A 72089-nucleotide genomic window follows, 5' to 3' on the forward strand; every position below is an offset into this window, starting at 1 on the left:
TCCCAAGCTGAGCGGCAGCCGCGAGCACAGGACTTCGGCGCCATCCCCGCACGGTGCTGGAGCGGCTTGCCGCCGGTGGACTGCTCCAGTGCCCACATGCACACACAGCACACACACACCCTCGGCGGATATGCCAAAGCTTCCTGCCCTCACCTCCGCCCGAGCAGGAAGAAACAAAGCGCGTGCCGGCCGAGCAAGTGAGCAAGCAGCCAGCCGCCGAGCAAAGCATTTTACTGGGCTGCGGCTGGCTGCTCGCTCGCGGGGTGTGTGCTGAGTGTCACCCTCCCCAGAGTGGAACCCAGGGCGCCTCGCCCCCATTGCCTCCCCCTTGCTATGCCCCTGTGTCTTAGATCTTTCCTCATGTTGGTTCCATTGCCTCCTTTGGATGATGATTCAGTGCTTCAGTCTATTCCATCCCTACTTTGTCCTGTGCCCACATCTCCAGCAGTCACGAAGACATAAACAGAACATGCACTTGAACAAGAGGCATTTATATGAGTAGAATTTGTGCCGGAGAGGTTCCTACTTGATTGTGCTCCATGTTTGCTTGACCTATTTCAGAAATGCCAATTCCTTTTAACATTGATGGCTGGCAACTTCTACTGCAGGCCAAACATTTTGTGTAGTTGTGTGGACCTTTTTTTTACAATGGGAATTTAAAAAAGAAAAAAGAATCCATTGCTAAGGGAGTCTGGGATCTTGATGTAGAGACCAGCAGTGGGACGAAGAATTTGGCTTTTTTTCACATGGCATAATTTCAATCCACAGGGACTTATCTAGGGAAAGCTCTGCAGGTCTTTCCTGTTCCTCCAAGGACACTGTGACCTAGTCATCATGGTGACTAGGGGCAGAAGTGTCTCATTTGGGTTTAGGGCCCATGATTTAGGCTCCAGGATTCAGAACCAGGGAGTGGATCTGTCTCCTCTTCCTTGGATCTGCTGTTCTAGGAGGGCTCTGCAATTGAGGACTGTTGGTCTGGGTCCATGAGTGGAAAGAAAAATAATTTGCAATGTGTCCACTTGGAAACTGCCCCAAGACCTAGTAGCTGTAGCAGCAATTTTGAGTAGCCAATGCAGGGTAGTGAAAGGGTAAAGCAGTCCCTTTCTCCACCAACCACCCCACTGGGATATTTAAAAGTATTTTTTTCTTCTTCTTATAAAAACCCATTGAGGAACAAAATCACACACACAGCTCCATGTTAATATGTAGCTTGGCCTGACTTACTGAAAATTCCCCTGAAATTAAGACAGCTCAGCTTCTTTCAATCATAAGTGTTACAACATCCTGAATTCATGTCCATCTTCCATGTCCCAAAACTGTCAAGTTAATTGTACCATCAAAAGGTTTATAATGCGCCTGCCACATTGCGGCGGTTTATACCTAATCAATCAACTTGTCTGAATACTTTTCACACACTCAGGCTGTAGATTTTTAATTTGTTCTACTGTGCTGTGTTTTTAAGCTCAAAGTAATAGGATTAAAAAGCAGCATGTCTTGTATGACCTTTACATTCCATAATGACAGCAGTAAACATATATTTACAGCGTAGGGGGCCAAGCAGCAATAAAGCATAAATGTGTTTATTGCAAATATAAGCAGCTTCAAAGCAGGCGGCTTCTGAAAAGCTTTGTGAAATGCTGTTACAGCAATATTTATGATCCTGCCTATCAACATCTTATTTATGGGGCTTATCTTCACTTTCAACTTACTCTTCGGTCTGGACAAATTGGTGTTTTGCTGATTCATTCAGTAACCCGAGTCCCAAAGCATTGCAGCATAGCAACCTCTTAACATTTGTTTCCTGCTGACCCTACATTTAGGGACAGATTTACAATATACAGTCAGATGGTGCAAATAAACAAGAAGGTGAGAGTCCTGTGATTCAATCTCCTTGTTGGTGGTGGTGAGGGCAGTACGGTAGTTAAACGATTAATACATTATAGCCCTGGAGTGAGGGGTGCAAATTGGATCAAGACTGCAAAATCCCCCTACACTGCTTTCCTTGATCCTTCTCAGTACCTGAGGCTGCTATTGGCGTTGTTTTGGTTTCTTTGAATTAAAAGTTAACTTCACTAACCCTGGTGATATTATTGCTGAGATATTTCTGACTCTGGTTCCTGACAACCCTGGTGATGGTTGTACCTCACCATGGCTTTCAGGGAAGAACAAGGTTAGCTAACTAGTTACTGCTTTTAATAAGGAAATTGACCTTCAGATGGCTACACATTTGAGTTGAGAATCCATAAGGGGAGAGCGCACCAATCCTGCCTCCCCCCCCCTGCCATTTTCCACTTCAGATCACCACACACCCAGAGGTTGGTGGCCCTCACCTCCAGAAGCTCCAGATGAATGCTTCTGAGAAGGGAAGTTGCTAGGTGAGGACTATCTGAAGTGGAAAAGAACAGTGGCTGGAGGACCCAGTCTCTTGTTAGCTAAGAACCACAGCCTCCCAAAGCTGCTTTTCCTTATTAAGTGCATGGAACATCTAGTTAAGTCCTTGTCCAATGTCATTTCAGCATAAGCAGAAACTTTCCATTAGCCTTAATGAGTAAGAATGATAATGCACCATTACTGTCTCAATGTCTTCAGAGGGTTTGGCAAATAGTGGGGATAATGAAGCTGTTTAACTCTAGAAGTGCAAGAGGCAGGACACAAATAATAACGGATCGTTTTACTGAGCATGGGACATTACTTGTGCAATACTGGAATGATAAGTATACACCCCCCATCTATCACTGTGCTCTATTTTATCTGCTATAATATGCAGAAAAATTTGGCAGTCCAATTACATTTTGTGATGTATTTGTAATTTTGCACATGAAAACATTTTCAAGTGGTTTTCAGGAAACTGGAAAGAATTGGAGCTTTAGAAGAGAGATAGCTAACTTAAGGTTTTTAAAATTATTGTTCATATTAAATATATCAGCAAACTCTCTTGTGGTTTTACTGCATGCCCCCTACTTTTCTATCTCAGTTTTATTTATTCTCCCCCATCCTTGTTTTCTAGCTTAGGGCCAAAGTAGGGAAGTTTTTCGGTTGGATGCAAACATTGACAACAGGGGGCCTTGGATCCAAGGCACTGGGAACAGAGATTTAATCCATTCTCTTACACTATTTTTCTGATGAAAATCCCACACACAGCTGCCATTTACTGGATTAGCAAAGACATATTTGTACAAACTATGTACAGTGGTACCTCTACTTACGGATTTAATGCGTTCCGAACGCACATTCGTAAGTCAAAAAAAATTGTAAGTCGAATCCCATAGGAATGCATTGGGAGAAAAAATTCGTAAGTCAAAGCAACCCTATCTAAAAATTCGGAAGTAGAAAAAATCCTATCTAAACCGCATCCAAGATGGCGGACGGAGCTCCGTTCGTAAGTAGAAACATTCGTAAGTAGAGTTATTCGTAAGTAGAGGTACCACTGTATGTGTCAGTTTTACCTAAAAGGGCAAATGGCAACTTCAGGAATGGGGCGGCGGCGTTTTGATCAGGAAAAAAAGCCCTTTTCTCCAACACCTCATTTGCAAGTACAGTGTTGCCCCCCCCCAAAAAAAGCAGGAGCCGCGCACATAATAAAATGCCCCACAAACAGAATATGAACAGGTGAAGCTTTCCCCATAGTTGAACAGTCATACTAGAAAATGCTTAACTTGTTAAATTTCTGGCCTGCCATACAACTGTTAATGGCACAAGAACCCAGTTTGGCTTCATGCTAACCCTAAAGCAAAATTTAGGCTATAATCCTGTACTCATTTACTCATTGCTAGGTTTTAACATGTTGTGATTGCCATGGAAACTTCTTTACCATCCACCTGCACTTATTGTGGAGTAGTATTTACGGAAAATAACTTCTAGGGAGTCCCTGATCTCAGATAGATCCACCACATAAGAGATGTATCCTGAATTTCTGGGTGGCGGCGGAGAGGAAGAGCAAAATACAGGACGAAGGAAGAAGTAGGAAAGCTCTACTAAAGGGGAGGAGGAAACAACAGGTCTTTAAGACCCCAGGGCAGGCCCAAAACGTTTTGGCACCAGAGGCAGACTCCCAAATGGTGCCACTGCAATTCTCCTCCCTGCAAGAGAAAATGGTGTCAGGGAAGATCTGCCTCGGGAACTGCTTGTGCAGGGAGGGAGAAAAAGTGACATTGGGGTCTGCTGCCCAGCGGGTCTGCTGCCCAAGGTGACGTGATCTCACCTTCCCTCATGGGTGGGCCGGTCCTGATCTGACTCATTGGCTAGAAACACCCAAGGGAGGAAGCAGCTCATCTCCCAGAAACTGCTTAGAAGGTTCCTGCACATTTTACTGCCTAACATTTTTCCTAGGAGGGCTAGAGATTTCCCTTTTTAAAAAATTTAAAGCTGTGGGTTTGTATGTTGGGCTGGTACATCAGTACCTCCTGTACCCACCTGCATATGTATATATTTACATATCCTGCAGACATATAATTTGAAAATTGAGTTGTTCTGTTACTAAATCTCAGGCTGAAGAGCTCAGTCAATTTTATATATTCTTTTGGTCACATTTATTTACTGTAGAAAATATGTGTGCTCAAAGTGTGTTTACAAAGTATTTATTTTAAAGCATTGCTGAAGAAAAGAATATTTCAATCCACTGTTAGAATTAAATGGTATTCATTTATTTTTGACACAGGATTTGGGGTGGGGGTGGAGAGAAAGGGAAGAAGAATTAAGGGAGATCCAAGACATATTCAAAAATGATTATTTTATGCAAATATTTTCCCCAGTCTTTATTCTAGTTTAAAGCTCAGGGATTTTTCATGTTAAATAATTAAGGGAAAACAAATCAATAGTTCCAGTAGTCTGAAGAATTAATTTTTTTAAAAAATAATACAAGCACGGGAGGCAAGCTGGATAAAATGCTACCATTTTTTATCTCGGTGCAAAATGAGTGAACATACCAATGTGGGTTATTTTAATTCATGCAATGGTCTGAGGCTTAATTTCCACTTACTCAGCTGCAGCAAAGAAGACACATCTGTGGCTTTCTTCCTAAATACCAGCCTCTTGCCTGGGTGATAATCGGGTGTGTACGAGGAACCACACTATAAGCGCACCCACGTGATTCCTGTTTCCTAGAATATATGGGAAGAAGGCATGGAAAGGCAGCTCTCATACAGTTAGGGCTAGAATATTCCATTCCCCAAATACAGGAAGCCTAATGCATACATCACGGGTGTCAAACACAAGGCCCGGGGGCCTAATCCGGCCCGCCAGACCTCGTCATGTGGCCCGCGTAGCCGCCGCCGACAACAGCCACTGACAGTAGTTCTGGAGCCTGCGATTGGCCGAGGGTCAAAACCGGGGGCGGGGCTGCAGGCGGAGGCCGGGGCGCTGGAGCCGCGCTGACGGCCTTGGCCAGGGAATTTCAATTTCGAATGAGGCTGAGGGAGGCGGTGGCACAGCGGCCAGATGGGGAAGTGAGATGCAGGAGGAGGAGGAGGAAGCCCGCCGAGGAGGTAGGAAAGCCCTACAGGCGCCGCCGGCAAAGTTGGTGCCGGGACGGAGCAGCGCTGGATTTTTTTTTTGCGGGCTTTGCTGTTGTCTCCGAGAGCGAGTGAGGCGGCACTGGGGAGCCGCCGCCCGCCGCTTCCCTTCCTCTCCTCGGCTGCATCCGGGAGGTGGGGGAGCGAGCGGGCAAAAGGGACGCGGAGTGAGCCTGAGGGGGAAGTAGGCGAAGCGCAACAGCCGCTCTCTTGATGGAGCCGGGTTTCTCTTCCCTCTTCCCCCGTTTTCTCCTCATAGACACTCGGGAGGGTGCCTGGCTTTTGCTCTGCCCCCCACCCCCGAGCCGCCCTTTGGCTTCTCAGTTCCGGCGGAGCTGCTCCCCGGGGGGCGGCCGGGAGGGAGGCGGCGGTGACGGCACGGGTTCCTGCTCTTCCCGCTCTGCCGCCGCCTCCTCTCAGCCCCTCGTAATGTAGGGCTCCAGATGGAGTCGCCTCGCGGTTTGAGTAGGTAGGAGGGGAATTGGGGGGGGAGTTTTTCAAGCCTCCTCTGCCTGCAGTCCCGGTAGGGAGAGGCGGCGGCGAAGACGACAACAGCGCGGGTGGGGGAAAGAGCAGCTCTGAGGCGAAGATGCATGTCCGCTGGGGCTGCCGCCGCCTTCCTCCTCGGTAAATCCGCTGCCCATCCTCAGCGCGAGGGGAAGGGGCTCTGGCACTGAGGAGGGAGGATGCAAAAGCAAAGCAGGGAGTTGGCGCTGCACCGCATGTTCCTGCCCCTCTCCAAAGCATGGGGTGGGTTGCAGCGTGTGGCATCCTGCCTAGCGGGGTTTGGGTGTGCACAGGGCGGGAGAGGGAAGCCCTCTTTCCATCTGCAGGTTTTTAATCCCAGCAGTGGCTTTCTCCTTCCTGCCGAAGGTTTAGTTGACCCCCCCCCCAAGCCGTCGATCCCCACCTTTTGTTCAAATTTCCCTCATTTACATCCCCTCCCACACACGTGCCACGACGCAGGAATGTGATCCGCGTGGGGGCGGGAATGAGCTTACATTATTACAAAAAACAGTAATAATTGAATGCAGTGACAATAATTTTTGATAATAAAGAGTGGACACATAGTCCTACAGACACAACCGGCCCTTTGAGGGTGACCAAACTGCTGATGCGGCCCCCGATGAATTTGAGTTTGACACCCCTGGCATACATGATGCCATTTTTGCTCTGTGTATGTAAAAGAGAAATACATAGAGATAGTTCTGAAACATGTACACAGATCAATGGTGCACCACGCTTTTGCATGCAGCTGAGTGCTAGAATAGGACTGGGAAACCCACTGCTAATCCATGTAGACAATACTGAAAGTGAACCCAATGGTCTGAGAGCATCAGGCAGTTTTCTGTACTTTCAAAACCCTTTGCATGGTGACTTGAGTTGCTACCCAACACAGCGGGCGGTGCTGTGGTCTAAACCACCGAGCCCTCTTGGGCTTGCTGATCGTAAGGTCGGCAGTTCAAATCCGCACAACAGGGTGAGCTCCTGTTGCTTTGTCCCAGCTCGTGCCAACCTAGCGGTTCAAAAGCATACCAGTGCGAGTAGATAAATAAGTACCGCTGTGGCAGGAAGGTAAATGACATTTCCATGTGCTCTGGCACTCGTCATGGTGCCCTGTATGCCAAAAGCGGTTTAGCCATTATGGCCACATGACCCGGAATAGCTGTCTGCAGAAAACGCTGGCTCTATCGGCCTGAAAGCAAAGATGAGCGCCACACCCCACAGTCAAATTGAACTAGACTTAACCGTCCAGGGGTCCTTTACCTTTTACCCAATATTTTACCACACAAAGTGAAACCATTTGCTCCAGAATTCCCATGTATGTGCTTATTTCAGTCTGTGCCTGTAATCAGTGCTTTTTTTTTGCTTGAAAAAAACATTTAGGGGTATTCTCATTTTGATTCAAGAAAATCACCATTTTGTTGTTCAGATTGGGAAAAGTAAATACAGCAAATGGACAAAAGTACAAAGATTCACAAAATGTTTAGGGGTATGTGTACCCCTGTGTACTCCCAGGGGGGGAAAGCACTGCCAGTAATGCAGACTCCCCAAGTGTCTCTATTTTCCGGGGACAGTCCCAGATTCACAGGAGCCGTCCCAGTTTCTTAAGGTACACCTGCTGAAATTCTCACCTCCACACTCTGGCTAGGTTACATACCATCTATGGCTCAGGTTGTTTTCTATCAGCCAGAACAAAAACACTCAGGATGCAATCCTGTACATACTTAGTGGGGAGTAAGTCCCACTGAAATTGATAGGCTTTAATTCCAAGGGGACATACACAGGATTGCACTGTCAGGGTCATAGACCTCCAGTAGAATTTACACAGCTTCAGAGACAAAAAAAAAACCATTAAAAATGGGGTATAGTCATTTTATACTCATCCTCCTCTTTCTCCCAGCCAGAGCAATATGAAGAAGTTGTAGTGTAAATGAGATTTCAGACATGGTTGGCTTAGTCATAGTAATTCATTTTACAGTAGAAAACTAGGAATTCTAGCAAACTTGGAAAAGGTCTAAGTTGAGCTCTTTTCACATTTAAAAGTTTCTGCTTCAGATAGTTCAATATCTGCCTGGCAGAGCAAAGGGAAAATGTCTTCAAGTTTGACATTCACCACCTCAAGAGTTCTTGGGGTTTTGTTTTTTGCATTTATTTATTTATTTTTACTCGTGGGAATTTTATTCTATTTCTCAAAAGAGTTCAAAATGCAACCCAACACATAACAATGTAATTACTGATTGATTGATATTCATATACCGCTTACATGCCAAAAATCACTAAGGCTTCAATGATATGCCCACTTTCTGGCAGTAACCCTTATTGGGCTCCATGGGATTCATTTTTGAGCAGACATGTAGAGGACTACTCTGTAAAAGTAATAAAGAAGCTCACTGATTAAAAAAAAACTCCTTAGCATATCATGCTTGTTAAATACAGTGGTACCTCGGTTTATGAACACAATTGGTTCCGGAAGTCTGTTCATAAACTGAAGCGTTCATAAACTGAAGCGAACTTTCCCATTGAAAGTAATGGAAAGTGTTTTAATCTGTTCCAGACGGCTTAAACTGAAGCGTTCATAAACTGAAGTGAACTTTCCCATTGAAAGTAATGGAAAGTGGATTAATCCGTTCCAGATGGGTCCGCAGAGTACTTAAACTGAAGCGTTCATAAACTGAAGCATGGGTGTAATTGGTTCCAGAAGTCTGTTCATAAACTGAAGCGTTCATAAACTGAAGCGAACTTTCCCATTGAAAGTAATGGAAAATGAATTAATCCGTTCCAGATGGGTCCGCGGCGTTCATAAACCGAAAATTCATAAACCGAGGTGTTCATAAACCGAGGTTCCACTGTAATTAGTTCACTAACTATATCACATGGGGGGGATAGGTACCTGTAAATTGATTGGCATTTGGTCAGAAGTTTAAAAGGCTTCTACAATAAATGGAAACCATGGTGATATAATATATTTTTAAAAAATGAGGATTCCCTGCTTGCTACACTTGCTGAGTAGATTTGTCACTTTGGTCTCTCAAACTCTAATGATACATTACTATTTAGATGGTTGCTTGGAAACTTCCAATGTACACACTATGCATATCTCTGCTGCTATGTACAGTTCCTTGCACTCTCCCACCGGCAGAAGTGTGAAATCTGTCGCCATGATAAAGTCTTGAAGCCCATGAAAGACCAACAATTTTATTATAGCATAAGCATTTGTAGACTAGAGCCCACCTCATCAAATGCATGAAATAGTATTCTCAAAAGAGCTGCAAATTGTGTTTCGCAATCTGAGCAAGGAAGGGTGCAAAATGTAAACAGTGGAATTAAAGATGACAAAGACAATTCAATTAAAGATTAAAAGTATGTAAAACTAGCAGCCCCCCAAATCAGCGATTAAAATCAATGCAGTTTTGAAAGGCCTAGTTCACTATCTTGATTCAAAACGACATCCAACTATATCCAAACACGCGCGCCCATGACTCCTGAGCCTCCCCAATCTGTCAAAACAAAGGGGGGAGGGGGAAGGAGATCGGGGAAGGCTCGGGAGTCACGGGTGGGCGACGTGCCATTGACATTTGCCGCCATTGTGCTCGTTGACAGTCTGCCAGACCGAGGGTCATCTTCAATGGTTTGCCGCCCTTCACGGAAATGTTTAAACCACTCATACACTGTCTTTCGAGTTACAGCTTCAACTCCGTACACAACTGAGGATTTCGTGGGTTTCCAATGCCAATTGTATGTTCAAATATTTCTCGCTGTCTGATTTCTGTGACCATTCACTGAACTTTCTGGTCACAACTTGTATTTTCTTTTGTCTGCCTGACATTCAGCTTCATTAGATGTTCCTGTAATCTAGTGTTACGAGAGATGGAGAAAAACTTCACACACTTCCTCCAAACTAGGCATCATTTTATGGATTTCTATAATGTCACCTTTACACACCTTTTCTCCAAAAAGCTCCAAATGTTGTAACCTTTCCCCATAAGGGAGTAGCTCCATCCCCTGGTCTTGATCATTTTGGTTTGGTTGCCCTTTTCTAATGAGAAATGAACACCTGAAGGATCATCTCCACCTCCATCGTCCAACCTAGACACTGAGGTCCAGCTCCGAGGGCCTTCTGGTGGTTCCCTCACTGGGAGAAGTGAAGCTGCAGGGAACCAGGCAGAGGGCCTTCTTGGTAGTGGCACCCACCCTATGGAACACCTTCCCATCATAGGTCAATGAGATAAGTAACTATGCAACCTTCAGAAGACATTTGAAGGCAGCCCTGTACAAGAAAAGTTTTTAATGGCTGATGTTTTGCTGTGTTTTCAATATTTTGAAAGCTACCCAGAGTGGCTGGGGCAACCCAGTCAGATGGGTGGCATATAAATAATAAAATTATTATTATTATTATTATTATTATTATTATTATTATTAAAAAGTTATTGGCAGATCAGGAAAGGCCCTGGTCAGAAAGCCATCTTCCCATTGTAGAAAAGTAAGGGGTAAGAGGAATGGGAATCACAGTGGTCTTCTGATTCCAGTCCTGGAAACATTAATGGCTTAGAATAGATCCTAAGCAGAGGTGTTCTTTCCAGTCACAGAAAGGTTTCCAATCCTGTGAAGGATTTCTCCTTGGCAGAAGACAGGATGAAACAAATTTTGGCAATTTCTTCTTCTCTGTGCAACCCTCAGTGCCCCCATGCTGTCCCAGAGGGTTTCCCAACCCTACTAAGCCGAATTTGGAGGGGAGGGCATGGAGAAGGTGGATTCAGAGGAGATCACCTTTGTTGGCCTTCTCCCCGTGGCGACAGCATGCTACTCGCAGGAACCTAGCCTCCAGATCTAGTGTGTTCAACTAATTTCCTGATTATTTGCATAGAAGTCAGCATGTCAAGCCCTCATTTACATTTAAGGCACTTCACACCACTCTGGGGACATTGAAGTAGTAGAGTAAACTGCTCCTCTCAAATCCTCCTTTCCTTGTACATACCGGTATGTGTTCTGTTAGTCAATGCAAAGTGATACTAAAAATTCATCAGTGGTTGAAGAGCCTACATAACCACCCATGGATATCCAAACATCTGTTTAGCTTTGCCACCAGCTAGCTAGGAAAGCGCTCGCCAGATTTTTTATGTCTGCACTATTTAATTATCCTGAAGAAGCAAGCGCGTGGCATAATTTGATAAATCTTTTTGCACACTGAAAAATATTAGTTCCATTATTTTTGCTTTGACTAATAGAAAGAAGATCAGCCAGTGTTTCTTCTGCACAAGTGTTGAATGTTATGTTAGGCTTTGCTGCTGCTGCTGCAACACAAAAGTACACAAAGCTAATTTCTCATTTAATGAAAGTGCCCTTAGTGAGGGCTTTTGCTCATAGGTCAAATGAATCAAGCAACAGTCCTTAGCAGTTCAATTCATTCTTGTGCCCTTCAAAGACAGTCCCATGAATAACATTCGCCACATTCCACACAGAAAGCCTGGCGAAAGCTCCTATGTTGCAAAATCGACCCCAGTCATTTGCTACATCATTCACCTGATAGTTGCATTTAACACTGAACAGCCTGCTGGCATGAAATTGCTGTCTTTAGTAATCACGTGATCAGTTATCATGGATCACTGGCTCTTACCATGCAATTACAAAACAATGGGAGGCTGGCACTAAGTATCTACAATTGGTTTATTGTAAATTTACAATAAACCAATTGTCAAAACTGTTTGCAGAACAGCGGAGGTGTTTGGAGTCTGGCAAGCAAGGGAACCTATTTGTGTGTGCCTCGCTGACCTAAACTCTTACAAAAGAAAATGACATTGGCAAAGCTGGAAAAAAGAAGAGGTGCCTGGATGTTCAAAGTTGTTAGGAATTTGATGGTGGCACCTTGGGATGCTCAGCCCTCATGGGGCTTGCACATAAAAAGTGGATGCTGTCTCATAAAAACTGGGTGTCAGCATCTCAGACGATGAAATGTGCATCTCTATTTCCCTGAGATAAGGCTCACAGGGGAGTGCTGAAGGCAGGTGTGAGTTGGTAGGAAATGGCACCCAAAGGACCGAAACACAAAATTAAATCCTTGTGCAAGTTCTGTGTGGACCCACCAGATACCCTGCTATGGAGAAATTATTGCTCTTTTGGACGTCAGAACTCCAGCTTCCAAACACTGTTGAACAAATGCCTTAACGAAAAAAAATTGGCACTTCGCAGATTTTTTTATGTGTAGGAAAGGAAAGAAACTCATATCAGGGATGTGTGTTGCTTACTGCCTTTGCTTTCCCATTTTTTGACTTTCACAGAATTCTAGGCCACTTACTGATGTGAATAGGGGCAAGGTAAATAAGTTGCCTTCTCCCCTAGTTGCTCAAACTGCAGTTTTTCATTTCTCACTGCACCCACCCCCTCCAATCTGAATATAAAAACTATGTTTTCTATGTATAGCACTCATCTTTGGGCCCCTCCCTTATCATTTGACAGTGAGAATCAGCTGACCTTCAGAAGAAAACAAGGCAATTTCAAAGGAACTCAAAGACACAGGTAAACTAAGAATGGAAGGGCACAGCTAGCTGATATGGATAGCCTAGTTCAAATTGCAACTTTGCTTAAAGTTCCTCGATGCAAGATTAGACACAGACATGGGGCAACATTAGATGCGGACGCACAAAACTACTGTATATACTTCAGTGTAGGATAATCTAAGGAGTCTCTTCAAACATCATCATCCAACTAAGGAGTAACAATGAACAGCTGCCACCTATATTAGATTCTGCGGGTGATTCATCTTTCACTGAAATCCCTTTCATTTTTATTTCAGGCAAGTTGACACCGGGATAGGGCAAAGGCACAGAGATGTACGTAAATGAAAGTGTGATCATGGCTGGTTACAATCCTACTTGATCAAGCTTTCTGGTGTTCAGAATGGAGATACTGTATGTACATGAGTGTGATTTTGCATAGCTAGAAGGCTACTTATTTGTGTAATAGTAACAGAGACATCTGTTGCTCCTCCAACTTTTGCTTCTGTTCCGCACCCCTTGTGCCTTTGGCCCTGTCTGCTGTTGGCAGATTCTCTATCCCTGCTACAGAAGAAACAAATGCACGGCCTTTATTCTCAATCTTGTCCTTTACTTCCTGCTTTCAGAAAATGTGTTCCCAGGAATCTTAGTATTTTCTTATCAGTATCATTTCTGCATGATATTTGTAGCAGGAATCCGTGTGACGATGAATGGCAGGGCTGTATTCTATGAATGGCCCCTATTCTGCTTGGTACTATCCAGCAAAAGCTATGTAAACTGAAGCAGAAGTTCGCCTCTTCTCCCAAGTTTACTGATTTCATTCAATTCCCTTTTTACAGCCTCAGACTAGCTGCAAATAGAAAGGCATTAGAAGGTCATGCTTCCAAAGATCAAACTTTTAATTGTCCTTTGAATAAGAGCACAGAGCTTTGCATACGAATGAGTCCTTTTCCATGAAGCAAGTCAGCTATTTTCAGCTCAAGGCCCCAGTCTTCGATTTCTTATCTGTAGCTATGGAAATAGGATTAGATGGCATTCCGAAAAATTCCGTTTAACAAATCGGCAAAGGAGGGTGCACAGGATTGTGCTGGTAGGACAATGCAGGGAAATTGCATAAAGAGCATCCCACCAGGGCCTGGATCATTTCTCAAAATAATGATGCTCAACCCATCCAGCGCCATCTGTTTGTTTGCGAGTGATTTACCATTAGTCACAATGAACAGGTTGGGGCAATGTGATTGAGAGAACCGCCCTTTTGCCCATACGTTCGACGAACAGCACACCTTCCCACTTAACAAAATATACTCAACTTTTTCATGCATGCATATATACACACACTACATTCTTTGAGACAGACCTCTTATAGCTAGCCGTTAAATCCATTTTAATAACATTCATTATGGTACCACTTCAAAGTTCACTATTCAGTTTGGGAAGGGAAATCTGGTTTAACCCCAAGCCTCAGGCCATGTTATAATGAGTCAGCTTAGTAGTGAGAAAAAGTTATGAGCTTTTGGTTTCGCCTTTGTTTTTTTCCAGCTTTTCCTTCATTCTACCCACCAACACCAGCCCGCCTCCTCAATAAATGGCAGGTCTCAATAAGCACATCAAACAGGGTCTCTTGAAGCTTAGTGTTTCATTTTTCAAAATATTTCATTACTAATTGCCTCTGGAGTATTTTTCTTAACTTTTCACTTAATTATACGTGCAAATCAGAAATGAGAAAGAAGAGGAATTTGTGTTTTAAGCTTGTAACCTCTGAGTTACCAGGGGTTGATTGGATTCCCATTCTAAGAGAACAAGGGAGGTGTTCGTGGTGAGTTCCGGCACCTCTTTTTCTAGAAAAATAGCACTGGTGATCATCATTCACAGGTTTCTGGGCCCTTGTTGTTCTCTGCATCCAGTCATGTGGATTTGTGGATCTGTGGGAACTTTCACATCCAACACTGGAGGTGAAATTGGAAAGAAAGATGTGACACTCCAATAACGCAGAACACTTGTGGGAGGAAAATCTACGCGTAGATCTCTTCGTCTTCATACCAATAGGTGAGCAAGCACAGTCAGGGCAAGACCACCAACCCACTTCTGTGCTGGATTTTCCAACTGGGACCTTAATGAACATTCGATTCCATAGAAATGTGTCATCTAAAAATACCACTGCCACAAACTAATTCTTTTCAATAAAATCTCAAACAGAACCTTTCTTCATGGTTTTTATTGATCAAGCGGAGGAGAAAAATTCAATATTGTTTTCAAAACCATTTTCTAAATGGTTGGGTTACATTTAATGAGCACAATTTCCCATTGATCTTTCAGATTTGGGTTTTTTCTAAATGATTAGCTTACAGTTCAGCCTTCCACACACAGACAAAGTAGTGTTTGAAGTTTGATTGCCAGGTATCTTGCACCGTAAGGAAAACCCTTTATTCTGCTATGCTCACACATTTTAATACGACAGCCTTAGTTTTGAGTGGTGCCCATTTAAAGGCTTTATGACATCTGCAGCCCCTTGGTCAAATTTACACCAAAGTATTATTTTTGTCTCCTTCCATAATTTCCTCTGTACAGATGGTACAGAATTTATCGTTATACCAGTAGGAAAGGAAGCACCTTTCCCAAAGTTTTAGTTCTGTGAAATACGGTAGGATCAGAAATGCAATTGAGATGAGAGAGGAATACAGTGGTACCTCTAGTTACGAACTTAATTCGGTCCAGAGGTCCGTTTTTAACCTGAAACTGTTCTTAACTAGAGGCATGCTTTCGCTAATGGGGCCTCTTGCTGCCACTGCGCAACTCGAGGTAACTGTTCCAGGTTAGCAGAGTTTGTAACCTGAAGCATTTGTAACCTGAGGCGTTTGTAACTCGAGGTACCACTGTATTAGATACTTCAGTGGGTGGTGTCATGTAGTAGCCTTGGCAGTGATCCTTTGTATGCAGATTGTAATATTGTTGACTGTGAGTCATTTATGTTTAGGTGGTTGGTTAACGGAATGCTTGAGGTTGTGAATAACTGTAGTGGTTATGTGGAACAGTGAGACCGGGTGAGTGGATATATGAATAATGTGTGTTACATTGTTTGAATTCTACATTATGCTGCCTTATTAATGCTCTCTGACTCATTTATATTCATCTTAATGGTTACATCAGTCCTAAATGCCAGGGTGTAGTTATCAGACTGGTGACTGGGAGTGGCCACTGAGACCATATAACACCGGTCTTGAATTGTACGTTTCCGAGCACAATTCAAAGTGTCGGTGCTGACCTTTAAAGCCCTAAACGGCCTCAGCCCAGTATACCTGAAGGAGCATCTCCACCCCTTCTGGCGGTTCCCTCACTGAGAGAAGTCAAGGAAATAAACAACTCTCTGGCTTTTAGAAGACATCTGAAGCCAGATCTGTTTAGGGAAGTTTGTAATGGTTGATGTTTTATTGTGATCCTGTTGGAAGCCACCCAGAGTGGCTGGGGAGGCCCAGCCAGATGGCTGGGGTATAAATAATAATAATAATAATAATAATAATAATAATAATAATAATAATTGTTATTTATTATTATCACCATCATCATTGTCAGGGGGTCTCTCTACAGAGAGCCCCCACCAATCATCCTCACCAGCTCCTTGCCCAGCGTCAGCACAAGCAGCGAGTCAGGAGAAAGGAATGAGGAAGTTAGCGGAGTGGAGAGAGGGCTATCTCATGTACCAGAGCCCCAGCACCGCTTGGAGAGAGGGATAGGGGAGGAGGAGCACGGAGAACTTTCGGACACAAGGCAGCCTTCCCTCCAATGCCCGAATTGAGGCACGCGCCCACCCGTAGGGCCAGGGGGCGGCGCTTTGGAGTGCCCAGGCTTTTATGCTGGGAGAAAACCCGCAGGAAGCCATTGCGGGGTTCTGACACGGACTGAGCTGTCATGTTTGCTGGTGTTCTTGCACTATAAGTAGTATGCAAAATAAAACTCTGAAAGACAAGTGGAGTGTCTTTACTCAAGAGTAGCCACAACCATCTCTGACAATCATCATCACCATCATCTTAGATTCTAGTCTCACCGTGAACTGGGCCTGCCTCACTGCCTTCCCCACACAAGGCACTTGCTGCAAATGGAGGGAAAAATCCATTTACAGTCCTAGGTTCACAAATGTCTTTAATGCTATGCACGTGCTTGCAAGGTAGCTGGGTGTCATGGGAGCTGCAATTCCCATGATCCCCAGGTCTCCCCAGTTGAATTTTGTGCTTAAGTACTCCAGTATTCCACTGGCAGGTTTCCAGGGGATATCCTATGTCGTTTGCTACGATGTATATGGGGAGATATTCACGGAAGCTTATTCCCTATCATCCCAATGTGCTTTTCAGCTCTCGCTATTATTGCTGAAGCGGACATGCAGAGTGGCATTCATGCTGGTCCTATACAAATGTGTTTCTCTTTTCTCCACCCTAATACTTTCCTTCAAAGTGATTTAATTCCAAATCCTCAGTGAAAGCCAGGAACAGGGAGATTACTTTGGTAGGCTCATAACACATTATCCAAATTGCTTGGTTTTGTTTTGGGTTTGTTTTTTTCCCTCCTCAGGTGGAAGCATAAACTGTTGGGCTGGAAATTTACTCACTTTCACCACTAGTTATCTAAATAATTGTTTGCCATTCAAAATGAAAATAAATAATAGTTTGCATACAAATGATAATAATCTGGTTTCTTGCCAGCAGAGCATATTTCAGAAAACATTGGACTAAAAAGAGCACAAGTGCTCAGGGGGAAGAAACCCCATGTGTTTTAGTTTTAAATGGCTTATTCTGCAAAATATAATACACTTTACACAGCACAAAAGAGAAAGCAGCAGCCATTTTAGCCTTGCAACTTTTTTTTCTTTTTCTTTTTTGCCGGGAACGAAGCAACAGGAAAGACACTTTGCTGCAAATCTTTTAAAATGAGCACAGTAAGGAATAAGTTTATCTTAAGCAATTCATCTAACCTAAGGTAAGATTCAATATGTCAGCAAATTGATGTTGACACCTTCTGGATTTCTAAAAATTCTACGATATTTGCTTCCTCTATTATCCCCGCACACGGAGATGAAATGCACAGAGCAGTGGTCCAAATTGGCATTTAATCCTTTAATGTAGCAGGTAAAGTAACATCAATTGTGGTTACAGATATTAGAGAAAAACCCGTGAGGGAAGTAAATGAAGAGAAATTTCCTCCCTTTAGTATTGATGACAAGTTTACTCTTATTATTAAAAGCAATTGCAAAACTTGTAAGTGTCCCTATTTATACCGTGTTATATCTGTTTGTTTTTTAATAAAAGAAAATGGGGTAGAAGGAGATGTGCAGAATGGTTTTTAAAAATCTTTACAGCTTTTTAAAAAAAAGATGTAATAAAAAAGATTTTGGTTGGACAACAAAAAGAGTTGCGTATTTATTTACATCCTGCATTTTTGGGTGCTGGCTTTTTCTTTTTCCCCTTTTAACATAACTTTATTGAAATTCATAAATAATGTACATAATATACACACTCTTAATTCAACAAAAAGGGTGCTGGCTTATTATGAGATGGGTTAAAATAAAATATTTATTTATTAAATGTATTGGTCACTTGTCGCCCAAAGGGTCTCCAAGGGGGACCATTCTGGAACAATTGCGCATAACTGGTTGGTGCTTTAGAAAGGTGCTTAAATTTATTTCTTGCTGCCAACACAAGAATGGATGGAATTAGCCAGGAAAATTCTGTGTTCTGGTAGCATTAATGGTCAAAGAATACTTAGGGGTTTTACCAAGAGGTGAGTCGTGTGGCCTAATGTCTATTGGAAATTATGAAGCCAGATGTGGAAGTTTTATCAGGCCACATGATCTGCTCTGGCATATTGCTGTTCAAGAGGAATCATTGCTGGTCTGGCTAGTTACTTCATTGTTTCCACCTTCGCCCAGAGCTTCTTAATGGTTCCCTGGCCACTTCTCCCCGAAGTTGTTCACCTCCAGAGCGATAAGGCTTCCCGCTTCACATTATGGGAATTGTTTTCAGCTTTTTCTGATGTATTAGCAGCAACTACAAAAAACTTCAGCAGCAGACCCATATTTTGTGAATTAGAAGAATGTTCAAATAAAAACTGTGAAATCCCATTGAGCACTAAATAGTTGTGTATTAAATCCTGCACGACTGTGGGCTTTCCCCTCTTAATTTATGGATGCACTAACTATTCCACAATGCCTCTCTCAGATTGAGGGGAATGTCTAAATGTAACCGGAGCCTGTGGATAAGGTTTACTCCCCCTTGTCTTTCGCATGCAGAGAGCAATGCTCAAAATGAGTCATTACTTGCAGACAATGTAGAGCATCAATCGTAGCTGATGCTTATCTATGATTAGGCTGGCATCACCATAGTTCTTTTTACCTTAGCAACTTAAAACCTTTCCTTTAATCAGAGAGGGGGGGAGGAAGTTTGGGGGGGGAGGTTTTTTGAGTGAAAGATATTCTTAGAGTCCCAGGATGCCGCAGATCACAATGTCCACTAGCCTTTGAAACAGATCTTTAAACAGATCTTGGCAAGCTATATTTTCTTTTGTGTTGCAAGTCATTCTTTCCAAATGTGGGCAACAATTTGCATTTCTAACAGGATATAAAATAGGAGTCTGGCTGTGCTGGAGGATTGAAACAACTGAGGTAAGAATTAGAGTCAATTTATACTAAACACATCACTTCAATTCATGTCGTTATTACTATACTATTATTATTATTATTATTATTATTATTATTATTGATTAGACACCTACAGCTTAGAATACTCTCAAGAAAAGTTACATCAAATATAATAAGATTTGCAAAGATTGAAAACAACAACAACAAATTATCTAAGCAAAGCCATCCCACCTCCTTCCAAAACATTAATATATACCGGTAAAAGCATCACTACCAACACAGAAGCAAACCAGCAGAGTTCCCAGCAAAGTAAGTGTTAATAATCAAATTCTTGGGAGAAGATAATGGTCTTTACTAGGTTCCAAAAAGATGTTAACATCAGGACCAGGCAGACCTCACTTGGAGGACAAACTCTGATGACAGCCTCAGGATCCAGGCTATTTTGTTTTTTCTTTTGTTTTATAACATTTTAAAATTCATTTTCACTTTTAACCTTTATTATCATATGTAAATCATAATCATTTTACAAATGGGATTCTCAGAATCCCAGAACTTCCCTCCTCCCCTCCATGGTTTCTCCAGATATTCTTTTCAAACTGCATCGTATCATATTATCCATATTTTCTTAAAACTACATTTTTGTCATAGTTCTCGCTTCACTGCAGCAGCAGGTGGCAATGACAAGAGTAGATACCAGAGGAATAGTGGTGCAACAGTAAAAGAAGATGTAACACTTTATAGCAAATACTGGAGTATGCTTTAAGATACCATAGCATAGAGCTCGATCTGGGCTCTTTTGAGTCCTATACAATGCAGCATGTACAGAGCATGAAAACTTTCAGACTACATGGGATCCTTCCTACAACAAAATGGGAAGCAGGATTAGGCAATTGTCTGGTATATACTATTGCTTAGATTTGTAGTCACTTCCAGTAAGCAGGGATCTAATCATAATACACTCAGCACGTAGCATGCATAAAGTTTTTCTTCAAATGCATATAAAACGAGCCATCTACAAGCTGAAAAGTACAAGCTGCAGTAAAAGAACCCAAGTTATACATACAAATCTTTAGAAAATAAAAGCTAGTGAGTTTAGTTCCCAGGAGCTGTTCTTCAGTTCTCCTCTAGACAGAGGGAATAACTATGCTAACCAAATGCCTTCTGATAAGCGAGAAGCTATTCTTGCCTGCAATTATTTTTCTATGGCAGATCACACAAAAGTCTCCAAATACTGTTTTTTTGTTTCCTTAAGCCATTGAAAACACAAGAAAGGGGAATGACAAAGAGTTTTGTTGCGCCTTAAAAGCCAATTGATTTGTTGTGGCTGAAGCTTTCTTGAAGCTGAATCTGCTTCATGAAATGGTTGAAGAAGTGTGCTCAAGTACACAGAAACATATGCTACAATAAATCATCAAAGAGTAAAATTCGATATATGTTGAATCAAAACAAGTCCCATTGAGCTCAGTAGGCTTTCTCCCTGAGTAGACATGCACAGGATTGCAACCTTACAGGGTAAGCCCTTCTACATTCTACATGAGTCCCTCTACATGATGTCACACCCATGTGATGCATGCAGGGCCTCAAAATTGAGGGGGCTCATCCCACTCAAATCTAAAATTGAGGTGCCTGAGGTGCCTTCTGCCCCCTAGAGTTGGTGAACCTGCTGATCACTATTTCCTCACAGCTTCTGTCCAAAGATTGAAATACAAACCATTACATAACATGTAGTTTGCTCATGTCTTGCATTTTGACTATAACTGTTGGCTGTGGGCGGGGAGACAATATATTTCACTACTAGGAACCTGCTGTGCAGTAACCCATTATTTTCATACAGTTGAAACCCTATCTAAATTTTTAGTTTAAAAAGAGTTAAAAGTGGTGAATAGATGTTAGCCAAAGAGAAAGTCAAGAAACGTAGTAAGTTTTTTAATCTCTTCAAGAGCAATAACATTTTTAGCCAAAATATTACTGTTTGACTTGTGTTGCACTCCTAATTTATTGAAGGACTTCTGTCCTTTGAAGCCTTTAATTACATTAATGGTTAACTGAGGCATGCATAAACCTGCCAAATTTGGAGCCAAACATATCACATTGGTGTGATGAGGGCCTATGGGGGCTACAGGTCTAAAGATGACAAAGCTGTAATTCTGAATCCAGATGGGCGTTTGAAGTATCCGTCATCAGTTGTCGCCACTGCCATAACTGACCAGTTTTTCAGATACATCCTTGTTTCAGTTCTGTTGTCACAGGATAAGACTCAGCAGCTAGGTTTACAGACACTGTACTATAAGGTAAGGTAAGGTAAAGGTAAAGGGACCCCTGACCATTAGGTCCAGTCGTGACCGACTCTGGGGTTGTGCGCTCATCTCGCATTATTGGCCGAGGGAGCCGGCGTATAGCTTCCAGGTCATGTGGCCAGCATGACAAAGATGCTTCTGGTGAACCAGAGCAGCACACGGAAACGCCGTTTACCTTCCCGCTGTAGCGGTTCCTATTTATCTACTTGCATTTTGACGTGCTTTCGAACTGCTAGGTTGGCAGGGGCTAGGACCAAGCAACAGGAACCCCCCCCCCCGTCACAGGGATTCGAACCGCCGACCTTCTGATCAGCAAGCCCTAGGCTCAGTGGTTTAACCACAGCGCCACCTGGGTAAGGTAAATGTACCTTTTACTATACTATGCACTCCCTCTAACTACCAATTCCAGAGGGGTGTGAATGAGCAACAGTGTCAACCACCGCTAAGGGTTGCTTAGCCTTCCAACACCTTCCTATGCCAAAATATCTCTCAATTTCAACCAAAGCTCAGATACCCAGGTCTAAGCTTCACCAAAATCAATGAGATTTAGGCAACTCTTCCATGGCTGGGAGTCTGAATTAAAGTCTCATTGAGTTAAACAGGGAACCGTATAGGACTACAGATTAAGTTCTACAGGAACACACTAGCAGAAATAGATTTTGTTTCTGGACATGTTTGAAACAACAGATGTGGCAAGGGAGTTACGTGTTAATCTAAATGCATAGTCTGTAAGTTCCACAATTCCCCCCCACACACACCATTTTTATTCATTGCAACACATAGAAATAAGACTGCAATTCCAACTGCAGGAGAGGCGATGACATTTCTTATGCTTTTGAAATATGTGTTTTTTGGTTATCTCTACGTTACATGTCTCTTAAGTTCTACCTCTGACAGTGCAATCCTACATATAAATCTCAGAAGTACAGTGGTACCTTGGTTCTCGAACTTAATCCATTCCAGGAGTCCTCCCGAAACGGTTCAAAAACCAAGCTCAATTGGAAGCCACGGAAGCCGCCTTGGACATTCAGCTTCCGAAAAACATTCGCAAACTGGAACACTTACTTCCAGGTTTGCGGCGTTTGGGAGCCGACTTGTTCAGTCTGAACAACATCCCTCTTGAATGCAGCTGCTGCATTATACATGTTGCCATACAACCAGTCCATGCAGAATGTAGGCACCCTACATATAGAAAGGAGCAAACTAGTGATATTTTAGAGAGCAGGGTAGCAGGCGGGGCCCATTACTTAACATCACAGGAGCCTACACAACACAAAACACTGTTGCTGCATGTAGGTTTTATTTTATTTGGTTTTTTTTATCTTATATTTATCTTATGCGGGAGGCAGTGGAAGACAGGAGTGCCTGGCGTGCTATGGTCCATGGGGTCATGAAGAGTCAGACACGACTAAACGACCAAACAACAACAACAACTTATATTTTGGAAATGTACATCCAGGGGGGGTTTTCCCTTTACATTTTTTTGGAGGGCCCAAGAGATTGGGGCCCTAAGCTATAGCTTGTTTAGCTTATACATAAATCCGGTACTGGACACACACAGTCACAAGTTGAGATGTGGCCATTAGTTGTGCCACTACCGAGACTCAGGGGGTCCTAGCAGTCACTGTATGAAAAATGAGGTCTGAAAACCCTTATGAAGCATTTGGATAACTAGAGAGTTTTTGAGAACGGAGAGTACATTTCGTTCGCACAATCCTGCCTGGATAAATTCCCTCCGCTGATTCCGATGGAATGTGTGCATGGGAAACCAAGTGCAGGATCGCAGCCTAGATTTCTTTAAATATGTAGCTGTATGCATATCATCCCCAAAGGATGTATGAGAGAGGATATATGCTGCATACAGAGAAATGCCTGTGTACCAATTTTGCTTGAGAAAGTTTTCATGCATGAAATTGTGTCGAGAAATATTCTCCCTGCTAAGCCTTTTGCACCTCTCCTCATCCGTCTTGCTAAAGCATTTCTGATCCAGTCTGACTTCGATTTAAATTTCTCTTCTTATATCATGAAGTGATTATTTTTCCACATCTGGTAACAGACATCATAATAACTCACTGGTGGGAGATTTTTTTCTTTCCTGGGAAGACCTTTCTTCCATTTGGAGGTCTAGGATATCTTCAAGACAGCAGCTGATTTTTTGTAATTTGAATAGCAGGATAAGGAAATTGATATTTTAATGACTTCCAAAAGTATATGTTTCATTTGTGGCTTTAAAAAAGAAAACTTGATTCACTATATTACAGGTAGCATATGTGTTACTTCCTCTTACTGCTGTATATAACTTGAACAAAACTGATCTGCACATTTTACTGATTAGAGTCAGACAATTTGACTTATTGGACACAGATGAAAACAGGTAATTAGTTTCCTGTATAATGTAGTTATAAATAGCATTTTATAGTAGTCATTAATGTCCACTCTCAAACCGGACAAACCTTGCTTCCTCTCCCATGACATGAAAGATTTCACTGAAAGGGTTTTGCCTTATCTCAGCCTTTGAGCCATTTATCATTGCCCCTTTAATCAACCAATGCTAATGATCATTGTCTTTTGTAACTCAGAAGTAGGAAAACACCTTCCAAGGGAAAAAATTACTTAATTTAGCATCCTTTAATTAGAATTTGTGGGACGCGGGTGGCGCTGTGGTCTAAACCACAGAGCCTAAAGGTAAAGGGACCCCTGACCATTAGGTCCAGTCATGACCGACTCTGGGGTTGCGCGCTCATCTCGCATTATTGGCCGAGGGAGCCGGCGTATAGCTTCCAGGTCATGTGGCCAGCATGACAAAGCCGCTTCTGGCAAACCAGAGCAGCACATGGAAACGCCGTTTACCTTCCCGCTGTAGCGGTTCATATTTATCTACTTGCATTTTGACGTGCTTTCGAACTGCTAGGTTGGCAGGAGCTGGGACCAAGCAACGGGAGCTCACCCCGTCACAGGGATTCGAACCGCCGACCTTCTGATCAGCAAGCCCTAGGCTCGGTGGTTTAACCACAGCGCCACCTGGGTCCCGCAAAAACCACAGAGCCTAGGGCTTGCTAATCAGAAGGTCGGTGGTTCGAATCTCCACAACAGGGTACATTGAACAGAAAAGACTAGTTGTTCTTTTTACTACCCCACAGTTCTACATATATTGCCAAAATGATCACATCTGTATCCAGGCAGGAGCAATGGAGTTCATCCAAACAAAAAAAGAATTCAGTCTAAGTGCAGGATTGGCAATAGATAAAATTCAAGTCTCCTTCACTTCTGCGGTTCTGTTTATTTATTTATTTAGGAGGGGAAAACACATCTCTAGTGAGTAAAATTTGGCTGCTGTCTTCCATGCTCTGGTAACATCCAGATTGAATTTTTTTTGGCATGTACTTTATGTCGAACTGCCCTTGGAGATGCCTTGGAAACTTTAGCTGGTTCAAAGTTCAGCAGCCATATTAGTGGCGAGGTTCCATTTAGATCTTGTATAGCCCCTGGTTTAAAACAGTTGCACAGCTGCACTGCTTACTGGTTTGTTTCTGGGCCCAATTCAAGGTGCTCACATTCAAAGCCCGAAATGACTCAGGCCTCAACTACCTGAAAGACTGCCTCCTTGGCTATAGACCCTCATGGGTGGTGAGATCAGTAGCCCCCTTGCTACTTCCGCTGCCCACAGAAGCTCAGGATAGCAGTCCAGGAGAGGACATTCTCTGTGGCGACCCCCAAGTTGTGGAATTCTGTCCCCTCAGGTGTGACCCTGTCAACTTCATTTTAGGCTTTTCAGCAAATGATGAAGATGCATCCATTTAACCCTGGTTTTTGAGACTTCAAATATCTATTTTTAGAGGTAAAAGTACCCCTGACCATTAGGTCCAGTCGCAGATGACTCTGGGGTTGTGCCCTCATCTATAGGCCGAGGGAGCCAGTATTTGTCCGCAGACAGCTTCCGGGTTATGTGGCCAGCATGACTAAACCGCTTCTGGTGAACCAGAGCGGCGCATGGAAATGCTGTTTACCTTCCCGCCAGAGTGGTACCTATTTATCTACTTGCACTTTGACGGGCTTTCAAACTGCTAGGTGGGCAGGAGCTGGGACCGAGCAACGGGAGCTCACCCTGTCGCGGGGATTCGAACCACCAACCTTCTGATTGGCAAGCCCTAGGCTCTGCGGTTTAGACCACAGCACCACCCGTGTCCCGCGTCTATTTTTAAGAACCTCTGTAAGTTGTTTTACATTGTTTTAAATATTGTGTTTTAATTGTTGCAACCCATCTAGGAAACTTAGGGTGAAGCGAGGGAAGGAGGAGGGGGGGAGAAGAAGAAGAAGAAGAAGAAGAAGAAGAAGAAGAAGAAGAAGAAGAAGAAGAAGAAGAAGAAGAAGGAGGAGGAGGAGGAGGAGGAGGAGGAGGAGGAGGAGGAGGAGGAGGAGGAGGAGGAGGAGGAGGAGGAGGAGGAGGAGAGGAAGAAGAAGAAGAAGAAGAAGAAGAAGAAGAAGAAGAAGAAGAAGAAGAAGAAGAAGAAGAAGAAGATTCTTAAAAAATTAAATAATAATATGCAGAATGTATTTTTAACCAAATAAGACAGCTTTATCCTTATTTCTCCTAGTCCAAAGGTAAGTTCTGTAGACCTTGTAGCCAAGGGCGTACCCACCACGGGGCAAGTTAGGGCAGCTGCCCTACTCTAGAAGCAGGGCTGGTGGGCAGAGGCGGAGCACAGCCCGGCGGAGCGCGAGTTCGCCATTCCCGCCGCGTCGCACCCTCCCTCCAGCTCCCCGGCGCGCCCTCAGGCAAGGCCAAGCACGGCGGGGAACCAGGGAGCGTGGCGCGGTGGGCGGGAACGTCGAACTCGCGCTCTGCTGGGCTGGGCTCCGCCTCCGCCCACCAGCCCTGCTTCTAGGGAGGGGCACAGCCCGGCGGAGCGCAAGTTCGCCGTTCCCGCCCACTTTGTGGCCCCTCCCCTTCCGTGCCTTGGCCCCTCCCCTTGCCCCCCCCCCTAGTTTTGATCCTGGGTACGCCCATGCTTGTAGCCCAACATTCTGCTTGATGCAGAAAATTCGAAGCAAAGCATCCCCGAGCAGATGGCTGTCCACTGAGCACATGAAGACCTCTAGCCAAGGAGAACATTTTCTTGCTCTAGGTGCTTGGTTCCATTGCCAAACTGCTTCCACTGTTGTAATAAGATAGGAAGAGCCTTCTTGGGTCAGACCAATGGCCCATCTAGTCCAGTATTCTGTTCTCACGGTGGCCAGCTAGATGCTCGCAAGCAAGTCCAGAGCGTAATAGCATTCTCCACTCCTGCCATTTCCAGGAACTGGTATTCAGAAGCACCAAGAGATTTCTGCTACAGTTCAAATGAAATCAACAGTCAATGGATTCTTTTAATTGTAACTGAAAGTGTCAACCCACATGCATATTAGCTGAGGCATGGAGAGGTTCTCCGCACATTAAAAAGAATGGGGACATCCACATGCACACACACAGGAGGGGGTGTGTGTGTGAAAGAAACAGAGCACACATGGTATGCTGGATCGGAAACTGTGCAATTGTTTTATAGCTATGCAGGCATCCGGAGAACGCTGGTAGGGTGATTGTCAAGTTTTCATCTTTTAACAGGTCCCGGTGTGTTTAACCGCAGGTTTATCTAGAGACAATTGCAAGTGAGAATGTTTTTCTTCTTGCTGTGAAAAGCTTCACGGGGTTGATCACGCTGCTGTGATGTGAGGCACAAGAGCAGGCCCAGCTAATTTTTTCAGGAATTGTTCAAAAAAGATATTCTCCATATTTTCAGGATAGCTATGGTCATCAATCGTACCATGGCCACTTACTCTTTTCCCCAAAACTACCGTATTTTTCCGTGTATAACACGCCTCTGTGTATAAGATGCCCCCTATTTTTGGGGACTCCAAATAAAGAAAATGGGGGGAGATTGCCCAGAGTTGTTGAGCTTTTCGGTGGTGGGGAGGATTGTCCATTGTTGTTGAGCTTTTGGGGGGGGGCACAATTGTTGAGCTTTTTTTTAGGGGAAATTGGCAGAAATCGCTCACCAACCACTTGCATGGCAGAAGCGAGTCTGCCCGCCCAATTGCCACAGCAGCAGCAAATCAACACCAGCCCTTGCCGCAACCACCAATAACACACCCAATAGCCTCTGAAAATATCCAGCTCGCAGCAGCAGCCAATCACATGTCCACCCTATGCACTATCCGTGTCTAAGACAACCCCCAATTTTTAAGATAATTTTTAAATTAAAACAACAACAACCTCGTCTTATACACAGAAAAGCATGGTATGTAGAGGGCAGGGCTTCCTGGATGCTACACCTATTGAAATTCCCTCTTATACACAACTATGAAAGGCAGAAGACTATTGCCCTCCTTTGTACTGTATCTGGCCAGTCTGTTCATCACAGAGTGCTTGTGGACATGCATGCGGTGTGCTTCCCTTCTCAGCAAATACCCATTGTAAGCTCCATACATTCGGAATTGTGGTCTCTATGACACAGGACATGCTTTCTGATACACACATACACTCACACACCTCTGATTAAAACTTTTCTAAAGGAGGCCTTTTTGGAAAATGTGCAGGAAATTGGTTGACCTGGTGCTTCTCTTGCTGTTGAACCGAAATGTTCTTTTACCTGTCCTCCATTCTTTCAAATTCAAATTCAAATGTGCCCGTACACCAGCCAGAGATCTGTGCATATCATAACCAAGAGCTGAGCTTTATTGTTCGTTGTTCAAGAACTGCGATGAGGGAGGCATAGAAAAGAACACTGACTATATGTTAACTAACGACAATTTGCATACTTCCCTGCTCCTTCAATATAGGACAACCTCTCAGTTAATTACATATTGCCACTATAATATATCTAACAGAGCTGAAGCAGGTATGACCTTTATTCTTCATATTATCTCTATTATATTTGTGCATGGTTGTGCCTGATTAATGCAAAATAGCTGTTGCTAATATTAGACAGTTTAACAATAATGAATGGAAGACTTATTAAGCCTGATATCCTGAGAGGGTACTAAATTTGGAGCTTTTCGTGCATTGCCATTTGGGAAGTTATTCCTGCCCATTTGAACACAGAGTGAACCTAATCTTTCTTCCTCAGGATGGGAGATTCCTTCCCGTTGCTGAACTCAAGACTCAGGCTTCCTTCTCCAGGATGTTGATTCTGACTGATAGTACTTCGCTTACAGCTTGAAGCATGTAATATGCTGAGTTCAGTCAGGGCCCTGGCGATGTGACCTGCCCTCCTGACGCTGCGCATCCTGTACGTAAAACTATTGTGTTGCAAACTGTTGTGTGTGTGTGGAAAACCAGGTTGGGCGCGTTCTCCTGTGGTTATGAAAATAAAGAGCCTCTTGCGTCAAAGTAGCTGCAGGGCTACCATCTGCAGACTGGAGCAGCCGACAAAATCAAAATATTGAATGCACAAAACAGGGGGGGAAGGAGGGAGGGTTTGGCCCACAAATGAGGCATAAACAAACATCTTTTTAGCTGGTTCTTGGGAAAATATTGCCGTTTACTAAGCTACGTTGTGTTTCTTACAGAGACCTTTTTATGGGCTAACTCCCTGTGTTTCTATCATATTATTATTCATAGCAAAATTACACTAAGGGAAAAGGGAGATGCAAATGCTATTAAACCAAAACGGTACATTTTGTGTTGGTATTCACCATTGTGCACCAATGATAGTATTTTAGAGGAGCGTTGGACTTCCACCTCCCTCGTTCTGGTTTAAAATCAAAGCCATCCGCACAGATTTCTTTATTTTAGGTGTTGCCTGGAATCATTTATAAATGTTATAATTTAACATGGAAGCTCCTGTGGAATAATAATGTCACCAGAAAGCTCTAAAATCAAGATAATTCCTTCTGAGCAAAAGGACTGCATTGCAGAATGTATGGTCTCAATTGAACCAGAAATTCGTTATTGCATTCTTAAATTCTAATATCTGCATAACATTTGGTATGTAAGATACAGATCCGTGCCATTTTTGTATTGATGCTCCTGTGATTGAGAAGGGCAACAGAATTGAGCCTTTCTTTTCACAGACCCGGAAACTGCACTGAGCACAGCACACTAAGTTTCTCCATTCATGTCCCTTGTACCGATCTGCATATGTAATCCTTCTCTTTCTTCTTCATTTTCTTTTACACATAAACACACAGAGAACCGCATAGAGGAGGGATGGGAAGCATTTGACCTTCCAGATGTTGTTGAACTACAACTTTGATCAGCCCCAGCAAGGATAACTAATGGTCAGGTACCATGAGAGTTGTAGTTCAGCAGTATTTGCAGAGCTTCCAAGTGTCCCTGTTTTCCAGGGACAGTCCCAGATTTACAGAAGCCGTCCTGGTTTCTGATTTGATCCCAGAATGTCCTGCTTTTCCTTAGGACATCCTTAATTCATAGCTGCCAAGTATCCCGTATCCGCCGGGAAAACCCCTTTTTTTCTCACCGTTTCCGGCGGTCTCCCGTTTGGCAGAGAATCCCGGCATTGTCCCTTAAATTCGATTCTTCCTGGCGGCCATTTTTCTGGTGCCGCTTTGCCCTTCTATGGGCACCAGAAAATGGCGGCAGCGGCGCCAGAAGTCGCTTCCGCGCATGACCGGAAGTTGCGTGACGCGACTTCCGGTGGCGCTTCGCCCTTCTATGGGCATCAGAAAATGGCGGCGCCGGCGCCGGAAGTCGCTTTTACGTGTTCCCGGTCATGCGCGGAAGCGACTTCCGGCGCTGGCGCCGCCATTTTCTGGTGCCCATAGAAGGGCGAAGCGCCACCGGAAGTTGCGTCACGCAACTTCCGGTCGTGCGCGCGCTGCCGATCCCGGATCTTTACGATCCGGACTTGGCAGCTATGCCTTAATTTCACCAGAGGAATGTTGGTGGGTATGGAATTGTGCAACCCCCCAAGCCAAGGAGATAAGTAACTATACAAACTTTAGAAGACATCTGAAGTCAGCCCTGTATAGGGAAGTTTTTTAATGTTTAATGTTTTATTATGCTTTTATATATGTTGGAAGCCACCCAGAGTGGCTGGGTCAGCCCAGCCAGATGGGCAGGGTATAAATAATAAAATTATTATTATTACCGTATATTCCGGCGTACAAGACGACTGGGCGTATAAGACGACCCCCAACTTTCCCAGTTAAAATATAGAGTTTGGGATATACTCGCTGTATAAGAAATATGACCCAGTGTATAAGACGACCCCCGACTTTTGAGAAGATTTTCCTGGGTTAAAAAGTGTCTTATACGCAGGAATATACAGTAATATGGAATGGGACATCCCTATTTTCATCGGAGAAATGTTGGAGGGCATTTATCCGCAGGTCCAAAGGCCCCACACACCTGAGGCTGGTTTGGGATGTTTATTTGGGTCATGGTAAAATTAAAAGGAAGAGAGATTTTAACTCCAGTCCTTCACACCTTGCATTTTGTCATCATCGGTGTCGTCATAATCTGTAACTTCAGAAAAAGAACATCACTGTATATGAGAACACAGTCAGGCCCAGTACATTATTAAAATAGAAGGACAATGTTCCCAACGGGATGTGTTAATAAGAAGCTAAAACTGTTTGCATAAAGATTATAGCAAAGCAAACACTTGAAAAAATTATTCCGATTCATCCTTATTTTGAAACAGATTTGCTTTGAAAATGTACACATCCCTTTCATGTTCACTTTCTGAAAATATGCTGGTAAATAATTTATCGGAAGGAATGTTCTTGGGAATGGTACACTGTGAGCAGTAATTGCAGAAAGAATCTTGCACAAGGCACATTTTCATTTCAAACGAGGTGCATGTCTTACGACATGAGAGACTAACTACAGAATTCTCATTCTGAATATGAATGGTGGAAACTAGAGTGAGGTTACTCCAATATCATTCCGATGAACCGTTTAAAAAAATTAACCATGGTGTTTTGGAAACCTGTAAGTTTCTAATTTTGCGTAAATCCAGAAGGGGGGGGGCATTAGCTTAATACACACATTGCTGTAAATTAGCATTCTCACCTTTGGTCGGGCAAAATAAAGGACAGGTTGGGCAAAATACAGGACAGGCTGGAGGGAATTGGGGGGGGGATAAATGAGGTATGGAATTATGTGACACCCCCAAGCCAAGGAGATAAGTAACTATACAGCCTTTAGAACAGGCATCCCCAAACTTCGGCCCTCCAGATGTTTTGGACTACAATTCCCATCATCCCTGACCACTGGTCCTCTTAGCTAGGGATCATGGGAGTTGTAGGCCAAAACATCTGGAGGGCCGCAGTTTGGGGATGCCTGCTTTAGAAGTTTTTATATATGTTGGAAGCCACCCAGAGTGGCTGGGCCAACCTGTCAGATGGGTGGGATATAAATAAGAAAATTATTGTTATCATTATTATTGAATAGGATGTCCCTGTTTTCATCAGATATATGTTGGAGGGTACGTGATCCAGCAAAGCTTTTTGTGTGTTCTTAAGGACTTGTAATGTACGGTTCATAGGGTTGTGCACTGTTTATTAAAACACTACCCTTAAATTCTTTGAACACATAAGCATACACTGGGAGAGACCACTCTTATTTCCTCCCTTCTGTCTTTGACCACTGAAAGCAGCAGGATGTGAAGCTCTGAGGAGGAGGAGAGCTGCAAGTTTGTCACAGCTGAGCTCCTTCAAAGCAGCACCACAGAGAGTGCAGCCCATGGCATTATGGGAGGAAGGAGACCTGGGGAGAGGGAAATCTCTGGTATCTTTATGACAAACAAACATAGCATTGTGCACTCTTTGGGGAGGAGGGGAAAGCAGGACTCCTAGGTTTACAGTCCCAAGAGGCCTCTCTCCTCCTTTGATATTAGATCTCAGTACTTAAATACACATACCTCAAGGCTGCTTTTACAGCATCTGTGGGGAACATAAGCCTGAACACAGAAACAGATTGTATACTTCCTTACATCAAGGAAGGCTGGCATGAAAAACAACAAAACACAAGTAAGAGAAATCTAAGCATTACCAGTTATCCTCACTTCAAATAAGTCGCATCCCTTGTTTGAAAACAAGCACGCCTTGTGGAAGAATACAATAAGCCAAAGTAGAAACAATTTGTTTCAGGACATCTGAATGGAACAGGCATTATAACACCAAGTACCCCATATCTAATATGATCTGCTACTTGCCTCGTTTTAATCAAGGCCCACTTCCACACCTTTTCCATGCAAAGGAGATGCTCTGCCACTGAGTTGCAACTTTCCCCCAGATCTAGTCATGAAAATGCAAGCATACATATTCAAAGGCAAAGTCACAACGGCAGGCATGGGGTCAATCTGGGTGAGTCACCAGCAGTGGCAAAGGCAAAGAAGATTCCATGAGTACTACAGGAAGTGATGTCTTTAAATTAGGCATTATTATTGCCAACTAGATTTTCTTACCCACCCTTCACCCTAACGTCCCAGGGTGGGTTGCCACAATGTGAAATGCAATATTAAAATCAGTTAAAGCAAAATCAGCGGGTCCTAAAAATGTATTTCAGGTGCCCGGGATGGTTAAGTCCAGTCAAAGGCGACTATGGCGTTGCAGTGCTCATTTTGCTTTCAGGCTGAGGGAGCCGGTGTTTGTCCACAGACAGCTTTCCAGGTCATGTGGCCAGAATGACTAAACCGCTTCTGGCGCAACGAAACACCGTAACGGAAACCAGGGCGCATGGAAATGCTGATTACCTTCCCTCTGCAGCGGTACCTATTTATCTTCTTGCACTGACGTGCTTTTGAACTGCTAGGTTCAGGGCCGTCCTAAGCATATCAGGCGCCCTGGCGCCGTGGTGCGACGATCCCTTCAGCGCACCCCCCCGCCCTGTTTCTCAGCGCGGCGGGCGGGTGCTGCAGCGCGGCGCCCCTCTGGCGGCCCAGTGCCCTGGCACATTGCGCCACCCAGCCTTGCCTTAGGGCCGGCCCTGGCTAGGTTGGCAGGAGCTGGGGCAGAGCAACGGGAGCTCACCACCATCACAGGGATTCGAACCGCCAACCTTCTTATCGGCAAGCCCAAGAGGCTCAGTGGTTTAGACCACAGCGCCACCCATGTCCCATGCAGCATGCAACAAAAACTGTACAGTGGTACATCGGGTTAAGCACCTCATTCGTTCCGGAGGTCTGTTCTTAACCTGAAACTGTTCTTAGCCTGAGGTACCACTTTAGCTAATGGGGCCTCCTGCTGCCGACGCGCGATTTCTGTTCTCATCCTGAAGCAAAGTTCTTAACCCAAGGTACTATTTCTGGGTTAGTGGAGTCTGTAACCTGAAGCATCTGTAACCTGAAGTGTCTGTAACCTGAGGTACCATTGTAAAATGAAAGTGTAAGATGGACCTCTGTGGGCAGGGGTGAACTTTGGCCTTTCATATTTCAGCAATGCCCTGTGCGAGGCCAAATTTTGGTGTACCCCACCCACATATCACCTTCTGTTCTACTCAGTTCACTAAGTCATAGCTGTGACGCCCTGCGGTGCCCCCTAAACTCAGCACCCAGTGCAGCAGAATCAGCCCTAAATCTGCCTTTCCTGTGGGGAGGAAATTCCACACCTTAGGGTTTCCACAGAGAATGCCCTCTGTCAGCCAACATCCCCATAACCTGTGAAGGTGAGAGGACCTTCTCTACCAATGTTAGCACCTCACGTGGTCCAAAGGGAAGGAGGCGGTCTTTCAGACATTGGGTCCTAAGTCTTCCAGGGCCTTAAATACTAATGTGACCACCTTAAATCACCCCTAGAACCAAACTGGCAACTGCTGTGGCTGTTTTATAATAGGGTTGTGTGTGTTCAAAATGGAACCCCAGTCAGTTTTTTGCCAGTTGGAAGTTTCTAAGTTATCTAAACGAGGTCAGCCCCATTTTACAGTAATCTAATATGGAAATTAAATGGCAATGGTACTAATATAATAATCAGCTGAAAGATTTGTGAACAGAAACCAAGTCCTTCTGCGTTTGGTACAGCATTTTATACACAGTGAGTACTAAATTCGTATTTAAAACAGTAGGAGCTGTTGTGCAATAACCTGACCCAAGTAGACCATAGCTGCCAAGTTATCCCTTTTTTTAAGGGAAATTCCATTATGCTGAATAGGCTTCCTCGCGAGAAAAGGGAAAACTTGGCAGCTATGAAGTAGAGAACTCCAATGTGTTCACTGCCGTGTCACCAGAGTAGCTGAAGGCAGAATGTGACCCCTTTAAAGCGAACATCTAAAATGGTATGATTAATTCCATGTATATGATTTTAAATTCAGTTTGAATGCACATGTCTGTGTGTTCAGTGTGTGGCTAGGTTTGCATGCTCATTAATTTCCACAAAACAACATATTATTGATGTGTGTGCTGTTTTACCCCTATTAGTTACAGATGATAACCTATGTTTGCATTTAAATTAGTGGTGACATCTAATTGAGTTGTAACTGAGCTGCAGCTGGCAGTCCGAGCTGAACTAAGGCAGCATTTTAGAAAGTGACTGTGGAGAGAGATAAGAGATCAGCCCGTTGGGCCTGCCCTTGATGCCTTATGCAACTTAGGACAATAAAATCAATACAATACAATTAAGCAATAATTTCATTATGGGAAAGATACAGTGAAGCTCACGATGCCCCATGTACTGCTGATAAGCCACACAAAAATATACCACACATCAATAAAGGCTTGTTATTTTAGCCAAGTCTGCAATTCCCACATTGCAAACATATTGCAGATTGTATTGACAGGATTTTTTTTTATGGTAGTTGCTTAGGTTAAAAGAAGTCCTTTCCCTGTCACATTGAATCACTGGAAGTGGTCTTTAGTTATGGCTGAACTAGTGTATTACCCTGTTATGAAATGAGAGGAACTGCTTCTCCTCCCCAGATGTTAAGAGTGTCATTGCCGTCTTTCATCATATCCAAACAAAAAACAAAACAAAACCCAGCAAAGGTTATCAGTTCTTTTCCTACAGTATTTACTTGCCACCAATAGGTTTTTAAGAAGGGTTTTTTTTATAAGCTCTACAGAGTTTAGTGATAAACATTCCCATTAACTGAAGAACTGTAGATTTTATTCCATTATAGCAAGGAGGCAATATAAAGGTAAAGGGACCCCTGACTATTAGGTCCAGTCATGACCGACTCTGGGGTTGCAGCGCTCATCTCGCGTTATTGGCCGAGGGAGCCGGCGTACAACTTCTAGGTCATGTGACCAGCATGACTAAGCTACTTCTGGCGAACCAGAGCAGCACACGGAAACGCTGTTTACCTTCCCGCTGGAGCGGTACCTATTTATCTACTTGCACTTTGATGTGCTTTCGGACTGCTAGGTCGGCAGGAGCTGGGACCGAGCAACGGGAGCTCACCCCGTCGCGGGGATTCAAACCGCTGACCTTCTGATCGGCAAGCCCTAGGCTCTGTGGTTTAACCCACAGTGCCACCCGCGTATATATTCATCATCAAACATATATTCATCATCAAATATATCCATCATCATCAAATATATTCATCATCAAAGACTGAGTTTAGAACCACGATCCAGAAAGGCATCGATAATGTTGTTAAATCACAATCTGAATACCTGTTAAACCACCCAAAAGATAAGAAGTTCAACATTTGAAAATCGACTGCAAAACTTAACAAACATTGACTTCACCATGCCATTTTTTAAATAGAAGAGAAAACTCCATGCCTTACTCCATGGATTACCATTAACTTGTGGCATTTTTCGTCCTCTCACTTTTAGCGCAGCGAGGGGCAGACCTTGGCATGGAGAGCTGTTGAAATTATCTGGCTCACGATTGTGTCCAAAGTGTGTTGAAAAGATCCCATTTTCACCGTATACTAATCTAAATGATTTAATGTCAAAATAGAAAACCTTCTGTGAAATACTGCTTGCGTCACCAGTTTCTGAAGGCATCAAAAGGAATTGACAATAATGCAGGACCTCCAGTCTAAAGTTCAGTTGGTACTCCAGCCCTGACAGCGAACTCCCTTATGTGCAGGCTTCACAATTCACATAAAATGAGAGGAGCGCTTTGTGTATCAAAAAATGCGTGTGTACACATGTGCACAGCTTCTGTTGTCCAGTGAAATGAATAAGGGATTTGTTTCACACATAGGAGCTCTGTGAGTGTGCATCAAAGGCACTGATTAATTCAAAGGTATTCTTACAATCTATACTGTAATATTATTTAATAACAGGAATGTGCAATGGTTCTTTTATACTTCAGCATTATAAAATCCTGTTTGCCGGTATTTACTGGGTATTTTTCTCCTAGAAGAAATATTTCAAGAATTCCAAAAAACTTGAATGTAAAGAAGGAACTTGCACCATTTTGTACTCCTCATAAGACAGGAGCAATAGTTGGTTTTCTACAAATATTCACCACCCAACAGAACCATTTAATCCTTTGGTCCCTTTGGCTCAAAGAGTTTTGATGGCAACAAAGCTTATTCAGTTTGCATGTGCCACAAGGAATCCTTAGTTCTATATGAATATAACTGTTCTAATATATGCATTTGAAGTGTAGTGTATTTTATATGGTCTTTGTTAAACCTACAAAGCTAAAGTCTTGAAAGCTTTGCATGAGTTTAAGTCATTGCTGCTGCCGTGAGTACTGGAGGGAAGACCGCTCCCTGCAGCAAGGGCCATTTCCACCTGGCCTAGGGGGCGGGACCCAGACTCACCTTGAACAGCTAAAAGAGGCTCCTGGGAGGCCGGAGGGACATTTTAGCCAACTGGCTAAAATGTTTTTAAATGTTTTACAGTTCTAACTTTGGTTCCTCTGTTTTGTTTTTGTCCTATTTGTGTTGGTTAAATGTTTAGTTGGGCGTTGATGGTTATTTTCATTTGGGTATAACTGCAAACTGTTTATTATTGCTGTTATTGTTATTGTTATTGTTATTATTGGTTGGTTGTATAAAATACTTTGTTTTTTAATGTTTAATGTTTTGTTGTATTTTTATATATGTTGTAAGCCGCCCAGAGTGGCTGGGGAAACCAAGCCAGATGGGCGGGATATAAATTATTATTATTATTACTATACTTGCATTGATCCCTTTGAGACTCATGTAGCTAAAACTTCATGCACGTGGGAGTAATTGTTGGCCCATTTCTTTTTCTTGATATTTTGGTTCAAATTTAATTCTCTCTCTCTCATACTCAAATCAGATAGACATTTAGAATTGACAAATAGTACGCCTTTGTGGAATTGCACATTTCCTCGCTACTTTCCTATCTTCCTTGTTCAGGGTATTAACAGTAGACTGGCGTTACCCTTTTTGCGGTTGTGAGGTAAATGAATTGATAGGCTACTTTTCGCCCACCGGATCTTTTGGTGATTTGAATTGCCCTCATGAAGAACCCAGTTTATTTGCAGCCATGAGGGCAAGCAGTAGCTTGGTAAGACAGCAAGATTATTGGCTACATATGAGCTGTCTGCCACCCAACACACCCAACACATCTTCTAAAAATGACACTAGTTCTTAATCATTTGCATCCATCTTCAAAATACATTCCATGGGAAATTGCTGCAGGAATCACCAGGAAAAACATATTTCTTTGGTGAACACAGATCAAAGTGCATTGGGGGGGGTTTGACTTTCGTCTGACTAGGAGGGGAGGAAAAGAGCAAACTACCGGACTTGGGTTGGGTCTTTGTATCTCTGGGAGCCACAAGCTGTTCCATGATGCTCCCTTGAAATGCTTGCCTGCATCTTGATTAAGCCAAGAGGAGAAGTTCTTCCCCAAACTTTCGCAGTCAGTAGCTACTGCATGGGGAGATGTGTGGCTGGCAAATCAAATTTCACTGTACTGCATCATTTTACAAGGTTTACGTTAGACTACGTGCACAACAGGGCTAATTTACTTCAGCATTTGGTTTTGGATGCTCTCTATATAAGCAGCAACAAATTCCAACACTGATAAGATTCATTCGCTGCTCTAATTGGTGTCATACTTTTAAAAATGCGGATTGCTGTTCCATTTCATTTATTCTCGGTAAACATTAGGGAGTGAGACTTTCTTCACATTGCAAACACGCCATTTTTTATTTTTAAAAAGATACTTTCTATTATGCAGCCGTGCTTTTATATTGCCTGGTAAGTGGCATAACCGAAAGATGAATCTTGCCAAGCTTATTTTTAGGAGTCAGCTTTGACAGCTGTCTGCAAATTGACTGTATTCCCTTCCCCCCTGGTCCAGCTGATGTAATGCATCCCGGATGGTGGTCTGACAGCATAAACATTGACAAGAGTTTGCCATTCACCGTCTTTTAGTTAAAGAGTAATTTTGTCTCTCTGTGCTCTGCAGTTTGCTATGGAAATGGAGACATACTTCAAGGGCTGATGGACAACCCTGCTGTGCGTAACTAACAGGTGCCACACAGACAGATTTCAGTGCCCCATGCCCAGTACGAAGGGGCTGTCAGAGCCTTTAGCCTCTTACTGAGTGACTTCTTAGACCACAGGAAAACATAAACTACTTTCTTATTGCAATGAGGGGCAAAAAGGGGGTGTGAGCTATCACAATTAGACAATTTTGTATTCAAATGACTAGATTTTCAAATTTACACCGTTTAAAACCTAGTCTGCAATCTCATGTGGATTAAATCCCTCTGGATTAAATAGTGCTCGTTTCCAAGTAAACATGTTTTTAGGATTTGGTTGTGAACGCCTATTTCTTCCACATTTTCATCAGAGTTTATTTAACAGAAGCTCTTCTGGATTTGCACAAGTTGGCACTGGTTCTTCCTAATGAACGACTGAAAATGGTGGATGTTAATCTTTAGCTGAAAAGCACAAGAAAGGGGAAAGAGTTGAAGAGCAATACAGATTAAGAATGATGGTTTTGTTTTTATTCTCAAATACTGCTGGCTGAACTGTAAAACCATCACTAAAAGAAAGAGGGGAAAGAAGGCTGAACTTCTCTCCAGTTTATTGCCCACAAAGGGATCAAAACTGTGCAGTAGTTTTATTTCTTTTCAATTTTACAATTGTGCTGGAGCTCTTGTGTGAGAAATGGTCCCGCTCACTCTGGCCTTTCCAGTTTTCAATAGGCTTGCTGCATTTTCAAACAAAAAGCTGCTTGCTCTTCTCATCTCGGATTTACGTTGGGACAAGAATGCAAAGGCTGTGTGTGTGCACACACACACAAAGCAGAATAGCCTGCTGCATGTAATCTGCCCATGTAATAGCATGTGGGTTTGGGTGAGCATCAAAGCTGCAGTGAACTGTTCACCTCCACAGCATGCTTGAACAAAAATCCCTACTAAGTTCACAAACTCAGTGTTGTTTTCCCATGAAGAAAACTCTTTAGTACAGAGACCTGAATGTGCCAATTAAGACAGGAAAGGAGGCTGCAATCTGGGAGAGAAAAACTCTTTGGTGGCAGCTGGATGTCTCTCAGCCTGAGTCTAGAGTGTTATGCGTTTGTGAGTGCAAAACTCCCTTAAATTCCTGGGTCCAATGGGTGTCAGAATTTAATTAAACGTGGGGTGCTAAACTGTGTGCTGGACACTTCCAATGCCCTTGAATCAGCACGTGTTAAAAGCTCATTAAGCCAGGCTAGTTTCCTTTTGAAATGAGAGCCTGGTTGGTGGGCCATTAAAAACAGGATCAAAAAGACCCAGGACACGTGTTTCAATTTTCCTCTGCGGGGTGTTGGAGGGTATGGAATACATTTGTTTGATATGCATGCATCATCATGAACCACACTGCAACCAAAATATTAAGGAGCATTTCAATGGCGCAGAGCTTTTCAAGATTTATAAAGATTTTCAAGGGTCCAAGAGCACAAATAATGTGTTCGCAAAGTGATTAATTACACACTCTGATTCTTGTAGCCATTTTTCCCATGAGTTTGGTAAGTCAAACCCAAAGCTAAAGCTGGACTTTGCTGCATCTCCATATTAATTGATCCAGGAATAATCTTGATTTTATGAAGCCATTTCTGTTATATCGTATTTCGTTTTGATTTAAGTGGTCAATCTACGTCCATGCTGTACCACTTCAGATATCAGAAGGGGACTCGTATAACTGAATATTTTCCAATGGAAATATCATGCTCCTTCATGGAAAATGAGATGTCAGCGAGAAGAGCTCTATCCTAGCCTTATTCCTCACATGCTAGTCAGGTCATGTATTCACAGCACTGACCAGAGGAGGAATGACCGCTGGGAGGAGCACAAAGAGAAGAAATGCCATGGTGCCTCTGTAGCAATGAAACCAGATTACTTCATGTGCCCTAGCTGCAATAAAACATGTCTCTCCTCCATCGGTCTTTACAGCCACAGCAGGCGCTGTAATTCTCCAGTGATCTGATTTTGTGCTCAAATGCACACAGTAGGTAGTTTTATATGTATGGATTTTTATTTTCTTGTTGGCAATTCCCAATGTGCCATTTGACACGATAGAACTCAGGCACATCTTGTATACCAACAGCAAACTAATTTTCCAAGTATAGATCCTTATATAACCAGAGTGGCACCATCCAGAACTAGGAGGTGTCAGCAGGAGCCCAAGGTCTGTGGAAGAAATGTGAGGAACCTTGAGATTGCAGAGGTACAGTCTGAACACACACCCTAAAATAGCCTAATGAGGTCTGAGCATGCTCAGTGACTGAAAAATGATGGCTGGCTCTTTTGCTGTGGTGATGGAAAAACAGAAGGGAGCAGAAATGAAAGTAGGGTATCCTTAGAAGGGGCCATGGCTGACTGTCTTGTTCCCTAAACAGAAGCACAATACACTGCAATATTTTGTTGCAAGGACACACATTTTCTCTTTACTGCTTTGGTTATTATTGTAACGGGAGAGAAAATATTAAACAAGCTCAAAAACATAAAAAGTTTTCCATCTGAGTGAAAACAAGACCTTTGTGAGTCAATAGTTCTAGATATCAGGGGTAAGAGCTGCCAGTGGAGCAGGCCGCTCTGACCCGAATGAAGAGCTGTTCAAAGAAGTGCCTTCAGTTTTCTTCCATCAGCCCAGCAGAGTCTGCCTTTGTCTCCAACTACTGTATGCTCTTAGAAGTATGGACAAGGTGGGCAGGAAATCACTTCAGGAATCAGTAACAATTCTAGCATTTTATTTATCCCTTTTATTTATTTCTCAGCTCTTGGAAATGTTCTTGAGTCTACAAATCAGCTTCGGGACCCCACTGAAGAGCAGGGGACTGTGATGAAAATTAGCCCTCTGACAATTGCCGCCATGTGAGGATGAGAGGACTGTTATTTCTGCTGGATGCCAGTTCTCTCCTTTTGCTGTAGCTTTTAATCACCTTGCCTGAAGGATTGTGTCAGTCATGGCTTGTTATTTTTTCCCCTCTGCCTCTTCATCTGCTAATGTGAAACGCAGTCCACTCTAAATATTCTTTCCAGAGTTAACGTAACATAACATGGGTTAGGCCTGCTCACTTAACAGACAAAACTGTCATAAAATGTCACTCGTCACGTGCAAAACTTTATTAAGCACAGTTTGTAATTCAGCAGTCACCCAGCTGATGTCCTCAACCAGCTTTATGGAAAATCCATGTGTTTCATTTCATTTCTTTTCTTTTATCAACTCTAAAACTAAAATAAAGGAAGCAGGGTTACTCAGTTTGACAGTGTGTTCAGGAAGCAGAGTGTTTGAGGCTGAGTAGGGGCAAATTTTCCAAAACTTGCTTCAGTTTGACTCATTAAATACATATTAAAGCCAATGTGGTGTGGTGGTGCGCTGTGGGTTAAACCACAGAGTCTAGGGCTTGCTGATCAGAAGGTCGGTGGTTCGAATCCCTGCAATGGGGTGAGCTCCCGTTGCTTGGTCCCAGCTCCTGCCCACCTAGCAGTTCGAAAGCACATCAAAGTGCAAGTAGATAAATAGGGACCGCTCCGGCGGGAAGGTAAACGGCGTTTCCGTGTGCTGCTCTGGTTTGCCAGAAGCAGCTTTGTCATGCTGGCCACATGACCCAGAAGCTGTCTGCGGACAAACGACGGCTCCCTCGGCCTATAGAGCGAGATGAGCGCCACCATCCCAGAGTCGGACACGACTGGACCTGATGGTCAGGGGCCCCTTTACCTTTACCTTTAGGAGCAAATTTTCCAAAACTTGCTTCAGTTTGACTCATTAAATACATATTAAAGCCAATGTGGTGTGGTGGTTAGACTCTTGGGCTAGGAACTGGAAGACCAGGGTTCAAATCTTTTCTCACTGGGTTGTTGTGAGGATAAGATGGGGAGGAGAACTATAGAGCATCAGAGAAAGGGAAGGAAGGAAACCGCTTTCGTTTCTCCCATGCTGGCTCCCACCACAGCACCTATCAACATTTGAAAGGTATGGGGTGGTTTCTGAGGACACCAGGGCAGTTGGGATGGGAGGAGAAGATGAGCCCTCTATTATTATTATTATTATTATTATTATTATTATTATTATTATTATTATCAACTTATATACCACCCTATACCCGGAGATCTCAGGACAGTTCACAACAAGACCACAACATGTAAAATCAAACCAAAAGCAAAAGCAATAACTCAATAACCCCCTCCCCCAAAAAAGCCACATTCTAAAAGGGTGTTGGATGTCAATAAGATCAACCAAAGGCCTGGTTAAAAAAGAACATTTTTGCCTGGCGCCTAAAGGTTTATAATGAAGGTGCCAGGCGAACTTCCCTGGGGAGAGCATTCCACAGACGGGGAGCCACTGCAGAGAAGGCCCGTTCTCATGTTGCCACATCTTCCACTTGGGATGTTAATTGAGCTGGGGGGAAAGTGCTCAGGGATTTTATGAGCAGGTCTTTCTTTTGTGGCAGGTTTTCTGAGCCCCTGAAGCTCACCTTTGAGCATGAACTTCCCTCTTTGGGAGGTGTGCTATACATTAACAAGTTCTAATAAGCGAAGGAGTTACACTGCGTGCAATTTGTCCTCAGTGTTGGTGCATAATTTAAACCTTATAATAGTTTCAATATGTACACTTGAGTTTTTCATGCAATGTCTACTGGAAGTATTCCTAAAGATTATTTAAGTCATTCTAAATCCTTATTAATTATCACATTTTTATGCCACCCTCCTTCGTGGAACTGAGGTGAGCACAAATGATTTCCATCCCGCCCGCTGCCGCCCCCCCCCCACTTTTTATGCTCACAACAGTCAATGGCAAGACAGTGCAGAGGCTGGGAGCAAAATGCTGTCTGTTGGTGTGAACTTAATGATTCTTGGGAGAGACACTTGATTTAATGGTTCTGGTGGTTCCCGGAAGCAGCCATTTCCCCCCATGATGCCTCAGAAGGCTGCTGCCTTGAGCCAGCAGGAGGTTATTTTTGTGTCCAGGTCCAGGGCAAACATCACTGTTGAGCTCTATTGTCCCTGTGGCTTCCCTCAAGCCCACAAGAGCTCAATAGTTAGGTTAGACCTGAGGTGGGAGCTTTTTGTCCTACAACTTCCATCTTCCCTAGCAATCATGGAATTATGGGAATTGTAGTTCAGCAACAACTGAAGGGCCCAGTGTTTGCCACACCGGGGTTAAACTGAGATAATGTGACTGGCTTCAGGTCCACCAGTGAATATGATGTGTAAGTAGGGGTTTGAATCACACAGTCCAACTCTCTAGCTTTCCATGAGTTCACCGGTTCTTCCTATGAGATAGCGTCTGCCTTTGCTTTGTAATAATTGGAAGCAATTTGAGACAAGCTCACTCCTTTCCCTTCATAAATTACATTGTCTTTCGAGAAGGCATTGCCTTGCTCTGGTGTCACACTTCATTTTGCCAGATCCTAATAACATTGTTGTTAATTTGATTGAGCATAATGAGATACTGAACCGCATCCAAAATCTATTCTGATTTCTATGTGGGGCATACGCCAGGACAATTTAAAAACTCAGAGCATCTTTTCCAACGCTGGATTAAGCCTGGGGTCAGCTTCAGATTTGAAACTCACATATGAATATCTCTTTCCATGCAATAAAATGCCCTGTTCCCTAGTGTGCCCCATATCTTGTAGGCCACTTGTTTCAGCTCTCTGTGGCTGTATTTATTTCTGACTTTGATTAGTTTGATTAGTTCAGGTAGGATGATTTATTCAATTTGCTTTGTCAGAAAACAGGGCTAATTGAAGTTATACACTGAATTCATTAGGCCACGCAAATTGCAACACAGATTTTGGCTGATTAATTAAGCTCCAGCCCATAGACTGCATCTCTCTAGAGCAACCACCATTGATTTTAGTGAGGCTACTCTGGAGTAACTTATTTATGAATTGAAGCCAGTGTTTCTACTTCTATTCCTGTATTTGCTTTCCCTGCAAAATTACTGTAAAACCAAGCAAATTTAACCCTAAATATGTGGCTGCTGCCAAAAGTTGCATTCACTTCCCTCTTGCCATATACCTAGGAGCTTTGATATTAGGATGTTCTGCGTCATCAGCTGTCTTTGGCTAGGGATGGGGAAACACAGAACATTGCATTGTTATGCCATGAACAAGTTCTGCTAAAATCTAGAAATGTTAGAGTTGGGGTATTAAGAGGCCATCTACTGCACACCCTTTGCTCAATGCAGGATCTACACTGCAGAATACAGCTGGCCATCCATGCTCTGCTTAGATACTTCCATCTAAAGAGAGTCTGCCACCTTCCACTGCTAAACAGCTCTTCTTGTTGTTTAGTCGTTTAATCGTGTCCGACTCTTCGTGACCCCATGGACCACAGCACGCCAGGCACTCCTGTCTTGCACTGCCTCCCGCAGTTTGGTCAAACTCATGTTCGTAGCTTCGAGAACACTGTCCAACCATCTTGTCCTCTGTCGTCCCCTTCTCCTAGTGCCCTCAATCTTTCCCAACATCAGGGTCTTTTCCAGGGAGTCTTCTCTTCTCATGAGGTGGCCAAAGTATTGGAGCCTCAGCTTCACGATCTGTCCTTCCAGTGAGCACTCAGGGCTGATTTCCTTCAGAATGGATAGGTTTGATCTTCTTGCAGTCCACGGGACTCTCAAGAGTCTCCTCCAGCATTATAATTCAAAAGCATCAATTCTTCGGCGATCAGCCTTCTTTATGGTCCAGCTCTCACTTCCATACATCACTACTGGGAAAACCATAGCTTTAACTATACGGACCTTTGTCGGCAAGGTGATGTCTCTGCTTTTTAAGATGCTGTCTAGGTTTGTCATTGCTCTCAGCATTAGGAAATTTCTCCTAGCATATGTACACATTAGCTGCTTCAAACACAGAGAGGCCATTGCCCTCTCTGCATTTCAAGTCGCATTCGTACATTGCTGTACAGAGCAAAGAGCAGGTGGGGGTGTACTCAACTGATGGCTGTAACCTAATTTGTTTCCCAATGCCAAACTTCGCGGAAGTTGTCATCTGCACATGCCCTGAGATGTGCACACTTCAGCTTACCCGTGGCTTCCATTTTCAAATCAGATGGCAGCTGGTTTGAGAAAAATATGGATCAAACAAGAGTGCTTCTCCAGAAGCTACAGGATATCTATGGATTGTGGGTAACATCATGTGCACATGATTTCACACACTAAAATGTTCAAGGGAATGGAACAATTCGCCTACAAGGAAAGGCTGCAGCATTTGAAAAGTGAGTAAGAGGTGACATAATAGAAGTTTGTAAAATCATAGGGAAAGTTGGTGGGGGGAGAATTCTCCCTCTCGCATAACAATAGAAGTTGTGGCTATCCAATGAAGCTGAATGTTTATCAGGACGGATAAAAGAAAGTACTTCTTCATGCAGTGCCTAGTCAACCAGTGGAACTTGGTTCCACATGAGACAGTGATGGTTGCCAACTTCAATGGTTTGAGTTGGGCAAATTCATTGAGGTTAAGGCTACCAATGGCTACTAGACACTAAGGTAAGGTAAGGCACATGGGTGGCGCTGTGGTCTAAACCACTGAGCCTCTTGGGCTTGCTGATCAGAAGGTCGGCGGTTCAAATCCCCACGACGGGGTGAGCTCCCGTTGCTCTGCCCCAGCTCCTGCCAACCTAGCAGTTCAAAAGCACCTCAGTGCAAGTAGATAATTAGGTACCGCTGCAGCGGGAAGGTAAATGGCATTGCCGTGCGCTCTGGTTTCCATCACGGTGTTCTGTTGCACCAGAAGCAGTTTAGTCATGCTGGCCACATGACCCGGAAAGCTGTCTGCGGACAAATGATGGCTCCCTCGGAGTGAAAGTGAGAAGAGCGCCACAACCCCATAGTCGCCTTTGACTGGACTTAACCGCCCAGGGGTCCTCTGCCTTTTACCTTTTACTAGCCACAATGGCTATGATCTGCCTCCATTGTTCAGAAGCAGTAATGCTTTTGAATACCAGTTTCTGGAAACCAGAGGAGATGTTGCATTCAAGTCCTATTTGCAGGTCTATCACAGACATCTGGTTATTTCCTGTGAGAACAGATGCTAGTCTAGATGGGTCATTTGTCTGATCCAGTAGGATCTTCTCACATTCTTATGTTCACCAGTTGTGGGAGCACACTGAAGCCAGATAGTATTGAGGCAGCCACACCGTTTCAATTTTTCTTCCTTGAGACAAATATTCTATGAGTATTATGCAATATGAGCAGCTCCCTTTGTTTTTAAGTTCATGGCGCCCGTCCTCGGGAACACTGGAAACTTTAGGAACAAGCACATCTGGATACGTTTGGCTATTTCGAGCATCTACATTTTTAACGATCACATTTCATTAGAGCACAATTGTGTAAAATTCCTGAATCACTCACTTATAGAATCTTGGGGGATATAATTAGTCTCCGAGAAGCTTAATATTTTATTTTATTTTCATGCGAGTCAGTGATTCTGCCTCCCCTTTCTGTTCAGAAATGTAAGCTGAACCACAGCCAAATTCTCCATGTTCTTCATCCATTTCTTTCCAAACCATAAATTTCCCATCAGCAGCTCCAGCCTGGCTAGTCCAGAGAAAGTGGAGAAAACTCCTGACATATGTTGAACCCCAAAGGGGATAGCATAAGTGGTTTTGAATAGCAAAAGTTATCCCCTCCTCAAAGAAGGAATGGAATTTTGCTTTTACCTTTACTATCTTCCGAAGAAACAAATTTCAGTTACGTACTGCCCTTTGCAGTCAAAGCAATAACATAATATGGAATCCCAGCATGATTGCAATTACAAGGAACTTGGCAGTAATCTATATTTCAGCATTTGGAAGACTGCGTTGATTTAGCTTTTGTCATGGATGTAACATGAGTGAGCAGGTTACAGGGTCAAGCACGGAGCCAACTCTCTGAAGAACTCCTCAGCATGAATTTTTAAAAACCCACTAAATACGCAGTTAAAGCACATGACATCCAAATGATCTTGGGAACCTTGCAGTTTGTTTAGGGAACTGTAGCTCTGTGAAGGGAAAACTATAGTTCCCAGGAATCTTTGGGGAAGCTGTGTGCTTTAAATGTATGGTGTGCATCTGCCCAGAGCAATCCTATGAAAGCCTACTGCATGTAAGCCCTGCTGCATTTTGTAGGGTATGGTTACATATTTATCAGTAGCTACATTTTCTGGTTTGATGGAGCTTGAGACATTCTCATAGGAAGGAAAGTACAGGTTCCCAAGCTGTTTCCCTGGGATTTCATATGAGATGTCCCCAGACAGAAGAAACGTATTCTGAATCCTGGTATGGCACTGTGGGAAGGCAGAAGACTAGCAAATGGGCATCAAAAGACACAAACACATGCTTCAAGTTATCTGTAGGCAGCTCACAATTTCCATCCTTTGTTTTCCCTGGAAGTTTTAAATTGCATTTGGGGGAAGTATTGGACTAAGGTATGGAAGCCTACAGGCACCAGAGCACTGAACCAACCAATATGGCTTGTAAATCATTCCCCTGTGCATTTATTTCTACACATGTATTCCAAAATGACCGTTGTCGTGATTCTCACCAAGGAAAATTAGATCAGAACAGTGCAAGCCTATCTGTTTACTCGGAAATAAGCCTTGTTGCATTCATTTCGACTAGGGCGGCCACACGTCCGGGATTCCGATGCCAGAAATGGTGTCCAGCTGGAATTTCCAGAAATCGCTAAAATAGCAGGGGGGAAACCCAGACGTATGGCAACACGGCCAATTTTCTGGTGAAAATCCTTTAAAAAGCTTCAAATCTCCCCCCCCCCTGGGGAGCTTTCCCCAAGGAAACCTCAACAACAGCTACCTGGCCTTGGAGCTACCCGATATCTACGAGCACGAGAACTCCACCAACCTGAGCTCCTCCATCAGCCTGAATGTTTAGCAGGAGTGCAAGGCCAAGGCCAGCCTGGAGTACTGTGTTGGGGCCGGGATGCTGGGTGCTGACCTCCCACAGGCTGGCGGCCTGCTGTACAGCTACACGGACAAACTGGAGGCCAGCATGGCCTATGAGCACCCACCGCTGCCCGGCCTGCATCCACTGCTCATAAAGCAGGAGCCCAATGAGGCACCAATACTGGCCACCCTCTTCCTGATGCCAGCCAGGCCCAACTGCAGCCACCCCCAGTACTAGGTGGCACACTGCGCCCAGATGATGGTTCATTTGCAGCCTGGCAGGCAGCCAACGCCACTCCCCAGCCCTCATGGCAATGCCCACCACCCTCACCACACACAGCACGGCCACCATGCGCACCAGCGCCACGTGGTGGGCGGTGGCAGGGCTGCATCGCCGGGCAAGTCCCAGAAGCTGCTGGACAAGAGCACCAGTGAATGCCACATGCGCTGGAAGCGGAACAACATTGCTGCAACAAGGCCAAGCAGCACAATGCAGAGACGCGGCAGAAGGTGCTGGAGCTGAGCAGTGAAAACGAGAGGCTCCACAAGTGCGTCGAGCAGTTCAGCAAAGAGCTGCAGAACCTGCGTGGCATCTTCTGCCAGCTGCCCGAGACCTGGCTTGTCAAGGCTATGGGCAGCTGCACCTGAGTGCGCCCCCCCGACAGAGCCGGATTCCTGCCTGTGTCGCCACTGAGTTAGGCCACTCATTTGTGATCTCTCCCCCCTCTCTCTGTTTCTTGCCAGCAGCGAGGGCGCCTTGGGAAGCTCCGGTGTGCAGACTATGGTGGGAGCCCTTTTCACCCAAAAGCAGGTGCCAGGGCAAACAATGGGGGCATGTGAGAAAGGCTACCCCTTACTTTGTGCCTTAGAGAGGGAGACAGGCCCCCCCCCCCAGCAACTTTGGCTTAGGGGGAAAAAAAGTTCAGCAACTCTGTCCAGATTTTCACTTTTTCAAATATGGCGACCCTAATTGGGACTTACTCCCAGGCATAGCTGCCAAGTTTTCCCTTTTCTCGCGAGGAAGCCTATTCAGCATAATGGAATATCCCTTTAAAAAAGGGATAACTTGGCAGCTATGCTCCCAGGTAAGTGGCTATAGGATTGAAACTTTAGTATTAGAAGGGCATTGTCTGGAAATGCCAACCAGCCCTTTATATGTGCTGAACAATAACTCAAAACATTGCTAACTACCAGCTACCGCTTCTATTTGGAGGAAGGAATTGACCAGAAATAAAGAGCTGCCGCCGGATCACTTCAAGAAACAACAATTGGCTCTTCCCTTTTGACTCGGTAAACAGAGATGAGGACCTTGCGAAAACACACACAATTAATTAAGAAGCAGATCTAGGAAAACCACAAGCTCATGGATCATGATTCACAAAGCATTTAGAGGGTGTTTTACATCTTTGAAATGTTCTGTAAACAAGACCGCACAATTCTGAGGCAACTTACGAGCTCGTAAAGCCAGCTGTGTGGGCCCTTCTATTTATCCTGACAAAAGGCATAGACGTTTGTGTACTTCTCCGTCTTCGTGGCAGACATTTGCGCCTCCAAGGAATCTTTTTGTCTTCAGACTTCCGCTGCTTACACTATTAACATGTCACCACCAAGCTTTAAGCATAGTTGCCCTTTAAGAATTATATACTGTATGCCTTCATTGTCAGGCATATATATAAAAACTGCCAATGAAACGTCCTGTGGCTTTGTTGAACATCTGATTTCCATTTTGCATATTTTTTTCCTGTTGCCAATCACTAGATAAACTCAATATCTATTAGTGACTGGTGAAGTTGTTGGGTTCATTTTGCAAGTGACTTCATTTTTATGAGCTCTCAGATTGTAATGTTGGTGCATGGTGCACATAGACTGCACATAGACATCACACGCTGCATTTAGAGCAGGGGTCGGCAACCTGCGGCCCATGGGCCACAAGCGGCCCACGGGGGTTGTTTAAATGGCCCATGAACCGCCCCCAAACCGAGTTGCCCGCTCGACGAGTCCCTGCAGGCTGCGCTAAACTTGCTTCCACAGCACCCAAAATCTAACTCTAACTCTAACTCTAAATCTAAATCTAAATCTAATCTCCGTGGGAGTGAACCTGCCCAGACTGGGTAAACCTTGCCAGCCCCTGATTTAGAGAATTGTCATGGCTCAGCAGTTGTGTCAGGGGTGGGTGCCAGGAACAGGTCAGCAATAACTCACATGGTGTCAGTGAAGATAACTCTCTATTCAAAGAAACAAGGCAGCTCAGGAAGTCAGGCCTAGAGAGCAGAGCAACTCCTCCCAGTAGATTTTGCTCCTTTGAGGCAGCTGAAGGGATGGAAGGTCCCTGCCTTTCCGCAGCTCCTTAATCCTCCTCCTCCCCAAACAATCTGAGGCTCCATCGTCTTGCCTGTCTTTGCTCCTACATTTTCATGCCGCTTCAGGTTCTGGGAGACTAGGGGGGAGGGGAGCTGGTTGCAGCAGGAGGGGAAAACAGCCTGACTTCCTCACTAGCCTGACTCATCTCTGCCTTTCGGTGCCCCTCCTCTTATGTCTCTGGTTCCATACTGATCTCTGACACAGCTAGGGTTGCCATATGTCCGGGATTTCCAGAACATATCTGGAATCCAGCTGTCTCTAGCAGTGTCCAGACGTATGGCAGCCCATGTCGGCAGTGCTGTTTTTGCTGTATTTCCATAAAAAGCAGCTCAAAAATGGCTTTTTATTTTGGGGGGGTGTGATTTTGCAAAAAAAACCAAAAAGCTCAACAATCTTTCCGTCAGGATTTTCACTGTTTGAAATATGGCAACCCTAGACATAGCCCCTTTCAGCTCACTAAGCCCTGTTAAAACTTCAGCTTCCAACACCTCTTCCTCCCCATCTTCTCTCTCTGGCCATGCATCATCTTCTCACCACCAAAATTATATGATCGACATATACAAGCAGAAAAGTTGTTTTCCTTCATTTGCAAGGAACCGTACAAAACAAAGTGGCACTGATAAAGAAAAGCTCCAGGGGAGCAACAGAAAGCAAACTAAAAATGCTTCTGCAGTTCATCAAAACTATCCAGCAATATAAAGTTATAGGGAAAACTGGTGCTATTCACAGCAATCCCTCCAGTTGGTTAATTGGTTCAGCAACTTACATGCACATGGTGTGTGATGCTAATTATTTCCCCCAAGAGTTAAATGATAACTAATCAGAGGCAGCTACAGGAGAGCTATGAGATTCAGGTGAGGGTCAGATGCCTTGTCAATCCCAGCAGGTATATAAGAGGACGGCGCGGCCTGCCCAGGTTTACAAAGTTCAGTTATTGCAAAAGTTTTTCAGTGTTAAATTTTATGCATTTTTTAAAATCACCATGGTATTTAACAATAATATATTATGTCCTTTATAGGAGAAATTGTGAATTGTAGAATTTTAATTTAAAAAATCCTTCAGTAGCACCTTAATGTAGAATTTTAAATACCCATCATCATCCTTGGCTTCACTCAATTTTGTTTATAACACTCTTCCATTTTCTTCTAGTGGTGAGGGTGGGGGAGGGGGCCTCACAAGTGGAGTAGCCTAGGGCCTCTCTTCATCTAAATCTGGCGCTGATGTCCTATAATGGTATTACAGTGGTACCTCGGTTTAAGTACACAATTGGTTCCGGAAGTCTGTACTTAACCTGAAGCGAACTTTCCCATTGAAAGTACAGTGGTGCCTCACTAGACGAAATTAATTCGTTCCACGGGTCTTTTCTTATAGCGAAAAATTCGTCTAGCGAATCCCATAGGAATGCATTGAATTTTTTTTAATTTTTTTTTTTTTTGCCCATAGGAACGCATTAATTGAATTTCAATGCATTCCTATGGGAAACTGCGATTCGCTAGACGAATTTTTTGTAAAACTCATTCGTCTAGCGAGGTAACCTCCGCTCGAAAAAACCTTTAGTTAAGCGGAAATTTCGTTAAGCAGGGCATTCGTTAAGCGAGGCACCACTGTAATGGAAAGTGGATTAATCCGTTCCAGATGGTCCACGGAGTACTTAAACTGAAGCATACTTAACCTGAAGCGAACTTTCCCATTGAAAGTAATGGAAAGTGGATTAATCCGTTGCAGACGGGTCCGCGGTGTACTTAAACTGAAAGTACTCAAACCGAAGCGTACTTAAACCGAGGTACATGCTTGCAAATGAGGTGCCATAAACAAACAGAGTCCCGTGGATGCTGATAAACAGATCCAATTGCTGCTGCCTTCAACTTCGATCCTACCTCACGGTGCAATGGTGGATGAAGGGTATTGCTGCTGCTGCTGGCAGGTGTCTATCTCAAGAGACAACAGAGTGCACCTGTGGGGGTGAAGTCTAACCATATGTTAGCAGCACCAAAGTGGCCTCCCCAGGGTGCATGCCTGGGCAGTGTGTATGGAGGTCCTGGACTGCCCAGACAGTCTTGCTGGTTGTAGTGGTATCCCCTGGGATACGGCTGTAGATTTCAGGAAATGGTGCGTGGTTGGTTACAAACCACCACCAATGCGGTGCGTCCCATTAGTGAATATCAAGGGACACCAAGCCATGTTGGTGAACAGCAGGTACTCTGCTCCGCTGCTTGTCTCTTTGCTGGATCACAGCTGGGGTACATGGCAGTGGGGGAGACAGGGTTCAGAGCAGCTCCCTACAACCAACGGGTGAATATTGTATCATTGAAACAACTACAGTCCCACAGACTAAATTCCAAACACAGGCATCAAGGAGAATGACAATGGTTGAGTGGGGAACAAGGCAGGGTGGAAAAGTGCTTAGATGATGGCACTCTTCCTTACTTGTGCTGACTCACTAAGTCCTAATGAGATTGCTGCACCTGCTACCAATTATTCATTGCCATTTTCTACATTTGTCCGGGCTACTCATACTTGCAATAAAAGGCAACAACGTTCCGCCTCCCCTCCCACGCAGACCACAAGTGTGGCCCGAGGAGCAGCTGTCACTGGTAGAAGAAACAGCTGTTCCTCTGTGGGGTTGCCACTGTTTCTTCCACCAGAGCTCCTCTGCTTTCCTGGAGTGCAAAACAGATGGCTCTGTGACAAGAGCAGAATCAACCAGCCCAGAAATGCAGTGTAACATGACCATAGGATTGCAATGCCCATTTTCTATTTTTATTTTCCCTAGGTCAGTTTATTGCTTTGATCCTCTCCTCATTAAAAGAGAAGCTTAGACTTGGCTTGCCTCAAGAAATACGTTTATCTTTCACATTGGACTATGAGAAATTTACAAAACTTCAAGGTAACTTACTCTCTGCCCTTGCTTGTTCTTAAAACCTCCTTTCTTAACACCGTAAAAGCCCCCTCTCATGGCAATTATGTCAGAGACCAAATATTTGCTCTGTCAAATGGGCTGCTCTAAAAAGAATCCTTTCCCTCAGCCTACAAATGGTTCAATAGATCGTAGCCATTAACAATGCATCTCCCGCTATTGAAAAGGAGCCTGTGTAAAAGTATTCAAAGGTTTGTTTTGTCATTGTTTTGACACATTGGGAGTCTTTAAGTGCTTTTTCGATATTCTCGTGCATTGAATGAAACTGATGTTCATTAGCTGATTTCCAGGCTTTTTTGTTTTGTTCTCCCAGCTTATTCACAACTTGATTAATGATTTCAGGTGCTTGCGGTTTGTGTTTACACAAAAAGGTCTCTGAAAGTGTATCAACAGGGACATCACCTGAGTTTCCGGGGGGGGGGGTGTTGCCAGAAGAGGTTTACTGGAGAACAAGTAACAGACTGACACATTATGGCAGCAGGGAATTATTTATGCTTGTGACTATGATGGGTTTGCGCCTTTAGGGTGGTTATCTAGCTACATTTACAAGTGCAAACATAAAGAATGGAGTAAGGCAGGAAACAGGCAAGAACAGTTTAAAGAAGCACAAGAAAACTGGTGATCAGCTCGGGCTTACTAAGCCCATATGCTTATATCGGTGTCTCTCAGTGGTGAAAAAAATGGTGAAATATATCCCCGACTCTGGCATGCAGTAGTCATTAGTAACGGTTAATAAACCAGTGATATGCAGAAAATTTCTCCTGCATCTTTTCCAACCGTTCTCCATACATTTTTGAGAAAAGACATTGCATCTGAAAATTACAAAAGGGGAGCGAATATTTCAGGGAAATGCTCATGGGTTTTCGCTGTGCTTACCTGTGTTTAAATTGTGTTCTTCGGCTTTAGGCAAGACACTTTCTCAGTCTTAGCCTAATGTACCCCACGCTAGGAATGCAAGAGAAATTCTGTGCGGGTCGTGCTGTAATGTTGAATCTAGCTAATTGGCGCTTCCTGAGACAATACATATGCCAAAGCACAAGTATCCTTCAAAATCCATGATCCTCTGAATTCTCCAACCAGAAAATGTGTACAGATGGAGATTCTGCACAAAATTGCACATAAAAACACATTGTGTGTATATTAGGCAAAATGATGGTGGATTTTTGTGAGGATTTTCTTTAAAATGCCAACTGATGTTGAAATGTGTCATCCTGAATGTAAAACTGGAAAAACAAAAAAACTAAGAGAAACCAAACCTGAAAGACCAAACCACACCAAATTTGTCCATTTCTACTTCACAGCACTGCTGTGACCAAATGTGGATATGATCATAAGTAAAACCAAATCAATCTGTTTCCGTTCTTTAATGTGAAGGTAGTTGGTCTGAATTTTTCCCGGACTGTCTGTCCTAATTGAATTGCAGATTATGTAAGACTATCATGCTGATGTTTTCTTTTTATTGCTATGTTGTGGGAACTGAATTATTTCTTTTTAAAAAACAACAACTGTGTAAGCATGTCCTCACAGCTTGTTCTGAACCAAAATCTGCCAAGGGGCAAAAGAGGTTGTAAAGGTCAATAAACATGCATGGGAAGCAGTGATTAGCCATTAGGATATGGTGCTGAGTGGTAAAGTGAAATTGCCAAACAGGATGAACAGTGACACAGACCTGGAAAGAGATCAGGACACATTCGTAGAGATGAATTTCACACACTCATGATTTACTCCACCCACCCAAACCTGCCCTGACAATTCATTCACACCCCTGACATAGAAACAGCTAAGCCAGCGAGTGAGTAAAATTAGAAGGAAGTCGTCATGCCTCGTAGAACCTTGCAGATGCTTTTGGCTGCTTCAAAATCATTGTTGCAACCCAAGGGCAAGGAAGTTAACTCAGGACAAAGAGCTATGGAACACAAAGTATGCACGAATGCATTAAACATTTAAATATATTTGTGCAATGAATCCTCTCCTCCCCTTAACCATCTTGGAAACTCGTAACAGCACGGGAAAAGTCCAGTGGGTTTTCTTCTATGGATTATAGGAACAGAAGTTCCAAAAAAGATGGTTAAGTCGTTTAGGTAGGTAACTACAGCAGCTAGGATTTTTTATGCACAGAAATGGAAAGATGAAGACGTTCCCAAGTAGAATGGATAAGTAAAGTGTTGAACTATGCTGAATCAGCAAAGTTAATGGCTAAAATAAGAGAAATTAACGACGGCTGCTTTATGGAAGAATGGCCTTCTTCGGACTATTCAAAGAAATATTATTAAATGATGAATTCACGAGCAGGATTTGAACTATGAGCAACAGAAAGAAATAGAGATTATTGTATTATGGTTATGATATAAAAGAGAGAAGTTAGGGTGCAGGTATGGGGTGGAATTTTAAAAAAAACCACCACAGCAAATGGGATGGGAAGTCAGCAAAACAAAAGAAAAAAATATTATATATTAGAACGCTTATGTGAAATTTGTGGAAATTTGATAAAATATTTGTCTTTTTTTCAAAAGAGCCCACTGGATCAAGCCAATGGCCCAAATAGTTCAGCATTTTGTTCTCACACAGCAGCCTGTGAAAAACTCACAAGGAGGGCCTGAGCAGAATTTAGACAACAGCAAGGGAGTTTTGACTTTCATTATTAGACAATTGTGGAAAATCACTCAACTTTATTAAAGTAATGTATGATCTCTAATTCTTCAGTTCTGTGCACAGTTGCTCAGGCGTAAGCAACATTAAAAATTAGTGAGGCTTTATGTATGTTTGTTTAAATGTGCATAGGATTCTGTTTTAAATAATCTAATCACCCATGAATTTTCTCAATACAGTGGTACCTCGGTTTATGAACACAATTGGTTCCGGATGACTGTTCATAAACTGAAGCGTTCATACACTGAAGCGAACTTTCCCATTGAAAGTAATGGAAAGTGGATTAATCCATTCCAGACGGTCCGCGGAGTAACCGTTCATAAACTGAAGCGAACTTTTCCATTGAAAGTAATGGGAAGTGGATTAATCCATTCCAGACGGGTCCGCGAAGTACTTAAACTGAAGCGTTCATAAACTGAAACATGGGTGTAATTGGTTCCGGAAGTCTGTTCATAAACTGAAGCGTTCATAAACTGAAGCGAACTTTCCCATTAAAAGTAATGGAAAGTGAATTAATCCGTTCCAGATGGGTCCGCGGCGTTCATAAACCGAAAATTCATAAACCGAGGTGTTCATAAACCGAGGTTCCACTGTACTGTTATTGCAGGGTAAGGTATCTTATACAAAGTTTATCTGTTCTATAGATCTCCCTACCCTCCAACATGACGTGACCCAAATCCAGGATGCCATCTTCCAGGTCCAAACCCCTGCATGAGTCACATGACCCGCAAGAGATCACAGACCCAGAAAAAATGCTTTTTCAGGTACAGTGCCCCCAGACGGATGTTTTGGGGTGATGCACAAGCTTGTAGACCCCCAAAAACTGTTTTTTCGAGGCAGGAAATTCAGCCTGAAATCACGAGAGAGCAAGGCACCCCAAATGGATGCTGTACTCTCACAGGAAAAAACAGGATACAGTGGTACCTTGACTTACGAACGACTCGACAACCGAATTTTTCGACTTCCGAATGGGGCAAATGGCCGCACGCTTACGAATTTCTCGACATTTGAATGGAAACCACGGTGATTTTAGATAGGGTTTTTTTGACTTACGAATTTTTAGATGGGATTGCTTCGACTTACGAATTTTTCCGTTTCCAATGCATTCCTATGGGAAATTGCGTTTCCAATGGCGCTTTTCGACTTACACATTTTTCGACCTACGAAAGTGCCTTCGGAACAAATTAAATTCGTAAGTCGAGTCACCACTGTATTCCGTTTTTTCCAGGGCAGTTGATGGGTATGGTTCTTTAGCCTCCTCCTGGAATATCTAGGATTGAGTCTTCAGCTTAACATCGTAGAAAGGGGCATTGATTCAGTAGTAGCTAGCAAGGATGGAGAATGAAAGCACAATCCTAAACAAATTCTCGAGGAAATACTTTAGATGTAAGCTATTTCAAGGGATGTGGCTGCGTCATCCTTCACACAGAGACCTTCTACAATATTCACAGCACATGTGAAAATCATTTAACTTCACATATGTAAACAAGCCAAAGTCACATTGAATTCAGTTCAAGTATTGAAAGGGTTGTTGGTTTCAGACCCTTGCATCCGAGAGAGGATGCAACTGGGGTTCAGTTTTTGCTTGGGCATGGAAAGGAGCTGAACAAGAGGCAAGTGGAGAGACAGAGCCAGGCAGAAAGTCAGGTTCCAATGAGGCAAGAGAGGGCTGGGGAAGCTACAGGCAGATGTAAGGCCAAATTGCATTGAGACTTGTTGTTGTTTACAATCAAGCAGTATATAAATTTTTGTGAAATACATAAATGTAGGTGGGGTTCACAATCCAAAACTGCAATTAAGAAAAGGCAGAAGGAGAGAAGACAGAGCCCTTCCACTTTAGGCAAGTTGTTCAGACCAAGTGTCCCTATTTTCCAGGGACAATCCCCGATTTACAGAAGCCATCCCAGTTTCTGATTTGATCCCAGAATGTCCCGCTTTTCCTTAGGGAGTCCCTATTTTCATCAAAGAATTGTTGGAGGATATGGAGTTATGCGGCCCCCAAGCCAAGGAGATAAGTAAATATACAACCTTTAGAAGACATCTGAAGGCAGCCCTGTATAGGGAGATTTTTTTTGATGTTTAATGTTTTATTATGCTTTTATATATGTTGGAAGCTGTCCAATTCAGTTTGCCAAAAGCAAATAGTAAGAATGGCTGCATGCGAATTTCCCAATCATGATAAACTTAGTATGCAATCGTTTTTACTTTCTTCTTTTTTTAAAAAAAATATAAAATAAATTAAAACGTCACATCTTTGGGTTTGTAAAATATGGAGCTGAATCTGAACTGCTCTTACGAAGCCAGGGTAAAGAAACGTAGCGAGGGAAATTGCATACAGTTGTTCTATTTCCTCTTTCTTGTTTATATTTTCTGGGGCTACATGACACTGTGTTGAGTGAAAGCATAAGGTTCGGTCATGGCATTTGTACTGCATCACTTGATTCCATTAATCTTTGAACAGTAGCGCAGGTGGCCATGAGGGCATACCCTGCAGCCAGCATGCTCATTAGGCTTCGGATGCAAGCGCAGGAAAGGGAGCCTTAGAACATAATAAACTGCTCCTGCTTATCCTCTTGAAATTGCTTCCTTTGTGGGGAGATTTTATTGTCATGACTCAGGTACTGTGACAGATGATGGAGTCTGCAGCATCTCAGCATCAAAAATCAGAAGCCTGCTCTAAATATGCCAATCGACTATGGATGCTTTGTTCCGGGACACTTGATGCAAGCCCTTTTTAAATTGGAAGGTTTCCAGCAGGTAGCTACGGACTGGGTTTCTTTAAGGAATTTCAGGGTAAGGCTTCCCCACCACACAGGAAAGAAAGCCTCATTGAGTCTGACAGCGCTGAGCCTCAGAGAAATGGGTATATGGTTACAACGTAAGATATTCAAGCTGAAATCCTATGCATGCTTAGCCAGGACTAAGCCCAATTAAACTCTATCATGCTTACTGCTGAGTAGAGATGTTACAGTTTGCACTGTCAAACACGGAAGTTTATAAATTTGCCAGAAAACAAACCCAAAGCCTTAGTCAGAATTCAAATTACAGACTTTAATATCTGTGGTCATTCAGCTGAACCACATTGTCAACAACAACAAATACAGCAATGCATTTTTACGCATGAAACACTTCACGCTATCTGCTGGGTATAAGGCCAACTTTCTGAAGTTAATGTACATCCAAGCAACAATTTGGTGCCCTTCAACAATCTAACCACAGAGCTCATGACATGTAGCATGTTGTAGAAGTCCAATATTTGAAAGTGAAGGAGATTATTTGTATTCAGGGTATTCTCCAGTTATAGTACCTTCGATTCCATGGGAGTTGCTCTTAGCATAACCAGCTTATGCAATATTATAGACATCTAGGAACATCAGGGCCTTAAAACTATTGAAGTACAGTGGTACCTCTAGTTAAGAACTTAATTCGTTCCGGAGGTCCGTTCCTAACCTGAAACTGTTCTTAACTAGAGGCATGCTTTCACTAATAGGGCCTCTTGTTGCCACTATGCCTCTGCACACGATTTCCGTTCTCATCCTGGGGCAAAGTTCTCAACTCGAGGTAACTCTTCCAGGTTAGTGGAGCTTGTAACCTGAAGCATTTGTAACCTGAGGAATTTGTAACTCGAGGTACCACTGTACTAGACAATACAGTGGTACCTCGCTTTTCGAACAAGGTTAGTAATTCTTTATTGTAACTGATGAGTGCAAACTGTTTAATTACTATTTGCTGATGTCTAATTTTCATACCTGCCAAGTTGCTGTCAGAGAAATAAGGGACTGGGCAGAAATAGCAGACCGGAGGTAGCGCTGCCGCCATTTTGGAACTGTGCGGAGCATGCTCAGAAGTGACTTTTGATGCTGCTTTGCCCAGTTCCAAAATGGCCACCGCACCAGAAGTCGCACTGCAGCCATTTTGGAACTGGGCAGAGCAGCATCAAAAGTCGCTTCTGAGCATGCTCTGCCCAGTTCCAAAATGGCTGCCGCGCCAGAATAAACCGGAAAAAAACAAAAAAATCTGTTTTTTCAGGTAGGAACAGCTGGAAAAACTGGGAATTCCCGGGGAAAACGGGAGACTTGGCAGCTATGCTAATTTTACTGTTTACTATTGGATTTGAATGGATTATTAAGCATTGCTTTATTTGATATAAGTTGTTCATTTTAAAGTCATTGTGACTTTGTATATTGAATCAGATTGTTACTATTATTATTAGGATTGCATTCAGCAGATACTGTGCTCAAATACCTCTCTTTTTTGTGGGGGGCTCTGAAATTGCTTGAAAATATAAGTACTTTATGGTATAGTAATCTGTTTTCCAATGCAGTCACACCAGGCAACCATTAAACAACTGGGGTCACCAATTGATTTGGGCCAGGAACCATACTGGTAATTTGAGAAAGTGCTGTGTGTGCCGTTCGTAAAATGGCTGCTATGGGGGTGTGACATAACACAAAATGGCTATCATGGAGGCATGTAGAAGAGGCCAAGCCAGTGCAAACAGACATGGAGCAGGAACAGCAAACAGTCCATGAAAAATATTAACACATAATGAGCTAGCTGCTATTTAGACTGCACAGCCAAATACTTGTGTATATATATATGGAAACAACACAGAATAAACTGAATTACCTCAGCATTATCCCAGTTCAACATAAGTAAGCATCTGTTTCTCAATTGAAGGGAAAAGTTGCATTACACAAGGGCATACTATTTGTCTTTCTTTCGGAGTCAGTATTATTTACACTGACTAGCAACACCTCTCCAAGGTCTCAGGCAAAGGTCTTTCATATCCCTTGCTACCTGGATTATTTTAACTGGAGATGCCAGGGGCTGAACCTGGGGCTGAACCTGTATAGAAAGCATATTCACTACCAGCACATGAGCTGCATTTATAATCTGTGACCACATAATGAAGGGTCTATCAGGACAATTACAATCTTCACATAAAGCTTTGGGTCCATTCTCTGTAGACCAGTGAGGGCTGGTGCTGGTTTTGAAATAAGGCTTCAAGCATGCCATGTGAATCAGTGCTAGTGGTGTGGTGCCCTTAGTAAGTTGTAGGACTACCACTAGCATCATCCCTGACCATTAGCCATGCTGGTTGGTTCTCATGGGAGCCAAAGTCCAACAACATCTGAAGGATGCTACATCGCCTGTGTCTGCTGTAAGTCGACATACATCTGGCAAGTAGTCATGTGGCTTAGTGGCTGACTGAAAGTATTATGGCCCAGTTTATATTCCCTCTTAAAAATAGCTCTTCCGTAGACACGGTGGCGAGGCCTGAACGATCACACGATGCTTACAAAGTAATAATGTGCGATGTGGCCATATGTGCAGATAATTTGTTCAATCCTTTCCCCTCAAAGAAAGGGAGAAGAATTGTGTAAATCATCTCCATAAGTCACAGACAGCTGCATCACATGTTGTGCTGCAGGCATGGTGGGAATGCTTTAGGTCAGCATAAGAAGCATCTCATCTAGTCCAGCATTCTGTTGCCACTGTGGCCAGCCATATGCCTCTGGGAAGCCCACAAGAAGCACATGAGCACAATAGCCCTCTGCCATTCGTTACTATTAATATTTATTAGATTTATATACCGCCCTTCATCATAAGATCTCAGGGCAGTTCACAGAATAAAATACAGGATAAAAACATGAAAATAAATAAAACAACAAAACAAAACAATAACCCCCCCTTCCAACAGACACATTTAAAAGGCTGTGGAATATTAATCAGCCCAGACAAACCACGATCCGTAACAAAGGTTTCTTCTTGGAGGCAACAAACCACAAGCCCAGGTTGGACAACGGGCTTAGCCCAACCATGGCTTCGCTCACAGCACTGCAGCAGCAAGACTAGAAGAAGAATGAAGTGATTGTGATCTTCTCTCCAGGAACCCATGCATGTGCCCTGGCTTAGCATTATGTGCAAGACTGCTATAGAGTTTATTGGTAAAAAACAACAACACATAGATGATGAAATATGATTGAAAAACCAGAATCTGGACAGGCCATGGTAAAATCACATAACTATTGTTGCATTCGGCTGATTCTTGACACAACATTCAACCTGTCTTCAGTGTTGTGACGTGGGGTCCGTGATTTCAGCTCTCTTGACAAAACATGCTGGAGACAGTTCTCTAGTAACAGCTCTTTATTAAAGTGAACAAGACTGAAGACTGAGGAGAGGAAAGCTACATTTATAGGGACAGGGGACTAGCTAGGAAGGGATACATTTTGGAGGGAACAATATCAAGCAATCACAGTGCTGCCTTTTGGAGGAAACCAATAAGACAGAGGATCCAAATACAGCAGCTTAAATGAACCAATAGTAGCTGTACCTTCTGGAAGCAAAAGGCAGTTACTTTACCCTAAAGCAAATACAGACAATAGTAATACAGATATAAAATCCTTTGACGCAATACATAACATTCAGTATTGTGGAAGGTAACTGATGACACAGAGTCAAATTTGGCACCTTTTATACGCGGGTGGCACTATGGGTTAAACCACAGAGCCTAGGGCTTGCCAATCAGAAGGTTGGTGGTTCAAATCCCCGCGATGGGTGAGCGCCCGTTGCTCGGTCCCAGCTCCTGCCAAACTAGCAGTTCGAAAGCACGTCAAAGTGCAAGTAGATAAATAGGTACCGCTCCAGCGGGAATGTAAACAGCGTTTCCATGCGCTGCTCTGGTTCGCCAGAAGCGGCTTAGTCATGCTGGCCACATGACCTGGAAGCTGTACGCCGGCTCCCTCGGCCAACAAAGCGAGATGAGCACCACAACCCCAGAGTCGTCTGTGACTGGACCTAATGGGGTCCCCAGGGCCGACTCTAGGGGTAGGCTGGGTGGCGCAGGGTGGCAGGGCGCAGGGTGGCAGGGGGGCGGCACGTGGCAGAGCTGTGCGGCAGCCCCGCTGCAGGCTGCGCCTGTCCACCAGCCACGCCAAGAAACGGTGCAGAGCAGGGGGTGCCGGAGCGATCTCCACACCACGGCGCCAGGGCGCCCGACATGCTTGAGACGGCCCTAGGGGTCCCTTTACCTTTACCTTTATACTAGTTTAAAGAAAAAGTAGCTGATAGGTGAAACTGGCAGGGGGGCACTTTCGGGGCCATGAGGTGATAGGAGCACCCCTGGCCAAGGAGCAGAATGAGGTTTATTCTTAGCATGTGCCTTATAAATGTGCCCAGAGGATTTGCATCTTCTTGTCGTGCCTCCTTGCTCACCTCTCATCTGGCTTTTGTTTATCACATTATTGAGGGGAAGGGGTTGCTTTTAGACTGTAGGCTGTGCAACCTTTTCTCTTTCCCTCCCGTCACATAAGGTAAGGCGCAATTTAGATAAAATACAAGAAAACAAAGCAAAGCAAATCCATCTGTTCTTCCTCTCATCGATTGTGTCTAGCAGGTCTAGCAACATTGGCTGTGCTCTTTAAATTCTGATTATACAAATGTACAGCAAATGCCATCATGTTTACATGTTGATTCTGATCATCCTTCTCCACAATTCTAAAGATCATTTTGAAATTAAATTCTGGGGGGAAATGACAACATGTGGGTCAAACGGAACAGCATTGAGCTACTCGATGCTTCAATGTTTAGCAAACTCTGCTCGTTAAACTCAAAGCAATAGCAATTTCACATAAAGGTGGACTTGCATTACAGACAAGTGAGGATGACAGTTTTTTAGGCATGCCCACCTAGAGAGACTAAAATAACTTTAAAAAATTAGAACGCAGTCATTTCTACAAATTCTCCTTTAGGTTTCAGACACATATGAAGATACTGGTTCATCATCACTCAGCTCAATCCTCATTTCAAAGGTTTCCAAGCCGTGGTGAGCTACAACCTTTCCAAATCATGAAAAAAATTAAACGGCTTTTTATGGCAGAGGTGCAGAACCTCTGGCCTGTGGTCAGTCTTGGCCCATCATGGCATCTAAGTTGGCCCACGAGACCATTTTCCCCAACCCAGATCCACCTGTCCATCAGACATTCACTCTGCATACAATATAAGGATATGACAATTCTCCTGAAGGATCAGAGATCAAGATATCTTATCTTATCTTATCTTATCAGAGGGATTCTCTATCTCCAACAGTAGCCAACCAAATGCAAACTCGCAAGATAGATACTGGCATCCCTTGTTGTTTGCCTCCTGCATCTGGGAATCTGAGATATACAGTGGTACCTCGGGTTAAGAACTTAATTCGTTCCGGAGGTCCGTTCTTAACCTGAAACTGTTCTTAACCTGAGGTGCCACTTTAGCTAATGGGGCCTCCCGCAGTCGCTGCACTGCTGCCGCGCAATTTCTGTTCCCATCCTGAAACGAAGTTCTTAACCCGAGGTACTATTTCTGGGTTAGCGGAGTCTGTAACCTGAAGCGTCTGTAACCCGAGGTACCACTCTACATGGAATTCCCAGAAACTGTCACATACATTCTCTTCACAAGGAAAGTTACCTATGAGACCCAACCCATGAAGCAGCTGAGAGAGGCTAAGAATAAATGGCATCACTAGGGATTTCAGATTATGCATATTATGGAGAACCTGTGGTCTTTCGAGATAATCTACAGATCCCATCATCCCTGACCTTAGGCCCAATTGACTAAGTATGATGAAACTTGAGGCTCAAACAACATCTGGATGGCCAGAAATTATTCACGCCGATATAAGTGCCACTAAGGAAGGATGCGAGGAAAGATAAGAGCAGGCTGTAAATATATCAGATCTCTGAGCAAAAATAGAAAATGTTAGGCCAATCTAAGTGCCTGAATTTCCTGCATATACATGGTTCCCATGATGATAATTATTTTTCAATCAACTGTACCATCAGTTTAATTTCCAAATCTGATTGCCATCATTCACTTGCTACATTTAAAGGACACATCATTGTGAGTTATGTTCAGACAAGAGCTGTGACTTTGACGTCAGAGTGGCTGCAATGAGAATTGATGTCAAACTGTCAAACTTTGTGCTACTGTCAGTTTCCCTCGAGGCACTCTTTTGACCCTTTAATCAAATGGCTCATCACAAAATTAAAGAATGGTAATAAGTACCAAAGCCATCCGGCTTCTTATTCCGAGGCTTCTCAAGTCAAGAAACCACCGTGGTTTCTATAACTGGTTGAGTGCCTTACTGCTCCTACTTTTATCTTAGCACAGTGGCAGAAACTAGAAATAATTTACAGGCTGGTTAGTTGTTGTTTTTTCTAGGAAGCCAAGAGATCCATCTTCATTCTGTATGGTTCACTTCTTTGTTTACTACACTGGATCCATACATTTTATTTTGTATATTGGATCCAGTAACCATAAACGACTTAGAGAAGATGGGAATTAAAGAAGCCACTGATGTTAAATTACTTTAGGGGCTTCCAATACTTGCTTCAAATGTTGTCATTAGACACGCAAACACACACACACACACACACACACACACACACACACACACAAAAAAAAACTCCCTTCTTAGCACACCTTGAAGGTCAGTCCACTGGAAAACTTCAGGGGAAAACACACCCCCTAAAGGAACTCTCTTGCCCCAAGAATCCCCCTCTAGGAGATGGTCTTTTACACACAGCCACCCACTACCACAACCAGAGATTGCTGCCCTTGAAAGCAGCACTTATGCATATTCATGGTGATTGCTATCACCTTCCATTTGCATGGGAGATGTTTTCAAAAGTCGCACCCAGGAAAACAATTGACAAATTCAGATTCGTTCTGAAATAAGTTTCCCAGTTGTAGGGGAAATAGTTTTACTCCTTTCCAAGTCCATGGGATGTGAGGGCAGGAGAGGGGAGCTCACCCTTCCTAATTTCATCTGGTTTCATCTTCCAGCCAGATATCTAGTCTCTTGAGAAGTGGCTTTAGAATTTTCCGTTAAAAGTTCGAAGACAAAAATAAATGTGTTAAACCAGGCATAGGCAAACTTGGCCCTCCAGATGTTTTGGGACTACAACTCCCATCATCCCTAGTTAACAGGATTAGTGGTCAGGGATGATGGGAATTGTAGTCCCAAAACATGTGCAGGGGGGGGGAGTTTGTCTATGCCTCTGTTAAACACATTTATTTTTGTCCACATTTATTTTTGTGCCTGTGTTAAACAAAACCATTCCTTTCTATTTCCTAATAAAATAAAATAAAATACTTTAGCACCCACTGGGCATTGTGAGGGCAGGTACACCAATTAAAAAGGCTCACTGGAACCACCAATGATGTTATTGATAGCTACAGGGAGCCCTTTCAATTTTCTGACAGTGAACCTTCTTGGCTGCACTAGGGAGCCAGTGGATGACAGTGGGGCTTGCTGTCCATGCTGACCAGCTGATCAATGAGCCCCGCTTGCAAAGGAGCAATCAGGAACCCGCTTTATGTTCCCAATTGTTCCTTCACAGTCCCAGTTGCCCCTTTGTGGTCACATCCTTACCTATGACCACACCTGATGTCACACCGAGTGGGTGCTGTTGCTTGGAGGAAACGGCCTTGGGGTCAAATTAGGTCCTCAGGCCAAATATTCCCCTCCTCTGGGCTGAAGTGTGAGGTAAATCACACACGACTGAACTTCATCAAGCAGAGGGGAAGGATCCTGAGGCCTGCTTGGGTAATAATGAGCGGCTACTGGCAGTTAACCAAATGGACATGGGATGGGAGAAGTGGGTGGGCTGAAGTGAATGGACAAAATGAAGAGGCATCCCAGAAGTTTGCGGAGGGAGATTTCCCACCTACTTTTATGGGGCCGTTCCTGAGCCAAAATTACCCACTCCCTAATCCTTCCTGAGCATAAAAACCAGCAATAACAACAGTCTTGTATTCATTAAGGTGACATTTGTAATATATGATAAAAAATAAACCCAGAGGAAAAGGTCATAAACATGCCTCATTCAAAGGAAACTGACCAGGATAAATGCAAAGTGCAGTTTGCAAAGGTTCAGAAGGGATTAGGACTGTAGACAAGTTGGTGAATCATGCCATATGCTCCAAAAAAATAGATAAGCCAGCACACATATTTTTAAAAAAAAATGTAAGGCAAAAATCAGCCTACAACTATATTTTAAACATAGTGAACACAGAAACCTGGCAGTTAATGTGAACTGTTAAGTTACTGGAACTAAATAAATTCAGATATTATATGACCATGTCCTGAGGAATGTAGGATATTGATATTGATATTCCTTCTAGTAGCACCTTAGAGACCAACTAAGTTTGTCATTGGTATGAGCTTTTGTGTGCATGCACACTTCTTTAGATACCTGAAGAAGTGTGCATGCACACAAAAGTTCATACCAATGACGAACTTAGTTGGTCTCTAAGGTGCTACTGGAAGGATTTTTTGTTTGTTTGTTTCAACTACGGCAGACCAACACAGCTACCTACCTGTAACTAGATATTGATATTGATACAGTGGTACCTCAGTTTTTGAACATAATTCGTTCCAGAAGACCATTCGAGTTCTGAAAAGTTCGAAAACCGAAAACTCAATACGGAAGCCGCATTTCTGGTTTGACGTCTGAGGTGTGTTCAGAAAACGAAGCATTTACTTCCAGGTTTACGGCATTCGAGTTCCGAAACCTGAGTCCCCTTCGCACCATCCTGCATCTCCATCGCTCGCTCCCTCACTGCTGCTGACCTCTTCTTTGCCCACCTGCTTACCCACTCCTTCCCTCTCCTACCTTTGCTGTCTTTGGCCCCCCTGCTCACGAGGCGCTGCCCACTGGGCCTGGCAACCACCTGAAACAGCAGAGGCCTAGTGATACCCTGGGAAGGGCGCACAAGGCCTGCTGGCTGAAGGGAGCGACGCAGGGCCTAGCGTGGCCCCAGAAAGGGCCTGCCAACTGCTGGGAGCAATGAGGGGGTCTAGCACTGTGCAAGACTGCCCGATGCGGCGCTTCCTATTCCGGGACAAAGCACCTTCTGCATCCCCACAAAAAGTATCTGAAGAAATGTGCATGCACACAAAAGCTCATACCTATGACAAACTTAGTTGGTCTCTAAGGTGCTACTGGAAGGATTTTTTTATTTTGTTTTGCTCACAAAAAATAATAACCATACCCCACAAAAAATAATGATCATAAATTTTAAAACCTCCAAAACCCGGACAATCCATAAAAAATGCAAAAATCTGCTCAGTTTGGCATGCTGGCTCCCCAAAAGAGGACATGCCTGGGTTAAAAGTCCATAATATCCCGGAATGTCCCCATTTCTCCCACTACTGAGCTTGGGGAGGGGGAGTCAGTTTTTGTCCTGTGAGGTGGCTGCAGCTGTGGCTGGGAGGCAGCATCCTCTCTATGCCTCTCTATGGTCACCACTACCAGCCTTCCTTCCTTGGGCACCTTGGAGGAGATACTGCTGCTGCTGCCTCGCAGGATACGCTGGCTCTGAGAGGCGGGCAGAAGCCAGGGCTGCCTTGGGTAGCAAGAAAGGGGGAGCGGAGTCTTGATTTCTTTATGTAAAAAAAGTGCTTTGTGAATCCGCGTCTAATCTTGCCCCTTTTTTAAAAAAAAAAAATGTTTATTTGTGTGTGTTTTTCTTTTTGTAAATCTACCAAAGAATAAAATAAAATAGTGATTAGGGCAGGGGTCAGCAAACGTTTTCAGCAGGGGGACGGTCCACTGTCCCTCAGACCTTGTAGGGGGCTGGACTATATTTTGGAGAGAGAAATAAAAATTCCTATGTGCCACAAATAACCCAGAGATGCATTTTAAATAAAAGCACACATTCTACTCATGTAAAAACACCAGGCAGGCCCCACAAATAACCCAGAGATGCATTTTAAATTAAAGGACACACATAAAAACACGCTGATTCCCGGACCATCCGCGGGCCGGATTTAGGAGGCGATTGGGCCGGATCCGGCACCCAGGCCTTAGTTTGCCTACCCAGGGATTAGGGGGTCTTCTAAGGACAGTGGAGGGTGTGTGTGCTGTGTTCCATTGGTGTAGTGGTGGAAATACTCTGCAGCAGGGGGGAACAAAAAAATGAGGGTCAGTTGCAGGGATTCAGAAATGTCCCTATTTTCATCTGAGTAATTTTGGAGGGTATGCGATCAGGGAGTGGAGAAAGGGCAGTTAGGATGTTTTGAGAATAAGTCTCCAACACTCCTCCATTCTTTTCCTTCTGCATTTACTCTACACCCAGCCAAACCATTCCATCTTGGCAATCCTAGGGCAGGTTTGGGCGTAGAGAGCAGTCTGGGCCTCGCTTCGCCCGTGACAATGTCCTCAATGATGATAGATGCAAGGGCAAGGAGGCCGGCGACCCTGCGAAATCATCCTTAGCTGCTACTAAGGCAATGGCGCTGACCTCTAAGGAGGGGGGTCAGAGAAGCACACAAATTCACATGTCCATAGCTATGACTCCGAGGGCCCAGCTTCCGACAGGCAGCGCCGCTTTACAGAAAAGCTTGCAGCAGTTTAAAGACAGAAATAAATGAAAAGGCAAAAGTCCATCAGTGACACTAACAGATGCTCCTCTGAGGCCAAGGCCTCTGGAATTGTTTTCCTCTCTGTCTGTGCGTTGTGTGTGTGTGCCTGTGTGTCGCTCTCATTCTGTCTTCTCACCAATCAACCTGACCTCTCTTTATTCACACAAATGACAAATTTGTTCCCATGTGCTATCAGGCAGTATCGCGGGCGAAAGGAAATTCAAGGGGTTGAAATGAAAATCTGAACTGAAGCAGCAATAAAAGGAGGTCGCAACCAAGAGCTGGTGAGATATAAGGTTAAGCTTCTCTTTTTTGAAGAAGAAGGAGAAGAAAACTCATTAGCAATTGTCCTTTACTGCCCTGCTCCTCTTCATTGTGAGAGTTGTTTTGGAGCATAGCAGGATCCCAGCGCCTTTCTTTTTTCTTTTTTTTTTCCTAGCGGCTTTGCAGCAGCAGATGTGATAATTACAAGATGAACCATCATAGGAATTTGGCATTTATCTGTTTGCCTTAATTTCATTTTTACTACCTCTTTCCTTCAAGACAGCAAGGCATAGATTGAAGCCATAAACTGCCAACTTGTGTATCTTGCAGAGCTACCGGTTTCCTGAAATGTGAGATGATTTACATTTCCAATCAAATGGACAGAAAATGAAACATTCAGCACAACTCCAAAGGAAGCGGTAACAGCTCCCAAGTGGATTGGATTCCTCCTCTAATCTTTACAAATCCACTATTAAATACTAAATTACACTCTATGGAGGAGTTTTCTGCAGTCCAAAATTAGATCAGGTTAGTTGCATTAGACCTCGTATTGCAGTGAGTGTAAAAGGTTTTATTTTATTTATTTTTTTCTCGCTTCCCCTCCAAGGTATCTGTCATTGTCTCTCCGGGGTGACAATATGGGAATGCCTGTTTTTCAAGAGACAAGTTATTGATGGCACTTGCTAATAAGAAGAGAGAAGAAATCAAAGGAGAAATGCTTAGGCTCAGTTTGTACAAGAACCTACATTTAGGAAGCTAGAAAAGCAATGGGGTTAAGAACTTCTGGAGAAAGCAGCAAATGTTGTGATTTTAAAAAGGAGAGTCATGGCTAGGGAAGGGAGAAATTTAGTTCAGGTCCTTAATTTGCACTTCCCAAAACAATTTGTGAACCAAAACACAACTATCCTTTGAAATTTGCAAGCCAAGCAAAGGATGAATCTCCCTGCCTATTGACCTCAGGCAGGCACTTTAACTGCGTTTTTTTCAGAGCCTGCTAAAAAACTTTTCTGTTCAAGAATTTCAGGGATTTATACCTTTCCTAAGCCTCTTTGGTGCTGCTTCTTTTGCAACAAAGTGGAATATAAATTTTATTAGATAAAAAAAATGCACATATTGAGGGAAATTGTGCCTTAAAATGCATATATTGGTGAAAATAAAATGCAAGAATGCATTATATTGCAAAAAAAAAAAAACACAACGTATATATTGAGAGAACTGCACACTAAAATGCTGGTCAGGATTTTCATGAGGATTTTAAAAAGATTGCAAACTGTGACAAAAGTTTGGCAAGCTGAATTTAAGGCTGGGAAAATGAGGACTCATCATCGACAGATTTGTCCAACTTTAGTCATGTCTGAAGGCTGGAAGTTACACTTCCCTCAGTTAGAATATTTTGTGTGTGATCTGCGGACAAGCCCAAACCAAGCTGCCCACCATTCTTCAGAGCAGGACCCTAACCTTCAAAACTAAGTGGCAAGCAGCGTTAAGGACATATGGGGATGTTTAGCTGCGCTTGCCATTGTCTCCCAACATAAAAGAGGTTCCACGGAGGCATTTGCAATGCTTTCAGTTCAGCGGCTCTTGAGTATACAGTGGCTAACAGGCATGGAAGAACGAAGACCACCTGGGATCACAGGATAATTAAATGCAATCCTGTTTTCTCAATCCATTACTGGAGAGGGAAAAATAATAAGTGTGAGGCCCTAAACTCAAGGGGGGGAGGGGGGAGTCACTCAGTCCTGCTAGCTGCTTTCATCTAATTAATTGCTGTGTCTGGTTACCTTCCATTTCTAAGCAGATGTGCTGCTTTTAAAACAACAAGAAAGCACCAAATTGGGGAGTGGCGCTCCAGGTGCCCAGAAGTTT

General features: G+C 43.6%; 1 pseudogene; it reads left to right on the forward strand.

Annotated features, from left to right (window-relative positions):
• The first annotated feature begins 21229 nt into the window (after positions 1-21229).
• On the forward strand, positions 21230-49266 carry LOC118076975 (CCAAT/enhancer-binding protein alpha-like; annotated as a pseudogene).
• Positions 49267-72089: the final 22823 nt, after the last annotated feature.

Source organism: Zootoca vivipara, chromosome 10, assembly GCF_965207765.1.
Source record: "Zootoca vivipara chromosome 10, rZooViv2.hap1.1, whole genome shotgun sequence".
In the NCBI taxonomy this organism is placed as follows: domain Eukaryota; kingdom Metazoa; phylum Chordata; class Lepidosauria; order Squamata; family Lacertidae; genus Zootoca; species Zootoca vivipara.